Source organism: Nelumbo lutea, chromosome 8 (genome assembly GCF_056320005.1).
Source record: "Nelumbo lutea isolate HS-2025 chromosome 8, American lotus-T2T, whole genome shotgun sequence".
NCBI lineage: Eukaryota > Viridiplantae > Streptophyta > Magnoliopsida > Proteales > Nelumbonaceae > Nelumbo > Nelumbo lutea.
In genome coordinates, this window is record NC_142691.1 from 4,498,902 (window position 1) to 4,551,670 (window position 52,769).

The window sequence follows — 52,769 nt, forward strand, 5'->3', positions numbered from 1 at the left end:
TGTGGAATTTGTCTCCTGATGTAATGACTGCAAGTAATTGCTCTCTATTTGTCTCTGTTTCAGTGTTTCAGTGCAAGTTATCACCATTGATGCACACCTTGTATTATTATTTAATCCTGGAAGCCGATATTTATCTTACAATACAGTGTGACACATATTTGATGCTTTCAACCTTGATTGGAGAGTTGACATGGCAATGTTGGACATGTTTTTTCATGGGCCCCACCTTATCTCTGGGATGAAACTTGTTTACCAACATTTCTCTTATTAGAATATATATCTTTTGGTGTTTCCACATGAACAAAATTTTGACTGTGTAAGCTATTCATTTGCAGGTTTTATTTCTCCTGCTATATCCTTTTAGCCTAAACAAGCAGAGGTTTAGTGTCCTTGAACGGATTCTGCAAGTTTTTAGTCTTTCATTCAATATTTTGTACTTTTATATTTCTAAGTTCCATGCTAAGTAATTTGCGGGTTTTTTTTTTTTGTTGCAGATTATGTTGAAAAGTCCTGCTAGCTACTGGAATTATGCAGCCCGAGCAATTTGAGCAAGTCGAGTTTAGACTAAAGCCAGGTGATGATATCAGTGTTGGATCTCCTAGGTTCCTCTGAATATCAGTTATTGTTCGTAATCTTGTACAGTCACAGTTGTAATTGATCTCTACTTCTAACCATTATAAATTGATACCTAGGATCAGTCGAAATTCACTGAATCCTAGAGTTTCTTCTTCAGTTATTATTTGTTCTCTTCTTCAGTTATTATTTGTTCTTTCTCCGATTCCTTTTGTTTTTACTCTCAGCAAGGAGAGCTTGCAATCAGGTTTTATATTCTACGTTTCTACTCTTGAACTTACGGTCAAAAGTAAACCAAACTATTTGTTCCCTTCAGTGTATTTATTATTCATGTCTAACTTTATCAGCTGAGATGTTCTAAGTCTTGTAGATGGTTTGGGACCCTGATACACCATGTGTCCCATAGTTTCATAGGAGACTGCATATATTATAATCAACCTATGCATTTCTAGGTTTCCTTTAAGTTGCAGTAGAGCTCTTTCCCACCAGACAAATGAACCCAATAATATGTATATAGTTATATAGTTACAGGTTGGCAATCATTGGTTTGGCTTATTATTAGCCCATCCGATCTCTGAAGTTGGTCCAATTCAATGTGTGTACATCTGCTAGACTGCTACAAACATCTCAAATTGTTGAACTGCCTATATTGTATTATGAATCATTTAACAACCCCCACCCAAATCTGAAATATTGCTTATTAATTCTGTTTTGGTATCTTGATCTGTAGTTGCCTAGGTGTTTTTTTTTTTTTTTTAAGTAAAAATTATCCTAGGGTAGCTCACTAGGTTCCATAGCAACGGGCAACTGTATTTCCATGACAATTGTCCATGATTTTCATAAGTATAAACTTAATGTTAAAGTATAGAAACTCAGCAACGAAGAATAATTTTATTACATTGAGTAGAGATAAAGTAAACAAAGATTGAAAGGATGGTCAGCCTCAACTAACCTTCAAATTCAGGTTCATTGTTAAGTACAAATCCCCCTTGTTGCATTCCCCAAAACATAGAACTCGTCACCCCCTGTTTTGCCAGCAATTCAACTAAACCATGGCCCCAGAATTGTTTATATGCGTAGCAAATATTCATGGAGAGATTGAACAATCTCTAGTCTGTGGGCATAAATTACTGTCTATTATTTCACATAAATATGCAGGCAGTCTGAATGTCTGACCATTCAATATCCATTCTTATTCTTAAGAAATCGTATACAGAATTAGCAGTTTGATATGTTAATGACGGTGATTTGATGGTTATTTTATTTTTCTTACATTAAAATATAGAATGGAATCTGTGATTCATAATCTGTGGTCAAGGATATGTTGATGATATCTAACCTTCTCTTTGAACTCAACTTGACAGGATTGATGAGAACATGGATGACGCACTGGCAAATGAGAACATGGATTGATGAGAACTCAACCTCAACAGTATCTCATCCAACCGGTGGCTGATGATTAAGATAATTGTTGTATTGATTGTATTCCTCGTGATTTTCCTATTTTTTGGGGGCATAACATTATATCAAGAATAACTAAAAAAAAATAGAAAGAAAGTGCCTTTTCAAAGGCCACGGGCCTTACACCGTCAATTGATCAAGTCTCATCCAACATTTCAAAAATTATATTTGCAGTTTTGCACTGCCTTGTTGTACATAACATCATAAGCTTTTTGTGTGTATATACAATGAGAAGTCTACCATTATTCTTCCCTTATATTTTCTCGGGTAAGTTGTTGTTAGGATGACATGTCTTCATAGCTTCTTCTTCAGTTCTTTCCCATTTGCATTTCATCAGTGTGTTTGTGTGTTTGAAAGTTGAAACAGAGAGCAGAATTAGTATAAGTTCATTGAGTGGTCGTGCTTATTCTTAGTTGACGTCTGTGAATGAACAAAATTACTAACTATTAACTATAAAGAGCATTTGGTTTGGCGAGGTTAAGATGTATCAATTATCGATTTGAGTGTGAGACTGATGAACTCTAGCAAATTGTTAAAATATTGGTGGACGTTGATGTTGCATTTTCTTGGCACTCCATTTGTTCTCATTGTAGTTTCATTTGAGTGCAATCTGGTCTACATCTTTCTTTACTTTGCTTCATCTTTTATTTTTCTTGATCCATATTGCAAACAAACTAACCCATGCTAAAACTCAAAACTAAAATAAACCAGAATTTGTACTCAATAGTCAATTTGTTTACAAACATGGAAATGAGATCGCACAACAAACTAACAAGTAACAAGAGGGGACTGGGGATCCTCTTAAGAAGTAAGAGATAAGAGGAAACAAACAGGCCCACACTTTAGCCTAGATTAACTCCTAGGCAGAAGTCAAATATCCTATATTTGCCCTTGACACATGAATATAATTCTCAAAAGATTTGACCCATGACCCTACAAGGATTTTGGTTTTGTATCAGGTTTGAGTCTGAAAAGAACTGATCCAAACATTACCAACTAAGATATTTACCACTGTTAATTACTCAAATTTCATGTTTAAAAGAATTGATATTTAGCCATCACCGTGTCTAGAGAACACAGGCTTCAGTTCCACCAAATGGGCTTAAATTATAACTAAGTTTTAGGAAATGGACTTATATGTTATACACCCGACTGTTTGCCAAATCCTTTAAAATGCCTTTACATTCTAACAATTGACTAATTGTATTAATACTGTCACATTCCATTGGCACGTGATTGTTGTAACTTTTTAAAACCCAATTTTCTCCTTAAAACCATTCACATTCCATTGTTGTTAGATTTGACAAGGGTCACCAATTTTCAAGAACCTACACCTAGCTATTTGTTATAACTTCATGTGGACCAAACTAGATTAGACTTTAAACTTTTTACTGATTTTCAAGGGGAAAATTTCCAAGAGAGGAGGGTGATGTAAGCCATGGGGCTGCATGGTGTAATAGCATAACTAGGGGTGCAAATGGATCGGATCATGATCCGATTCGATCCTATTTGGTTGAATTTAGTTCACCTCTGTTCAGATCTTGACATCGGATAATATGATCCGACCAGAAAGTGGATCAAATTAGGATCAACCCAATTACAAAGGGTTAGCAAATGGAGAAGATATGGGAAGATGTGAGGATGAAAACAGACCTTAGTAGAAGATGAGGATGAGAACTCCAATTTCCAGAGACGAATCTGTGTTCCTTGTCTACTAAGCACCTAAAACACATGGAAGGAAAAACGTTCTTGATAAAAAAATGCAAAAATAAAACATGGATGATGTGTGAAACAAAATTCTGTCTCCTTGTCATCTGAGAAGACGAAGACTAGGTTACTGTCGCTAGAGAAGACAAAGACAATATCTTATCTCCTTGTCGTCTGAGATCTAAGATCAAAGTTGATGGAGGAAGAGAAGGGTGTTTTTCGTAGAACAAAATACCAAATAGCATGAAAGCCTGAAAGGGGATGTGAGTATTTACCGGAGGCCGTAAACCTCACTGGAGATGAAAGATAAAGTGGTTGGAGTTCAGACCGTTGCAAAGGTGGGAGATGAGAACAGTCCACCCTCGACAAAATTTTCTCACTCGTCACGCAACTTTTGTGTTTCACTGGGGTTGCACCTATTTGGTGAGACCCCGCGTCCCTTATTTTGAGAATACTAATCCCATCTCATCGCATCATATCTCTCGAAACGAACATGAGAAAATAGAAATATTCGGCAAATATTCCTATTTTCTCATCCATATTGCACGAACCAAACGGACTGCAAGGGAAATGTTCTATATTTTTCCTTTTATATGTTCTAACCTCACCTCTAATCTTGCCTCCTTCACCCTCGCTTCCCACCTCCTTCAATCCCTAATTCTTTCTCCCCTTCATACTCCTCTGCTGAACCTCTATCCCCTTTTCCTCCTATGCTCCCCAACAGTTCTTCCGCATCCCTCGTTTCCTTTTGCCCCTTCAACCCCATCCACCTCATGTCCTTGTCTGCTCTCCCCCTTTTCTGCGACTCTACTTTCAATACTTCTCGACAAAGGCAAAATAATCTCCCCACTCTGTTTTTTATTACTACCATATGTTTTAAGGGTTCAGTTTAATACATGTGCTGGACATAATTGGTAACCTAATTTCACATGTTCATATTTGTAGGTTTCTTTGGAGTGAACCCATCTATGAATCCTTATCCACGAATACAGAATGTTCATATTTCCTAGAGTGAAACCATCTATAATTTCACATGTTCATATTGCCTAGAATTTGTAATAGCTTGGAAGTTGCTTTACACTGTGTACAGAATCAAATCAATGGTTGTGCATTTTGGTTGGTCCATCATCATCTGGTAAAATTTCAATTGTTAGGTTCCTCATTTTTCTAGATTCATCGGTCCACACCATTGAACAACTGAAGCTGGATTTGGAAAAATATCAGGTACCCGTATCTTGGACATGCAAGGACCTGAGTAAGACTATGAAGAATATCCTAAGCCTGCAAGAGTGTTGCAATAAACAACCATTTCTACTCAAAAGGAACTTATCTTTTCTCTCTCTCCCATTACATTAACTCTTTTAATAATATATGTTCATTAATTATGCCATTAACTCTCTCCTTCCATAACTCATGCCACTACTTCTCTCTCATCTCAATTACTCTATTAAATTGCATAAAATACGTTAACTTTATTTATATATACATTTCAATTTATATATATATATATATATATATATATATATATATTTAGATATATTTGCATGGAACTATAATTATTATTAAATATTAATTATATTGAAATTGGGATATTCCATGATATATAATTGCACTAAATAATTTACTTCCATTTAAAATTATAATCCATTTATATTTCATTTGAAAAAAAATAAAAATTAATTAACCATAAAAAATATTGCAGTAAGTTACTTAAATAAAACAAAAATAATAAGTTTTATTGATAAAAATGTTTTTATTAATATAATAAAAAGAATTTAATTAATAAAAGGAATAAGATAAATTAAAAACTAAGGTGGAATTATCAAACAATTATTAGTTTTATAATTAAATTCAATTTAGAACCAACTTAATTAAATTCTACTAAAAAATAAAAATTTATATAGTTAATTAAATTTCCTAAAGAATTTAAATTTAAAAAAAAAACTTAATATACTTAAATAAATTCAATTTTTACTAATTTAAAGAATTAATTTTAAATATAGTTTGTTATTTTAAAATCAATTTAAATTCAATTAAAAATAAGGAAAATTATAAAAAATAAAAAACTCATTGGGTTTTCTAAAAAACTTATGAAACTCCCCACTTTTTTGACCTCAACAAAAACCTTCACTATTGTTTTGAAGAAAAGGTGCAAATACCTTCCTTTTGTCAGCATTCCAAATAAAAAAATTTGGATGTAATGCATGAATTTTACTTCACATCAGCCCTTTTACCTTTGTCCAAGAAGAGTGAGGAGAATTATTCTTTGAATGTTGTCTATAAAATAAACTAGTGGAGGGTAAAGTTGAAACTCTAATTATGTATGATAATGCACTAACAAGGATAATAGTATTTTGATAACTTCAATGCCTTTGTTGCCGAAAAGCCAAGGGAAATGAGGTATTTGCACTTTTTTCTCAAAACTATATGGGAGGCTTTTGTTAGGGTCAAAACACAAAGGTGGTTTATAAAATTATTATAAGAGGATATTTTTTTTTATAATTTTACCTATTAATAGTATAAAAATAATAACAAACCAATTAAATTAGCATTAAGATATAAAAAAAATACAAAATTATCTAGAGAATAGGAAATTGTCACTCTCATTAAAGCGGAGCTTATATTGTGATTGGATAAACCAAGCAGAACCCCCAAAAATAATACTTTAATTGAACTTAGATGGATACTATTTAATTAAAAATGTCATAGAGCTTCATCTTCAACTTTGCTTGTAAATAAAGTCCATGCGTCGTATGAGTCCTAACTAGTCTTCACTTTATTTTCTGTAGCCGTAACTGCAATTTTCTTTCCCAAAGAGAGAAAGAGGGGAAATGAAAAAAGTGAGGAGAGAGAGAAAAGGAAATATATTTCTAATAAACAGTAAAGTTTTTGGAGGAGATTTTCGGTACACGTGCTCCATAGTAGTAAAATAACGGGACAACCATTGGTCCGTCTGTTATCTGACCCATTGGCGCTCCTATTTCATGCCAATTGCCAAGTTCACTGCATTGGATGTAACCCACTAGTGCTCTTATTTCATGCCAGCTGCCAAGTTCGCTTTATTGGATGTCGAATGATCCTAATAATAGCTAAAAGTTTTATGTTAAACTCTGCACAATACATCGGAGCCATGTATTGGGAACATCCTCCAGTGATAAGTACGGGAGATGTTCCCAGACTGATGTGATCTCCCAAGTTTGACATAAATGGTTGTTAGAACTTAGAACTGTCAATTGCCTCTAATGCTGCCGTTGGACTGGTAAAGTTGATGTCACCACTTCACCAACTACACCAACACCATCCATCGATGTACCGATGTAGGCAATTAATTCAGCACTGATCTCTTGACGATTAACTCATGAATCATGTCCTAAAGCCCTATGCGTGCCTCACTTTTAGAATCCATATTTACCCAACCTGCACCTAAATTTCTATGATCCATTCAATCAGTTCTTGTTGTTTACCAACCGCAAGGAGAGAGCAAAAAGAGGGAAGTTGCTGGAGAAAAAAAATGTCAGCGAAGATACTCTAAGCAAGGTTTAAGACATGATTCAAGTCATGAAAATAGGGAATTATTTGGGCAATATTTGGCAGCCAAGTTACTAAGAAAAACAACCACTATAGCTGAACGAAACAACTTGGTATTTTGGGATTCTTTTCATGAAAATATTGGCCAACATAACCTTTGGGTATCTTTAGGAGCTAAAACATTGTAAAAAAATGTGTTTTTTTGTTTAAAATACCAGTTTGTTTTGTTACTGTGATCACGAATGACCACTATAGCTAAAAAATGAGTGAGGAAGGAGATACTGTGTCGGGTTTGGACAATTCAAACCGGATCCCAATCCATATCCATGTTTACATTAGTTATATTTAGTCTAGTCAATCAGTCTACGCTGTTTTCTAAGTCCAAACAACTCAGGCCCGACCAACTTGTCATTCATTCTATCAACTCAGGCCCAATTAACAATGGTTTGACCACACTTGTCAATTTAGGTCTAGTTAACAGTGGCCCGACCAACCCAAGTTAGGGGTGTTCACGGGTCGGGCTGGGTCGATTTGATTGATTTTCTTAAATCGACCCGACTTTGTCGGTTTACTTATTGATTAAATCGAAACTGACCGACACTAAACAATCGGTTTATCGATTTAGTCGATTTTTAAATATATTTTAAACTGAAATATTTATATCAAAATATCTATTTATATTTAAGTTTATTTTTTTAGTTTTTATGAAAAATCAAAATATATATTTAATTCGATTAGTTTTCTTGTACAAAACTGAATATTTTTGTCAATATATATTTAAATTTATACAAAACTGAACTAAATATTGTACCATTATATTATATTTGTATTGGTTTTACTTTTTTTTTTGTTCTTATCATAAGTAACCATAACAAAATATATCGACATTTAACATATAAGATGGGGACTAATTAGTGATTACATAAACAAAGTATCGGTTTGACTCACACATGAAAGCCGAAACCGAACCGAGTTGTCGGTTTATTTTCTCACACAAACTCAAACCGACCTATGGTTTTGAAAAACTAACTAACTCGGGTTGGGTCGGGCCAATTTGGTTGGTTTGACATTTAATGTGAACACCCCTAACCCAAATTATTGTTAATAATTAATAATTCTAGAAATACTATTAATAATTATAAAAAATATTAACATGAACAATTTACCATATTTTTTAGGAAAAATATTATTAACAAAACCATCATTATATTACTTCCTTTAAATTATGGAAAATTACCTATACTAATTATTTAACTAATCAATCAATATTAAAATTATCAAAATGGTTATTAAAATTAATCATCTATGATAATTAATATTATTCAAAAACCAACAATTGAAACAAGATAATTAGTTAATGATAATTAATATTACATTAATATATCTGATAATTTTTTATAATGATAAATCATATTAAAATTAATATTTCAGATAATTAATAGAAAATGAAAATTTATTTATGACAATTTTTATATCCACCCAAAGTTATTTACTACAATATTTTTTATTTTCTATAATAATTATTTGAAATAGTAATTAACAGCAATTATTAACAATTAATAGAAATTATAAAAAAATATTCATGATAATAATTTTTAATAATAATATTGGTAATGATATTAATAATCCTTTGATAATATCTGACATAACTTAATCTTTTATAATAGTATTGATATTAATAGTAATTAGTTATCTTTGAAAATATTAATAGCAATTAGTACTTAATAAATATTTATGAAAATTCTACAATTTCTAGAAATATTACCAATTTAATAATATATGAAAATATTAATAATTGATTGTAATTATTGTTAATAATAATTAATTAGTGTCATCCTAATAATATTTGATATTTCTTAATATTAATAAATAATTATAATAAATTAGTTGAAAATAAATTACTAGAACTTACCAAAATAACTAGTAATTTATGACAATAAATAATTAATTATAAAAAGATATTAATAATATTTTCTATTAACCATAAATTACCAATAATTATCATAAATTAGTAGAAAATAAATTACTAGAAATTACACGAAATCTTCAAATAAAATAACCAAAATAAATTACCAATGATTGTCAAAACTTATCATAAAATAGTAGAAATTTCTAGAAACTAGAACAAATTATCATAGAATAGTAAGAATGTCCAAAAATATCAAGGTTTTTAAAACTGGACCAAACAAGAACTATTTTGGGGACCAGTTCCCTGGTCAAATGGCCTGACCGTTTGGTCTGAATGGACGACCATTATGACAAAAAAAAAACAAAAAACAACAAAAAAACATTATTCAGGCTGACGATTCGATGGTTTGACCGCTCGGGTCAGCGTTTTGTTGGCCAAATCAACGGTTTTTTGCCAAAAACCGGTTTTGGGGTGAAACAAAACCTGCCAGGTGACAATTTCCTAGTTTCCAGTCCGACTGTTTGGTTTGGTCTGGTTTTGAAAACACTGAAAAATATAACTATACAATAGAAAAGACTATAAATTAGGAGAACTTTGTCAAAAATAACATCTTATTTCCAGAAAATACAATAAATTACCAATAAGTTATCTTATAAATAGTATAAAAATTTAGTAGAAATTGACCACAAATTATCAGAAAATAGTAGAAATGTCCTGAAATTATTAATAAATTTCCAAGAATTAGCACAAAATTACGGATAACTACTATTGATAAATCAGTAATATAAATAATAAAATTACTATTAATTTACCGAAAATTATCATAAAATTAGTAAAACTTTATTAACTTTCAATATACATCATCTTATATTTTTGTCAACTAATTGGATTTATTTCATTTGCCTATAATTTCTATTATTTCATTTTTGTTTAATACAATGTAGGTTTTGCACTCCACATCTTTGTACTTGGTGATGGCATATAATATTAACGTCATTTTTTAGTTTATTAACGTCTACAGGATCCGATTTGAGATCGACGAGTATCCAATTTAACCGTTAAGAGGATCCAATTCGATACGATCTTGATTTCCTTTACCGAAGGCTTTGGCCGGGAGTGAAGGGTCTGAGAACCCATTCTGATAGCAAGAGTAGAAATAGGGGGCTTTGGCCGGGAATGAAGGGTCCGAGAACCCATTCTGATAACAAGAGTCGAAGTAGGGGGACTGCGACGCATAGCCAAAAGATGCAGGTGAGTTGAGTCGCAGAAGGCAGGGGATTCAGAGGCGACAATGCATCTAAAGCCACAGGAATAAAGCAAAGGATCGGAGCCAAAGTTCATCTTAGCAGAGAGGTCTGCCGGCCGGTCATCGCCTGTCTGAATAACGAGGTAAGTTCTGGTCCTTCTCCCAATATTTCCCCTTCGACGAGGGTGGGATCTTTTTCTAAAGAGGTAAGTTCTGGTCATCGTCTCTTGTAGGTTTTTTCCTTTGTTCCCACCTAAGTTATCTCCAAGGCCAAGTTGTGACTTCCTGCTAAACTTTGTTGGAAGTTGCAGAACAATTTCAGATGGTAGGGGGTGGCAGGGATTTGTTTTCTCATAACCAACTCTGCTGGAGCAGTATTGTGGGCTTATAGTGGACCTATTGGCATTACAGACGTGGTTGAAGCTAAAGTCAAAGCTCTTTTTATGGGCTTAACCGCTTAAGGATGGCTAGAACTATTCACTCTGCCCCCTTTGTGGTGGAGGGTGATTGAAGAAATGCCATAGGATGGGCTGCTAATCAAGAAGGGGGTCCTGGGGTTTTGGCCCGCCTGCTCAACGACACTCAAGAGCTTTTTGTTCTTTTAGATGGGTTTTTAGGGAACTGAATATGGCTGATTCTTTAGGAAAATCAGGGGTGGATAGGGCTTCATTGTATAGAGATAACACATTTCCTTTGTTTTTTTTTTGTTTGGCTTGTTTGGGCTCTCTGTTTTTTGTACATTCTCTCATGCACACCCCCTCCATTTGGTTCTTAATGAAAATTACCTCTCTTTTTTTTTTTTTTTGATAAGTAAAAATTAATGAAAGTTACCTCTTGTAAAGTATACCTGACTTAGGGTCAAAGGTGAAGAAGGCACAAGTTTAGAAAGTTTGGAAAAAGACTGTGTTTGGTTTGAAGGAAAAGGTAGGGAGAGGAAGGGAAAGGTAGGAGACCTGTAGGTCCTGTACAAAGTTGCAAACCAAACATGTAGGGAATTGATTTTATTATTTTCTGATCTTCATTATGGATTCAATATTTAAAAAATGATGATATGCAATTGTTATATACAGAGAGAGAGAGAGAGAGAGAGAGAGAGAGAGAGAGAGAGAGAGAGAGATTTATCTTATGTTTCTCTTTGATGAGTAGCTTTTGTGCTTTATGAATGATCTTTCTTTTAAGCTTTATAAGGGACATGTTGGGATTTTCTTTTAAGCAATTGTTATGCATGCTCCAATGTTATTATCTCCAATCAATATTATCCTTGTATTGGTTTCAACTTTCTCATGAAGTAGATAAAGTTACTGAATTGAATTTGTTCTCTTCATGTGCTCATTGGTTTTATAGTCAAATTGCACAATTGCATGCATGTTTTGTGTCTACATATATTGGTCTCGTCTTACTATATGGTTGTTATGCCATTGATGTATAATATAGCCTTATTTATGGTGTTCTTTCCACCAACAAAATATCATATGCACTTAAAAATTGAGTTCTGGTTATATTTCAGCAATTAAGAAATAAACCTCTGAAATTCACCTACAAATCTAGTGCCTCTAAAATTTAATAGTTGTACAGAGAATGGAAAAAATGGATCATGGTCACACATATTCTCTTGTTCAAACAAACTTCATTAAGTGCACGACAGCCTAGGTTGAAACAAACTACATATCAACTTTCTGTTTCTTTCTTATTTTTCATCAAACCAAATACAACTTAAATCATTTGTTATTACTTCCACCCAATGTGTCCTGTTTTTCCATTTCATTCATATCGCGTTTGTGTATTTTTCGAATTTTTAATTGGAATGAACATTCCTGTTGATGGTACTGACTAGTGCGTTGATTCTGAAACTCTCCCTGTTAAAGCTTTGCTATATTCAAGGGTAAGAAATACATCCTGGTTTAACGCATGAAAATACTAATGTATTCTTACCAGATGAACCTTTTCAAAAGCTTTTCATGCAAATACTAATGTTATTAACATGAACAGTTAACCATAATTTTTATGAAAATATTATTAACAGAACCATCATTATATTACTTTCTTTAAATTATGGAAAATTACCTATACAAATTATTTAATTAGTCAATCAAAATAAAAATGATCAAAATGGTTATTAAAATTAATCGTTTCTGATAATTAATATTATTCAAAGACCAACAATTGAATCTAGATAATTAGTTAATGATAATTAATATTACATTAATATATCTGATAATTTTCGATAATGATAATTCATATTAAAATTAATATTTCAGATAATTAATAGAAAATGAAAATTGATTTATGATTTTTTTTATATCCACTCAAAATTATTTACTACAATATATATATTTTTTATTTTCTATAATAATTATTGAAATAGTAATCAATAATTATTAATTAACAGCAATTATTAACAATTAATAAAAATTATAAAAAATATTCATGATAATAATTTTTAATAATAATATTGATAATGATATTAATAATCCTTTGATAATATCTGATATTATTTAATTTTTTATAACAGTATTGATATTAATAGTAATTATTTATTTTTGAAAATGTTAATAGCAATTAGTAGTTATTAATTATTTATGAAAATTCTACAATTTCTAAAAATATTATCAATTTAATAATATCTGAAAATATTAATAATTTACTGTAATTATTGTTAATAATAATTAATTAGTATCATCCTAATAATATTTGATATTTATTAATATTAATAAATAATTATCATAAATTATTTGAAAATAAATTACTAGAAATTGCCAAAATAACCAGCAATTTATGACAATGAATAAATAATTATCAAAAAATTATTAATAATTATCATTAATAATATTTTCTGTTAACCATAACTTAGTAGAAACTAAATTTCCATAAATTACCAATAATTATCATAAATTAGTAGAAAATGAATTACTAGAAATTACATGAAATCTGCAAATAATATAACCAAAATAAATTACCAATGATTGTCAAAAATTATCATAAAATAACAGAGATTTCTAGGAACTAGCACAAATTATCATAAAATAGTAGGAATGTCAAAAAATACCAAGGTTTTTAAAACTGGACCAGACAAGAACCATTTTGGGGACCGGTTCCCTGGTCGAATGGTCGGACCGTTCGCTCCGAACTGACAACCCATTCTGACAAAAAACAAAAAAAAACAAAAAACAATAAACAATAAACAGAAAAATCAATGGTTTTTTTGCCAAAAACTGGTTTTGCGATGAAGTAAAACTGGTTAGGTGATAGTTTCTTGGTTTTCTGGTCCGACCATTTGGTTTGGTCTGGTTTTGAAAACATTGAAAAATATAATTATACAATAGAAAATATTAGAAATTAGTAGAACTTTGTCAAAAATAACCTGTTATTTCCAGAAAATACAATAAATTACCAATAAGTTATCATATAATTAGTATACAAATTTAGTAGAAATTGACCACAAATTATCATAAAATAGTAGAAATGTCCTGAAATTATTAATAAATTACCAAGATTTAGCACAAAATTACAGATAACTACTATTGATAAATTAGTAATATAGATCATAGAATTAGTAGAAAATTTCTTAAACTTTATTAACTTTCAATATAGATCATCTTATATTTTTGTCAACTAATTGGATTTATTTCATTTGCCTATAATTTCTATTATTTTATTTTCGTTTAATACAATGTAGGTTTTGCACTCCACATCTTTGTATTTGGTGATGGCATATAATATTAACGTCGTTTTTTAGTTTATTAACGTTTACAGGATCCGATTTGAGATCGACGAGTATCCAATTTAACCGTTAAGAGGATCCTATTTGATACGATCTTGATTTCCTTTACCGAAGGCTTTGGCCTGGAGTGAAGGGTCCGAGAACCCACTCTGATGGCGAGAGTCGAAATAGGGGGCTTTGGCCTGGAGTGAAGGGTCCGAGAACCCATTCTGATAGCAAGAGTTGAAGTAGGGGGACTGCGATGAATAGCCAAAAGATGCAGGTGAGTTGAGTCGCAGAAGGCAGGGGATTCAGAGGCGACAATGTATCTAACGCCACAGGAATAAAGCAAAGGATCGGAGCCAAAGTTCATCTTAGCAGAGAGGTTTGCCGGCTGGTCATTGCCTGTCTGAATAACTTGGTAAGTTATGGTCCTTCTCCCAATATTTCCCCTTTGACGAGGGTGGGAGCTCTTTCTAAGGAGGTAAGTTCTGGTCCTCCTCTCTTGTAGGTTTGTTCCTTTGTTATCCAAGGTCAAGTTGTGACTTCCTGCTAAACTTTGTTGGAAGTTGCAGAATAATTTCAGATGGTAGGGGGTGGCAGGGATTGGTTTTCTCATAACCAACTCTGCTGGGACAGTATTGTGGGCTTATAGTGGACCTATTGGCATTACAGACGTGGTTGAAGCTAAAGTCAGAGCTCTTATTATGGGCTTAACCGCTTAAGGATGGCTAGATCTATTCACTCTGCCCCCTTTGTGGTGGAGGGTGATTTGAAGAAATGCCATAGGATGGGCTGCTAATCAAGAAGGGGGTCCTGGGATTTTGGCCCACCTACTCAACGACACTCAAGAGCTTTTGTTCTTTTAGATGGGTTTCTAGGGAACTGAATATGGCTGATTCGTTAGAAAATCAGGGGTAGATAAGGCTTCATTGTATTGTGGTAACAAATTTCCATTGTATTTTTTTGGCTTTTTTGGGTTCTCTGTTTTTGTACATTCTATCATGCACACCCCCTCCTTTTGGTTCTCAATGAAAGTTACCTCTTGTCAAAAAAAAAAAAAAAGCATATTAAGTAATTTAATATAGCAGCTCAATAAACGATCCTTGTCCCCAGATATACATTCTATACATGGTTGATTAGTATACACCATGAAAGTCATATGCAATTATATAATAATTATTCATGCTTATCGAAAGATGCAAAGATATTTTTCCATCCTATTGATATCTAAAGTTTTGTACTTCTGGCCTTCAAAGTACTTTAAAATAGAGGTCCAGTCCATTAGGGTTCTTTCAATGCAACCAATGGGGGCTTCCATGGCTGAGCTTTTGTTTATTGGATATATGTCTATTTCAGTCTTTCCACATGAAACCATGAGCAAGCTTAGAAGAGAAGGGGCTTCCATGGGTGAGCTTTTGTTTATCGTCATCTCAGGAAGGGGTTTCTGACTCTTGTGCCTTACCATTCTGATTGGTTTTTTGCTGACACTGTAAGTATAGGACAAACCATATACCATTCTTTTGCCATCTTGGTACTACTGGATCTTCTATGAAACTTGGAAATGAAAAGAGGATGGGGAATAAAAGAGGTGGCCAATGATCCAGTTTGCTATTTCTTAAATGTTATGGTAGTACAGCACATACTCTCTCTCTCTCTGACACACACTGATATACACTAGAACACATGCACACAGATACCTCTGAATAATGAAATATCTAACCATTTAAATTAGTGTTTTGTGACAAATGAAATACCTAACCATTCAAATTAGTGTTTTGTGACAAACGGGAGACTTTGATAACAATCTCTAAGTAGTCTAGAAATCTCCAAGTAGGTATCATACCATTCCAGCATCATAGATTTACACCAAACAAGGGTTGACTTTGATAACAAATGGGAGACTTTGCTGTTAATTTTGTTTCTTTTTGCCTCTTTTTTTTTTGTAAAGTTCCAAATATTGGGGAGACATAGTCGTCCTATTTCTGTACATCACTTAATCAGTTTCATTACTCTGAGTAGCTTTATTCCAGTTTTCTATTTTGTGAAAGCAACATGAGTGCTGTGGAATTAGAAAATTCTCCACTAGCAGTCTTATTAGTTTCCTTTGCCTGGACAAATGGATATGACTTGGTGCTCTGTCAATGGGGTTGGGTTTGGTTTTGGTCAGGCTTGACCTGACTTGGTATTGTAAATGTGCAGAACCAGTTTGAAACCAGGCTCCATATGTATCTGTGGTAACAAACCCAGAACCTATGTAATTATTAATTGGGACTATTGGGTCTGACCTGATAACACCTGATTACAATTGACAGCTATACTTTTAGCCTGTAATTTGACAATAAACCTACTTTTTAAAATATTTGGTAGTATATACATTTTTGAAAAATGCAAGACTATCTGGAACTATTAAGTCTGTTGTTTTAACTTCTATGATAACACAGAGCCACTATCCTTAGAAATGAGAGTCAAATATTTTAAGTCCATGTTTGTTACAGTTCTTTTATTTGGGTCTGAATGTTTGTAGTTTGCTCAACTTATGATGATAGATTAAAGCAATGGTTGCTAGTTAACACTTAGTACATTAGTATTTTGTTTATTGACCAAAGAGTACTTTTTAGTAACAGGCAACATCTCCTTTGGTGTCCTTTTGATAAGAGTGATGATTGGACTGTCAAACCGTGAAGATCTGTTTGATATAGTGAATGCATGGTATCCAAATTTGGAGACTATTGCTGAGAAACTTATAGGTATTCTCTGCTGTTCTTTTATGCTGGTGCTTTCAAGACTAATATAATCCTTACAAAATTGATTTCTGTTGTGTCAGAGACATTTGAAAAGGTCAACTCTTCTCCATCTTACCAGCCTGGAGGATGTGTTGGTTTTCCTGCTTCTTCTGCTGTTTTAAGCAGGTTCTCTTTAAGGTAGATAGTGCCTCTCTAGCAACTCTGTGCATAATAAGACCCCCACAGATGTCATTATTTTTCATGTTTTGTTATATATTTACAGGGATCTGCTGAAATGGTGCAAAAGAATCACAGGTCAAGGTTTTAACTTTATGGGGCTTAGCTTATCAGCTTATGAAAGTAAAAGCATTTGTCAAGAGGTTGTATTTGATTTCCACTTTTTATTCCTTCTTGTGATAATGTGATGGATGACTATCTACTTGTTTCTACTGGTTACTTAATAAACTGTGGGTTTGTATTTTTTTTTTTTTTTGCATCTTCTTCAATTTCTTCTGAAAGTCGACTGTTAATAATGAGACAAATAGCAAAGATGTGGGGAGTACCGATGTCAGAAGCAGAAACATTATATCCTCTTAATAAACCCATAGTTCAGGTTGAAGGGATAGGATATCCATCACATGGACGCCCAAATCTTGCGGAATGGACTGGGCGAATTTCAAAAATATCTCCCATCTGTGCAGGGAATCGAATTCCCTATTTTAGAAAAACATATTTTTCAAGGATCAATCTTGAACCATTAACCAAACCAGATCTGAACCAAAAGGAGTAAGAGGGAGGATGAACCTAATACAGAGAAACAATATCTCCCAATGGAGGTGTTCACGCCCAAGGAATGATCCAAAATCTGCTCCCACTGAAGATGGCGCAGTGTAGGATGGAGCAGAATCAACAATGTTCTTCCAAAAGAACTTGACTCTTCTCAAGAATCAACAGGATGGCTTGTGAATACAGCTCCAATCAATCTTTTCCCCAAAAGATTGGTATCAAGATCAAATCTTGATTACTCCTGTAGAGAGCAGGAGATCGAACGGCTGGAGGTGGTGGCTGCAAGAAGGAGGCGGCAAGAGAGTATTCGCAGGGTGCAGAATTCTCTCTTCTTGTGATTTCAGCTCTGAAGACAAGAGTTTCTAGATTGCATGTCTAAAGACTGCCGCCCCCTCCTCCTTTTATAATCTTAAAGGGTTCAGCTCCTAATCCCATTAGGAGTTGCTGATCCAAATCATATTTGGATTAGAAGTCCATTTAAGTGATAAGGGATAACCCCTATCTTATCTGCAGATCAGATCAGCCATCTCCTAATCTAATTAGGAGGCTTCCAGATCTAAATCTTATTTAGATCTTGGACTCTCTAAGTGGATAGGGTCTAGGCCCAATCCTATCAGCTGATCCAAATCATATTTGGATTAGAAGTCCCTTTAAGTGATAAGGGATAACCCCTATCTTATCTGCAGATCAGATCAGCCATCTCCTAATCTAATTAGGAGGCTTCCAGATCTAAATCTTATTTAGATCTTGGACTCTTTAAGTGGATAGGGTCTAGTCCCAATCCTATCAGCTGATCCATCTCAGAATTCGCCCCTTTTAATTGACTGATCAAATCATCCCAGTTTGAAATGGGCTTAAGGCCCATTTAAGGTTATGTACTCACTTAGCCTTCCAAACTGCTGCCCAGTTGGGCTTCCTTGTATGGTGTGGGACCCAAACATTGATCTACACATCAGCCACATGGGTTCAGCCCAGCCTCTGTTACAAGGCTTGGTCGAATACACTGTTATGGACAGTGCACCCCCTGAAACCCATCTTATGGGCTCTATGGGCCCAACACTTACCCTAAGTGGTCCCTAGGCCAAGCCACCTTGTAACACCCAGGGACTGTGGGCAGATGCAAGATTAGCCCATCAGGTATTATCCTCAATGGTCTTACACTTAACCTCTCAGCCCATAATGATCACACACTGCTCGACAAGAGAGGACCTCTCCCTCGGCTGCAAGGAACAGTGTTGCACTCTTTGCTTATATGGATCCCGGGAATTAAAACCTTTTGCAAAACATTTCGAAACCATAATATATATACTTTTATATCTCATATAAAATAAATTTTGCAAAATAAATCTCAACGATTGAAATCGGCTGCCGACAATCTTGGTTCCATCAGTGAGAGTGCATCCCCGATCATTACCTTTGTCCGACAAAGGGGTTGATCTTGTCACTATGATCACCCACTCAGATAAATTCTCAGACTGTCCCAACATACCCAGTGCAGTATATCAAAGATAGCCCAATCCGACACCTAGTGCAGTATCATAATCGAGTCTAGGGGTCATGTGTAATTTTCCAGTTTTGCCCATCAATCTTCAAGGTCCAGGGCAATACTGGAAATCTGGTCCAGTTCATAGATTCAATTAATCCTACACTATATGTGCCTAGGGTCTCACCCTGGCAGTTGAGACAGGCCACCCCAACCGACTTGGTGGCACCACAGTGTCAGCCTTGTCAAGATAGGTCTCCCCAGACCGATCCACTGGCTGTGAACATTCTAAACTAACACGAGTCTCATTAAGTGTCCAGTTTAAGGGTATTACACAAAAACATACCAAGGGAACATGAATCAAATATCCACTTTTATTCATTTACAATAAACTCATAAAGTACATCATTCTGATTGAAGCTAAGGGCATACAAAACTGTCTAACACAGGTGTCTGTCTTTTCTAATCATTGTGTCTGATACGTTTGTGCTATGAGCATCAAGTACAAAAGTCTGAAATTTTTTTTCCTGCAGGATTTGCAATCAGATTTATGAGTTGGAAGGGTTACCCTCAAATGCACTGAAGCTGCATTACATGTAAGAACTTACTCTGTTTTATATTATTTGTTGCTTACTTTCTGACATTGGTTGACTTTCCTTGATGTGTTTTCTGCAGTTACATCACTAAAAGAAACCTTTTGTGGATATCTGTAGTTCACTACATGTTCGTGAGAGGATAGCATGTTCTGCTAAGTGCAATGAGCCAGTTCTTTTGGTTGGTGAAACTGGTACTGGAAAAACAACTCTTGTACAGAATCTTGCAGTGAGGCTTGGTTAATCACTTACAGTCTTGGTATTCAGTCTAGGCAGTTTGTCATTATGATGGTTCTTTTGTGTACGGGGCTCTTATCATGTGGACTAGAAATTGAATGCTAATTTGCTTATCTTGCAGAACTTAAGCCAACAAAGTGACATTTCAGACTGATTGGGTGGCTTTAAGCCTACAGATCCAAGATTTATATGAATACCTGTTTATAATTTGCTTATCTATTCCCATCCCCAAACTCAATCTCCTTTTCTGAATTTCTGCTTGTCCTTGTACTTCAATTTGCCATAATGTGGAAGGTAGGAGCCAACTGTACTAGGGATCATCTATCCTGAAATTGTAGTTTTGTCTTCTTATTGTTGTTATTACAATCTTTTATCAGTTGGTTAGCTATAAACATTATCTTGTTGTGACTGGTGATATCATATGTGTCCTGATTTTTTCCATCAGGGACTTGGTATTTGATAATTGCAACTTTTTTTTGGATAATTTGTTTGATAATTGCAACTTTCCTCCACTATGATTGGATTATGATCATCATGATCCAAGCCTTAAGCCAACTATATGGGATTGGTCAACATGAATCCTGTTTCGCCATTCCTCCACTATGATTGGATGATAATAACCTTGATTGCATTTTTTTCTTTATAGCTTCTTTTCTTGTTGATAAGAGGCAAAAAATGACAGTACTCTTCTATGCTTGTATGCAGGACAATGGGGATTTTCTTGTTTGTCTGAGAAAACATGTGTCTGATAGGAACTGGAAAATGGTTTTAAATGGATGTCAGAAGGGCCTTGGTTTTTCCAGGAAGCAAGTTTGTGAGGTTGGTAGATCTCTATCTGGTACAAAGTGAAAGCGACCTGAGTGAAGAACTCATCCAAGCTTGGGAGCGTTTTTCCATGAAACTTGAGACAGCACGTAGGCAGATTGGCTCTTCAGCTATGGTCTTTTTGTTTGTGGAAAGAGCATTCGTGACAGCAATTAAAAATGGTCATTGGATATTACTTGATGAAATAAATTTGGCTCCTCCTGAGATACTACAGAGAATTACAGGGGTTTTGGAAGGAGACGATAGTTTAATTTGTTTAGCTGAAAGGGGAGATGTTGATTATATTCGTTGACATCCTGATTTTCGTATATTTACTTGTATGAATCCTGCTACTGATGCTGGAAAGAGGAACTTGCCATATTCGTTGAGAAGCAGGTTTACATAGTATTTTGTTGATGATGTGTTAGATGATGAATATTTGACTCCATTTGTGAAACAATTTATGGATTACAGCAGTCCCAATAGAGAATTGGTAAATAAAATTGTGTGTTTTTACAAAGAAGCCAAGAAGGAACCTGAAGAGAGGCTAATCAGAAGCCCCAGTTCAGTTTAAGGTCTCTATACTGTGCACTGGATAGTCCTTGCTTCAAGTTTATGAACAGTATGATACTATCATATTTGTAAGGTGGAGCCTCCAAATGTTCCCTTTGATTGTTTACTTCTTGGATAAGGGGAAATTGAGTGATGATGCTTTCTTGGAGAATTATGTCCTGACAAAAAGTGTCAAAGAGCATTTAAGGAACCTTGCACGTGCTATTTTCATTAAAAAAATCCCGTTCTTTTACAGGGTGCAACTTCTAGTGGAAAGACAAGCCTTGTTCAGTATCTTGCTGCAATAACTGGTCATGAATTTGTTCATATAAATAACCATGAGCATACTGATCTGCAAGAATACTTGGGCTCTAATTATTACTGATGCTCACAGGAAGCTTGTGTTTCAAGAAAGGTGTATTGGTTGAGGCTGTTCGAAATGGATACTGGATTGTTCTAGATGAGCTTAACCTTGCACCTTTAGATGTTCTGGAAGCATTAAACCGGTTATTAGGTGACAACAGAGAGCTTTTTGTTCCTGAACTGCAGGAAACACTGATTGCTCGTCCAGATTTTATGCTTTTTGCCACCCAAAACCCACCAACATTTTATGGTGGGCGTAAGATGCTTTCTTGAGCATTTCGCAACCACTTTGTTGAAATACATGTTGATGAGATTCCTGAAGTTGAATTGAGCACAATACTAGAGAGGAGGTGCAAAATTCCTGAAAGTTATGTGAAAAAATGGTTGAAATTATGAAGAACTTGCAGTTGCATCGCTGGAGTAGCAAAGTTTTTGCTGGAAAGCATGGTTTCATAACTCCAAGGGACCTGTTTCAATGGGCTGATTGTTTTCAGACCTATGGTAACTCATATTAAGATCTGGCCAAAGATGGTTATTTTCTTTTGTCTGAAGGGTTGCGAGATGAAAATGAGAATAAAGTTGTCCAGGAGATCTTGGAGAGACATCTTGGGGTAAAACTTGCCACAGACAGCTTGTACTGGCAGGTTTGTTCCCTCCCTCCCTCTCTTGTGCTCATTATTGTCTTGACAACAGAAAGTGGAATTGCCTATTGTGCAGTTATACTTTATTTTTGTGTTTTTAGATGGATTTTTGTTTTTTGATTGTTTATTTGAGCATGGAGTAGGAAAGTATGTCATTCATAATCCTGTAACTTGGCAGTTCTGATCTTGTTATCTTAATCCAAGGAAGTACAGTTTGTTCATGTAGCTTCCGACATGTTTGTTCAGTTGAATGTTGACTGATTCTGTTGGAGTTTAGACGATTGGTTATAGGGATATCATCAGTTCAGAGGTTTTTTCTTCTGTGGTTTCATTTGTCCTCTCTCTTTAGGAGTCTGGAATAATTGAGATAGAAATGATTCCTGGGTGGTAATTGGATACATTTCATGAACAAGTAGTGTGAATCATCATAGAAAATATGAATCTTTGTTAATTATCTGGAAGTCAATGTGCTACTTGAATTACTTTTTGGTCATTTTTTTTCCTTTTATGAAGCTGATGGGAATTTTATATTTGTGTATAAACTTTGCTAACTGTTTAACCTCTTATAATTCAGGAACCAGCTGATAGTCTTGCTGTTTTAAACTTCAGTGAATGCTCAGAAGTGTCAGAGAGTCTTGGAAAGTATGATTTTGTGAACTTGTAAGCTGACCCTACTTCATGTGGAGGTTATATTTTCTTGTTGAGTGTTGCTTCAAGTTGCATGAGCCTGTCCTTCTTGTTGGTGAGACTGATGGTGGGAAGACAACTGCTTGCCAGTTACTTAGCATTGTTTTAAAGTTAAAATTGCATATTTTGAATTGCCATCAGTACACGGAGACATCTGATTTTCTTGGGGTTTGTTTCTTTCTTTTACAGATTTTCTTTAATGAGGGATTGCATTTTAGTGGTTTCTGTTTTGAAACTTCTGATTGCTTATTGCTGTTAGAATATGATAGTCTACAAGTTAACCATCATAAAAACTTCAGGGGTTTTATCCTGTACGAGATAGGTCAAGATTAACAGGAGAGTTCAAATATTTGGTTGAAAAACTGATACTGTCAAAGGCTTTTCTCCACTCTCCTGGCGACAATGCATGTATTATCCTGTCCATGTCAATATTTCCTTGAATGAGGTTCTTTTACTTGCTTGGTGCTTTATGTATGCTTATGCATTTCTCTCAATGCAGATGATATCTACAGACATTGTCCAAGCTTCTTCTACTCTTGATTGGCTGACAAGAATTATAGAATGTTATAGACAAGGTGTGGTTTCACACTCTGACGTCACTGAGCAGGATCTTGATAGCCTTGAGCAAGTTAAACTGGACCTAGTTGAGCTATCCCAGAAGTGGCAGACCATATTTATGTTGCAGGATGGACCTCTTGCTGTACGAGCAATGAAGGATGGGAATCTACTTCTTGTGGATAAGATATCTTTGGCTGATGATAGTGTGCTTGAAAGATTAAACAGTGTCTTGGAACCCGAAAGAAAACCGGTGGGTTGATCTTGTTTGAGATTTGTTTTTATTCAGTTTTTATTACTATTAAAAAATTCTGATTGTACTTGGTGGGCATGGTTATTTGTTAGTGTTCAAGACACGTTTATATATTTGGACCTTTGTATGATAAAATAAAACTTGTTACTGTTTGATATTATGGCAAATTTTGAATAAACAGTGGCCAGCTTAGTGGACAGGATGTAATAATACGAACAGAATTATTCAGAATTGCAGAATGCAGATAATTATGCTTATTTTTCTTGTGGAAATTATGAAATGGTGTTAGTCAGAAAATTTAGTCTTTTTTGTACGGCAGTAAAACAAACTAAAAGTAAGAATGCATGGGAATCTCCTTATTATTTGCATATATATTAGAAAACACTTTTCCGAATAGAGATCTCTTATGAATCATTTCGTGCTTTTCAGTTAGTGCATTAAAGTAAATAATTATACTTTATTATTCCAATTAGTCTTATACTAATGCATAGCTTATGACTTGGCCATACCCTATTAGTAATATTATAAAATTAAAAACATTGGAACGGCGCATACCATGCCTATAGAGGATAATTAGAGCAGTTGTCATCCATTTGGAATTGTATAATTATATATTAATATATTATATATCTACGGGTGCAAATGCAATTTGGGCGGGCTCAGGTGGGCAATTTGTTGAAATTTGAATGTACCTAGTCTGAAAGCACGTGGTCCAATGCAGTGTAAATTCTTCAAATCGGATATTTTTAATTTAGAGGAACAATTTGGCAAATCCCCAACTATTGCTAATACTCTTCTGACTAGCCATTTCCTATCTATCTCATTGTGGTCCAAAAGAAAGTTTTAAAGTATCAATTTATCTGCTTTTGTTCAGATCTGGTTTAGTTTATAGTTCAAGATTGATCATTGAAAATATGATTTTCTAAATAGGGAATGTGATTCCTAGTTGAAAGGGAGAGATTTTTTTTTTTTTTTGAAATTCGCCCACCTTATTCCGCAAGATTTTGGTGTTCATACGATGGATCTCTCATCCCTTCACAAAAAGCCTATCCACTTGAAAAACTAAGTTGTGGAGCATAAGCAAATTACTTCTCTAATCATAACAAACACAACATTAAGTACAAATTTATATTTATTAACATTTTATTAGTTGATAACTTTAGTTATGCAATTTGTTTTTCAAACAAATCTACTATACTGGAAGTCCTCAAAATGCAGCCATTTCTCTCCTTCTAAATGGGCCAATAAAGGGGAAATCCGAGTAATTCCTAAAATTACCAATTTATCATACCTATATTCCCACCGGACAAGCAATGAGCAAATGCTTGTTCTTTTAGACAATGTTTTTGAAATTGGTAAAACATAAAGCATGCACAAAAAAAAAAAATTATTGTCTGATGGATATAACTATGTGAATACCAATTTTTATCAAATTACTTTTTAGGAAGTCAAAGCTCAAATTTTGAAAACATTGGGAAATGGGACAATACGAAGTCAAAGCCTTGCAATTCAAAGTTTTCAAAGCTATTATACTTAATTCGAGAATGAAAGTGGAAGAGACCAATGCAATACATGGGCTGATGTTAAAAGATGCCACGGAGTGAATGTAAATAGCCTCATCGAGAGTAGGGGTGCAAATCGGGTAGGTTGGCTGGGTTTATGGTCAACCCAGGCCCGACCCTAAAATTTGAGTTTAAGTATTAAATCCGAGGTAAGGCCCGATTTTCACAACCTGAGCCCAGTCCGCACTGTAATTTGTTGCATTTGGGTTGGTCTCAAGTCTAGGCCAAGTCGGGTTGGTCAATGAACGCACTCTAAAATTATATATGTATATATATGCATTTATGTAAACTAATAAGTGTGCACGTAGAAATTTTAGATGATAATAATGATAGTAATACAAATTTTTCTATCAATTTTATGTATTTTTTTTTGTTTTTTGCAATTATATTTTATATTTTTTATTATTAATTGGATGTGGATTGAAAATCCAAATATGATATGATTATATAAACACCTCATCCAAATATGTGATAATTGGATCGAGTTGTGAAACTTCAAATATCATTGATATGCCTACTTGCTTGGTTAGATTCTTCTTTTTGTAATATTTAATCTTTTTTTTGTTCATTTATAAAAAATGAAAGATTTAAATAGAGAAAATTGAATAGAGTGAAAAGTAGTAATTCAATTTATAATTTAAAACTCGTGATTGAATATGGACTAAATTCAAAAATGAGTATTTTAGTAAAAAAAAAGTTCTACAATTGTATATTTTTAATAATAGTGTAAATATAGAATTATAGATGTATTCAATAATAATGTATATATATGGTGGACTTTAACCTAATTGTAATCTAACAATCAAAATAAAAAGTTACATTATATTTTACATCTTAATTACCGGTTTGACCCACTCAAATTGGACGATTTTATCGTTGATACATAAACCGGAAGCCAAAGCATTCCACAATCTTATTCATATTTTTAATAGTAGTGTAAATATAGAACTATAGATGAGTTCAATTTTTTTCTTTATTTTATTTTTGTATTTTTGTGTGTAAAAATAATTTTTATATGCCACACTTACTTTTTGTTCAATATAATGAATGCATGATATTATGCATGTGTCTAAATGTTTTGTTTGCAAAATTTATGTATTTTAATATTTTATTAGTTTTTACTATTTACTTATGGCATTAAAGGTTAACACATTTAACCCAAAAGTTAAACTATTTATTATTATTTTTTATATTTCATTTTTGGTCAATTGTAAACTATGTATTTCATTTTCATTATCATTAAAAATAATCCTTTTCATTACACTTATTTGTTTTCAAATTTGATTAATAAAAATATCACAAAGATGTTTTTTCTACATTTTCTGTAATTTTCTACATTTATTTTTATTTAAAAAAAATTATTACCTAACTATCACTTTATAGGTTGATCAATTTGGTTCGAATGGTTGAATTCCTTAGCCACCACTTGGATAAAGAATGATTTTGTTTTTGAGTTAGTTTTAAAATATATTGGTTTATATTGTTAAAAATATTGACATAGATCTAATTAATAGCATTTATTAGTGAAAAATAACTTAAAAATATAGGATTTAATAAGAGATAATGAGATTTAATAGCTTAAGTATAAGACTTAATGAGAGAGAATTAAATAAGATGGGAAATAATAATTGAAGTTACATTTTCAACCCCTACAATTAGAGATGGATTACATACATAAATATAGGCATCTTAGTAGCCATTAAAACTGGCATTAAAGTTATAATAACATGACTTTTATAACATTTCTCAAACAAAGAAATAGATATATGATATTATACATGTGATTGCATGTTTTTTTTTGCAAAATTTATGTATTTTTATATTTTATTAATTTTTATTATTTATTTATGACATTAAAGATTAACACATTTAAGCCAATATTAGAAATGTAAACTGGATAGAATAAACCATTTGAGTGGTTTGAATGGCTTCTACTGAGAAATTGATTTACCACATCAAAAAGAGCATCCTACAGTTTACTTGGGTTTGACTATGACTAGGAAAAAAAGCAGCCCCATTCATTTGGAATTCTCATGGCCAAGTGAAACAAATAACCAATGCTTGGACAACTCTAATATGTGACAAAAAATTGAAGAAAATCAACATAACCTAGTGCTTGGACAGACCAATTTTAATTCAATTTATTGGAATCGGAAACTAATATTTGAACTTTTCTCATGAATAAATTTGTTTCAGAGACTGAGAAAGGATTAAATGATGCAATCAGACAAGGACAAGTTGACTTCAAAACTTCACCCTGTCCTTCCATATCAGATTCAGCAAAGGATCTTATCAAGAAGATGTTAACACATGACCCCAAAAAATGGATTACTACTACCCAATCTCTTGGCAAGTAATGAATTACATATTAAAGTCTGATAGGAAGAAACAATTCTAGTTGTCTTTCACTTCAGTTATGAAGCCATATATTGAGAAAAAAACCAGGTTATTTCCATTCTTCTACCCAATGTCTTTAAGTTATGGCTTATCCTAGTAGGCAAGATTAAGGCTAGTCAAAACTTGTCCATATTAGAATACATGGTGAACTTGTCATTAAGAGATAGAATATATAGACTTACTGATATTATTGGTTTGATGGTCTTTTCTATTGAATAGACAATCACAACTATTAAAGCTTTATTATGCCTTTCCAATTAGTATAAAACTTTACAAGAGCAGTACAAGTAAATCCATATGCTTTATCAATCAAGGTAAAATTTGGTTGAAGAGACAGGTGATTATCAAGAATTTCATGGAAATTATCCAGATCTCTATTCATTGGAAGACCACGGATGCTAAATATTCCAAGGAAACGAATTTAGTTTGGTGCTACATGAATTCGGTTCTGGTTTGTTGTGTAATTACTAACTTGGATTTACAAGTTCAGATTTCTTTTCCACTTTGCTTTTATCATCAGTAATTTTCCCATGTGGTTTTGTCTTCATGCATGACTCCCTATCACCCATTTGTGTGGTGGGTCCTCCAATCTCCTTATTTTAACCGACTGCACTATTCTACTTTTTCACATACAGCTTTGCTTTTGGGCTGTCTCACTCTCTTTATTTAAGCTTATAATAATTCTAGTTTCTCCCCATTTGGCTTCTTCTTCATGGAGCTATTTCTATCTCTTCTCCTCATCCTCATGGTTCCCTCAATCAATGCTCAGTGGACACCTTCACCCACATACATAGAACTAAGTGAACATACTATCGGAATCATTGTACCTCATTAACATTTTTAAGGTGTGAAAGAACAGAGGGAAATAAATGAATGAATCCCAATCCACCATTGGGATTCTGCTAATGTGGAGTTGCTCCACCATAGATCCGTCAATAACTTTATTCTTGTTCCATTACCCACCCTATATCTTATGAAAGAAAGAAAGAGGTTGTGAATGGAAGAGATACCTTTCCAAGGATTTTAGGAAGTTGACTGGTTTGAGTGAAGATTGCAGTTCCAACCGTTTACATTTAACTCATACTTGCTGGTGATGATAGCTGCCAAAAGGGAGTTTGATTCCAAGGGGAATCTCCACAACCATTTTCCAATGAGGGTATTATTCTTCTCTTTTAGGTGTCCGATTCCCAGCCTTCCATCCTCTTTTGGTTTATAGACCTGACTCTAGTTTACTAAATGCCATTTTCTAACACCTCCACCTTCCCAAAGGAAATTTCATTGAAGTTTTTGGATCTGTAATCTGATTTTAGCAAGGATCTGAAACACTAAAAGGAAATAGACAAACATGTTTGCAAGGGAAGCCTTAATGAGGGTAATTCTACCCCCTTTTGAGAGATAACAGATTTTCCAAGTAGCTAACTTCTTTTCACATTTTTCCATCACTGGCTCCAAAAAACTAGGTTTTTATGGATTCCCGCCTAGTGGCATGCCCAAATAAGATAGGGGAGATTTTCCACTCGGCAATTCAGAGTTTCCTTGAACTTTTCTAACAGGGAATCTTTAATTTGGCTTATAGCTACTAGGCTACTCTTTGAGTAATTTACCTTCAACCCCGAGATTAATTCAAAACATTGAAGTACTCTTTTCACATTTAATATATTCTCCAAATTGGCTTCTAGGAACAGGATCACATCATCAGAAAAAATGAAATGGGAAACATTTATGGCATCTCTTCCTACCTCAAAATCTTTGATTAAGTTAAGGTTTTTGGCTTTCACCATAAACTAGCTAAAGACATCCATTACCATGGTGAAGAGGAATGGGGAGAGAGGGCAGCCTTGCTGTAGACCCCTACTAGATTTAAAGTAACCTTTGGGCTCTCCATTGATCATGATCGAAAACCAAGTTGAACCTATACATCCTTTCATCCACTGCATCCATTTCGTTTCAAAACCCCTCAAATTCAAAACCTAGAGAAGGCAGTCCCAATCTACTTTATCATAAGCTTTTTCAAGATCTAGTTTCACAAGAAGGCCCGTCCCTCCACTCTTCCTTCTATCTTCTACAACTTTGTTTGCAATTAGGATGTTGTCTACAATCCGTCTTCTTTTCACAAATGCAAACTGATTTTGAGAAACCAGCTCTTTTAGGACTTCTCTAAGTCTTTTTTCCAACACTTTGCCATAATTTTGTACACGCTCCCCACAATACTTATTGGTCTGTAGTCTTTCACTTCCAAGACACCATTTTTCTTTGGAATGAGGCAAATAAAAGTAGAATTAATTCCTTTCTTTACAACCCCCGTGGAGTGGAATTCTTTAAAGACCTTCAAAAGATCCAATCTTACAACTTCCCAACATATCTAAAAGAAGAAGATTGGGAAACCATCGGGCCCAGGGGCTCTATCTTCATCCATATCGAAGACTACTTCTCTTATTTCTTGTTCCTCAAATTCCCTTTCAATCCAAATTCTCTTATCTTCTACTAGAGTCGGCCCTTCCGAACTTCTTAAATTAAACTTCCTAGCACTTTCCTTAGAGTAAAGAGTTTTGAAGTGGTTTAGAAATGCCTCAGTGATTTCTTCTGCATCTTCCACCTCCCTCTAGTCCACCTTAATTTTTGAGATGAGATTCTTTCTGTGCCTACCTGATGCATAGCTGTGGAAGAATTTTGAGTTGTTATCTCCTTTTAACCATTTGACCCTTGACCTTTGTCTCCAAAAGATTTATTCTTTTTTTATTACATTTTTCCAAGAACTCCTTAAACCATCTCTCCTACTTCTTCCTTCTCCATCCAGAACTTAGGGGTGAGCATAATTTGGTTAAAATCAAAAAACCAAACCAAAATTTCGGTTTCGGCTTAATCGGTTCGCTCTAATCGGTTTTTCGGTCAGGTTCGTTTTATTATTTGGTTATTTTGTATTTTGGTTTTCAGTTTTGGTTATCATAATTGATAAATTGGTTAACCGAGAAAAAAAAGATTTAATTAGGGGCATTTGCATCATTTATATCTTCCATTTAAGGATTCCGATTTTTGAGTTCCAACTAATTCCATTCGGCAATTAATGCATCATTTGAATCTGTCATTTGAATCTGCCAATATGTCATGTAATTAATGTCATTCAGCAACCTCCCCAAGAAAGTTCCATGCAATTAATGTCATTAGGCAACCTCTCTAAAAAAGTTTCTCAAAACAAAACAAATCCACTCAATGTGGTCCTGCATTAATTTGAAAGTTGTAACCAAACCCCTCCTCAATGACAATCAGTTTGTCAATTGTCACTTCATCTTCTTCTCTCCTTTTGCTCCTTTCTCTCAATCTCCCTTGTAGGAACCAACCGTCCATCTTGGAACCATCTCGTGACTCCCAATCCTTCCCTCCCGGAAAGGCAGAACTGATCTCTGGCATGTTGTAGTGTCAACCCCTTAAGGCTTCCCTGTCCTATTGAGTATCAATTGCCAAATGCCACGTCTATCGGTTGTCTCTGTCGGCTGCCGTTGAGGGCTTCTTCTTCTTCTTTTTCTCTGTGCTTGACTTAATTTTGGCTTTAACCAAAATATCCAAATTAACTGAAAAAAAATTTGGTTCGGTTAAATCGGTTTTTATATATTTTGGTTTTGGTTTAGTTTGTCATTTTATTAAATTGGTTTTGAAAATTTTGGTTTTTTCGGTTTGGTTTTGATCCAAAAAAACCGAATGCTCATCCCTACCAGAACTCCTAATTGCTCTTTTTTTATCTAAGGGCCCGTTTGGCAGGTCTTTTTGAGAAAATCTTCTTGTAGCTCTGACAGTCAAAAGACTCATTGAGCTTTTGACATAAGATCTGGGCAACCCGAAGACCGTTTGGTAGACGTGCGTCTTTTCGCACTAGATTAAAATGGGAAAGATGCAAGATTCTTCATTTGAACCTTCCCAAAATCAGCCCAAAATGGGTTTCTCGCATCTTTTTAGTGTCCCATCTTTTGACAACTAGATCTTTCGTGTGCCAAACGGAAATAGACCGATTTTCAGTCTTCTCGGCTTGTAAACAACTGAAAGACCACATGGAAAGACGTGCCAAATGAGCCCTAAATCTTCCAGCTCCATGAGGATGGCATTTTTTTCCTCTATGAACAATTTGAACTCTTCTCTCCGCTAGTATCTCAGTTTTCTTTTCTGGAATTTCAGCTTTTGCAAAAGTCTGTACCCAACCCAGCCTTTGACTCTACATTCCTTCCACGGTAGAGCTACATTTTTGTGGAAATCTTTGTGAAGAGTCCACATTTTCTCCATTCTAAATGGGGCTTGCCTTTTAAGACCAGGTGTGTTCTCAGGACTAAAGACCAGTGGTCTGAAGTGCAGTGAGGTCTAATTTCTTGGAGAAGATTTGGGAACTTTTCTGCCCAATCTGAAGATACCAGGAACCTATCTAATCTACAGCTTGTTGGTTCTCTTGTAGGTTTGACCAAGTGAACTTGGCCATTATGGAGAGGAAGGTCGCAAAGATTGTGTCTCGAGATAAAAATAGACAATTCCCTTATGCTCCTGGTTACTATTCTTCTGTTGGAGTTTTCTTGAGAAAACCTTGTTACATTAAAGTCGCCTCTAGAACCCAAGGGATTTCATTAAACTCATGTAGGGCATCCAATTCTTCCCAAAGTCTTTGCCTGTCTGAAGGAGCATTGGGTCCGTATACTCCAGTCAAAATCCAGCTGAAACCATCAACTTTATTGGTAAAAAGAATATAGATTGAGAACTCTCCTCTATCTATTTCAATACTCGAAACCTTCTCTTCATTCCAAGCTAGGATAATTCCCCTAAATCAGGAAGAAAAACCCATTTCTTTGCGTGACTATGCCTGTTTTTTCTCTTCTCAGAGTTTCATTTACCAAACTTCTTTTTAGTTCGCCTCCCAACCCTCTAATGTTCCAGGTTAATAATTTCATTAAGCTCTGAACGTTGATTTTCCCTTGTCCGCCCTAGACCCTGTTGTTTTTTGATCTGTCAATCCCCATTGAAGTCTTCTTAGCTCCCTTTTAGAGCTCTTCTTGCCACTTTTCACAAACTTGACCTTCTGGACTCCTCCTTCCCCCTTTTCTGGAGCCTGATTGAGTGAAGTTTCCTTCTCTTTATTTATCCTCAATTTTCGGTGAATTCCAGTGAATAATGTTACTTTTTATCTTCTAAGAGAAGATAAATGTTATTCCAGTTTCAGTGAATTCTAGTGAATAATGTTATTCTAGTTTCTGTTACCAATCCACTGGAATTCATTCAAATTCACATGGGTTTCTGACTATAAAATAATTTTCCTGTATCACAGGAATTGCCCATTTGAACATATATGGAGTTGCTTACATGAATCCCATTTGGCCATTTAATTTATTAAACTAAAGCTTGAAACCGAATCTTGGAAAAATGCTTGTTTTGCTCCTCCGAAATTGTAGATATAATTTAAAAGCCAATTCATGTCAATGTACATTACAATTTTTGTACTGGTACAACTGTCTTTTTCATGGATTTAGTAAACAATGGCAAACTCATGGTATCACTTCAACTGGTCAATCAATTTAAATTAAAACATATGCAATTAATTGTTTCTATTAATATCATAGCAACTTGGTGTAGGTTTCCTTCCTTTATTGCAGACCATGTGGAAACCACTCACCAGTCACTACTTTAAAGGGACACTACTTCCTCCGTCAACATCCAACTGTCAATTACATGAATTGTTTTAGTGATACTGTACCCTGAAATTGTGGGTTTCATTGAGGAAGAGAAAGACCAGTTCCCCTCTGTCAAAGTTCAATATGCTTTTAATTCTCCACCCATACTTGTCATGTTGGCTCGTTAAATATTGACACAAAATGGGCCATCGGGACTCTGAAAATTGGCTTATGGCATTTAGTGGAAGCCCTCCTCTGTTTAGTACATGTTCATTAATCTTTAGGGGGCTTTCTTGACAATCCAAAACAAAGCAGCATAGGCATTTGTTTAAATAAATCAAGCATGGAATTGATTTAATATAGGGTCTCTCAAACCTAACACATTAACCTATAGCCTCTATGATAAAAGCCAACTTTGTTTTTTGCCTTCTCATCCTTGCCATTTCCATTAGTTTTCTTTTTTTTTCAATTTTTGGTTGGCTTAATACTGAACTCTAATTTTTATGATGGTGTGGTTTTCTTCATATTGGATTGATTTTGTTCACATAAGCTCCGGAGTTTACTGGGTCTTTATGGGGTTGTAGATGTTTCTAACTTGGTACTCCTAGCATGATAAATTCTGACTTAATACTCAGGCTTGCACCTGAAGCACATCTGTTGGATGGTCATCTTTCTAGTGGACCGAGCACTCCGCTCGGCATTGCACGGTATGAAATAAGCAGATTATTATGTCTCCATATTTCACCTTTTAGATTATGTTCCTTTTTTCAAATAATCGGGTTACCATCTATCATTTCTGCAGGGCTTCTCTTTCTTCAATCTATTATGGAGGCCACTTCAGTTTTCCTTCACTCGAAAGCAATCCTGTTTGGTTTCTCTTTCGCAAAAACCAATCAGTTCTCTCTCAGACAACGAAACAAACAACTACAAGCTCATCTTCTTAATGAACGGTCTTGGAACTTGAGGAATTTCAGAATCATCGAAACCCCTTTGGAATGCTCGTACTCATGTATATCTCAAAATTCATAAAGCAAAACCCTGATAAATCCCGTTTTTGCATCACCATTATCAACGAAAAAGACAGGGGGGACGAATCGAATCCTTTCATCCTCTTAAATGCTCTTATTCCGACAACTCTGGATTCCAAAACTCATCAGCCAGAACCCTCAAGAACCTTTCTCTTTCTTCGTTGAAGAGTACCATTTCTAATCTTACCCTTCTGGACGTCTGCAAATGGTCTGCTATTCTCTCCATCTCCGTTGCAACAACAAAATGGACTGTAAATCTCCTATTGAATCCTTTCTTCTGGATGTATTTCAGCTGGACCTGGCTTTTCTGGCCTTGGTTCCTAGCCATCAGTCTTGCACTCTATGGACTTTATTGCCTACGAAAACACTTTCGTGGTGAAACAAACATCTTTGAACAGCTAGTCGTAGTGACCTCGACATTTACTTGGCTCACTCTTTTTCCACCCGCCCATTTTAACGGCTATCTGGAAGGATGGCCGTTTGTTTTCTTCTTTGTTTGCCACTATTTTTTCTTCTTCAATGTCAGTGTCAGGAAACGCCTGTATGGCGACTACTATCCTCGATCCCATGATCCCAAATGGGATGTTAGCCCATCCAATTCTCATCGGCTTGGGTTTTGTGTTGGAGTTAATGGCCGGCTGTTGGGCCCAACCCATTATGGATATTGACCCATTTTAGAGTCCACTTTCTTTCAGTCAACTGTTTTTTTTCAAAAAAAAAAAAAAACAAAAACAAAAACTAGGGTTAGATTTTCTTTTGCGCGCGGCGTGTTGAAGAGAGAGAGGAAAAGAGAGAAATCGAAATACAGTGCAGATTTCTCAGTGCGTAGAGTTCATCAAACAGTCGGAACTTTTCGATTCACCGTCCGATCGAGCAAAAATTTGGATAGTAAGTGGATAACTCATTTTTCTTCATTCTGAACGGTCGGATCTTTGATTGGAGCTCTGAATCGCCGGTTATTTGAGGTCGAACAGAAGCATCTCGTAGTTGTTCGGGAAAAGAAAATATTTCGCGGCAGTCTTCATCAATTATTCTGATCAAAGGACATTTGTGGTTCGATTTGGCTGAAATTTGGTGGGATTGTTTGAAACTCACAGACCTACGATCAGAACGGTGGAGATCTGATTTGGAGTAGTTAAAGTCTCCATGTTGTGGCCTGAACAGTAGCCGCGTTTGTGAGTTTTTCTGACTGTTATTTTCACCGCTTTTGGTATTCTCGTTTGTATGTTTGACAATCTGTATTTGCTCTAAGTTTGTGAGCATATTGTGGTGTTTGAGTTGCTGTAATTGTTACCTCAAGTTATTAGTGGAGATTTTTGGTTGGGCCTCCTTGGCCCTGTGGTTTTTATCCTTCACATTGGAGGGGTTTTCCACACTAAATATCGTGTGTGTCTCTCTTTGCTTGGCTTATGATTGTTTTTGTTGATATCTTGCTTGGAATTGTGATAGTTGAATATCTACAAGTTTTTATTTTTGGGAGAGAAATAGTTTGTGGATAAACTTAGTTTCTTCCCAACAAAGTGGTATCAGAGCCAAGTTATTTGTTTGTGGATTTGTTTGATTGCATGATGGAGCCTAATTCTGATAGAATGATTAGTTTGAATGGCACCAATTACCACATGTGGAGAGGAAAAATGAAGGATCTACTATTTGTGAAAAAGTTACATTTACCAGTTTTTCTACTCAAAAACCTGAAAATAAATCTGATGAAGAATGTGCTTTTGAGCATGAGATGGTTTGTGGCTTTATTCGACAATGGGTAGATGATAATGTTTTGAATCGTATTGCTAATGATTCGCATGCCAGAACCTTGTGGGATAAGCTTGAGACTTTGTATGCATCTAAATCTGGGAACAATAAATTATTTCTGTTGAAACAGGCTATGAATTTGAGGTACAAGGAAGGTACTCCTATTTCTGATCACATAAGTGAATTTCAGGGGTGCTTTGATCAATTGTCCGACATGGGTATAAAATTTGAAGGTGAAATTTTGGGACTTTGGTTGCTTAATACTCTACCTGACTCTTGGGAAAATTTGCGCGTGACTTTGTCCAGTTCTACTCCTAGTGGTGTAGTGACCTTGGAATATGTAAAAGCTGTTGTTTTGAATGAAGAAGTCAGACGACGAACTCAGCAAGCATCATCTTCTCAATCAGAGGTTTTGATTACTGAAAACAGGGGGAGAAGCAATGATAGAGACCGAGGACAAGGTAACAGAGGTAAAAGAAAGGCTAGAAGCAAATCAATGTCTAAGTACAAAAACCTTGAATGCAACTATTGTGGTAAAAAGGGACATATCAAAAGATTTTATTTTTCAGCTGAAGAAAGACAATAAAGGTAACAAAAGTAAGCAACAAAATAAAGATAATGACAATGATGATCATGTTGCCACCACTACTATAGGTGATCTTGTGATTGTCTGTGATGAGAATTTGATTAATATTGCTTGTGATGAGACAAGTTTGGCTGTTGACAGTGGTGCCTGTTTTCATGTTACATCGAGAAATGACTTTTTCACATCTTATACTCCAAGTGATTATGGGGTTTTAAAGATGGGTAATAATGGTTTGTCAAAGGTGATTGGCATTAGCACTATTTGTCTAAAAACAAGTAATGAGACTGAATTGATTTTGAAAAATGTCAGACATGCATCAGACATTCATTTGCATCTGATTTCTACCAGTGTTCTTGATGATGATGGTTATGTTAGTACCTTTGGTAATGGACAATGGAAACTCTCGAAAGGTTGTTTGATTGTGGCACGTGGAAAGAAGTGTTCTGGTCTGTACTGGACCAAGACTTCAGTTTCCATTGATGGTGTGAATGCAGTTGAGTGTGATAACTCATCAGTGTTATAGCACAAAAGACTAAGCCACATCAGTGAGAAGGGATTTGATTGTTTGGCGAGGAAGAATCTACTTTCAGGTTTGAAAGGTGCAAGGTTAGAAAAGTGTGCTCATTGCTTGGCTGGGAAACAAAATAGAGTCTCTTTCAAGAACCATCCTCCCTCTAGGAAATCAGAGTTGCTTGAGTTGGTGCATTCAGATCTCTGTGGTCCGATGAAGACAAAAACATTTGGTGGTGCATTTTATTTTGTTACTTTTATTGATGATCATTCAAAGAAACTTTAGGTTTATGTCTTGAAGAGTAAAGACCAGGTACTTGGTGTCTTTAAGCAGTTTCAGGCTTCTGTTGAGAGGGAAACAGCGAAGAAACTGAAATGTATTCGCACTGATAATGGTGGTGAATATTGTGGACCATTTGATGAGTACTGCAGGCACCAGGGCATTAGACACCAGAAGACGCCCCCTAAGACTCCTCAGCTTAATGGCCTGGCAAAGAGGATGAACAGGATGTTGATGGAGAGAGTTAGATGTTTGCTTTCAGAAGCAAAGTTACCTGGATCTTTTTGGGGTGAGGCTTTATATATTGCTGCACATGTTATTAATTTATCTCCTGTTGTTGCTTTGCAAGCTAATGTTCCTGACATGGTGTGGTACGGAAAAGATGTATCCTATGACCACTTACGTGTCTTTGGCTGTAAAACATTTGTGCATGTGCCAAAAGATGAAAGGTCCAAGTTAGATGTCAAGACAAGACAATGTATCTTCATTGGCTATGGTCACGATGAATTTGGCTATAGATTGTACGATCCAGTTGAAAGAAGCTTGTAAGAAATCGTGATGTTATTTTTATAGAGGATCAGACCATTGAGGATATTGATAAGGCGAAGAAATCAGAGTCTTCAAGTATTGATGAATTGGTTGATCTTAATCCAGTTCCTGAGACACATACGCCCAGTGTAGCTGAGTTTGGTAATCATGATGATGGCCAGAATCATATTCATGATGATTTGGTTGAAGATAATGATGATGATGTTGGTGATGATATTGATGCTTCTACCAGTGGTGCTATTGGTGAACATGTTGCCCCACTTAGAAGGTTTTTTAGACAGCATATTCCCTCTACTCGCTATTCATCTAATGAATGTGTGCTTCTCACTGATGGGGGAGAACCTGATTGCTACAAAGAGGCTATGGAGTCTGAACACAAGAAAGAATGGGTTGCCGCAATGAATGATGAGATGAAATCTTTGATTGACAACCATACTTTTGAGCTGGTCAAGTTGCCTAAGGATAGGAAAGCTTTGCAAAATCGGTGGGTTTACAGGTTAAAGACTGAGGAGAATACTTCTAATCCACGATATAAAGCTAGATTAGTTGTCAAAGGCTATCGTCAAAAAAAGGGAATTGACTTTGAGGAGATTTTCTCGCCTGTTGTCAAAATGTCTTCTATCCGAGTTGTTCTTGGTTTGGCAGTCAGTCTTGATTTAGAGGTTGAGCAGATGGATGTAAAAACTGTTTTCCTTCACGGTGATTTGGAGGAGGAAATTTACATGGAGCAACCAGAAGGTTTCGTGGTGAAGGGTAAAGAAGACTATGTCTGCAGATTGAAGAAAAGTCTATATAGGTTGAAACAAGCCCCGAGACAATGGTACAAGAAGTTTGAGTTTGTTATGATCCAGCAGGGATTCAAGAAGACAACCTCAGACCATTGTGTTTTTGTGCAGAAGTTTTCTGATAATGACATCATCATTTTATTTCTCTATATCGATGACATGTTGATTGTTGGTCATAACTGTTCTAGAATTGACAGGTTGAAAAATGAGCTTAGTAAGTCTTTTGCAATGAAAGACTTGGAACCAGCAAGACATATACTTGGCATGCAGATTACTCGTGACAGAGAGGCCAAGAAGTTGTGGTTATCTCAAGAGAAGTATATTGAGAAAATATTTCAGCGGTTTCATATGGATAAGGCTAAAGTGGTAAGTACACCTCTTGCTTTACACTTTAAGCTTAGTACTAGACAAGCTCCTTCTAGTGATAAAGAAAAAGGAGAAATGCAACGTATTCCTTATACATCTACAGTAGGAAGTTTAATGTATGCAATGGTTTGCATAAGGCCTGATATAGCTCATGCAGTTGGTGTTGTTAGTCGTTTTCTATCCAATCCAGGTAGAGAACATTGGACTGCTGTGAAGTGGATATTGAGATATCTCCGGGGTACTTCTAGTTTAAAACTCTATTTTGGAATTGGGAAACCTATTCTTTGTAGTTTTACAGATTCAGACATGGCTGGGGATGTTGATTCTAGAAAGTCTACTTCTGGTTATTTGATTACCTTTGCAGGGGGAGTTGTGGCCTGGTAGTCTAGGTTGCAGAAGTGTGTTGCATTGTCTACGACTGAGGCTGAATTCATCGCTATTACTGAAGCATGTAAGGAGTTGCTGTGGATGAAAAAGTTTGTGCATGAACTTGGTTTCACTCAAAAGAGGTATGTCTTATATTGTGATAGTCAGAGTGCTATTCATCTTGGTAAGAATCCAACATTTCATAATAGATCGAAGCATATTGATGTAAGATATCATTGGATTCGAGATGTTTTGAACTCCAAGTTGATTGAACTTGAAAAGATTCACACTAACAAAAATGCTACTGACATGATGACAAAAGTGGTGCCTTGAGAGAAGCTTGAACTGTGTGTCGGAGCAGCCGGCCTTAAATTTGCATAGTTGCCTTTTTTGAAGTGTTTCCCTTCTCTCATGGGCTGGAGGGGGAGAATTGTTGGGCCCAGCCCATTATGGGATATTGACCCATATTATATCCCACTCTCCTTCAGCCAACTGTTTTTTTTTTCCAAAAAAAAAAAAACAAAAACAAAAACTAGGGTTAGATTTTCTTTTGCGCGCGGTGTGTTGAAGAGAGAGAGGAAAAGAGAAATCGAAATACTGTGCAGATTTCTCAATGCGCAGAGTTCATCAAATGGCCTGAACTTTCCGATCCACCGTCCGATCGAACAGAAATTTGGACAGTAAGTGGATAACTCATTTTTCTTCATTTTGAACGGTCAGATCTTTGATCAGAGCTCTGAATCGCCGGTTATTTGAGGTCGAACAGAAGCATCTCGTAGTTGTTCGGGAAAAGAAAACATTTCGCGGCAGTTCATCAATTATTCTGATCAAGAGTCATTTGTGGTTCGATTTGGCTGAAATTTGGTGGTATTGTTTGAAACTCACAGACCTAAGATCGGAACGGTGGAGATCTGATTTGGAATAGTGAAGGTCTCCATGTTGTGGCCTGAACAGTAGCCGCGTTTGTGAGTTTTTCTGACTGTTATTTTCACCACTTTTGGTATTCTCGCTTGTATGTTTGACAATCTGTATTTGCTCTAAGTTTATGAGCATATTGTGGTGTTTGAGTTGCTGTAATTGTTACTTCAAGTTATTAGTGGAGATTTTTGGTTGGGCCTCCTTAGCCCCGTGGTTTTTACCCTTCACATTGGAGGGGTTTTCCACGTTAAATATCGTGTGTGTCTCTCTTTGCTTGGCCTATAATTGTTTTTGTTGATATATTGTTTGGAATTGTGATAGCTGAATATCTACAAATTTTTATTTTTGGGAGAGAAATAGTTTGTGGATAAACTTAGTTTCTTCCCAACACTGGCAGCATTTGAAGGACCGACATTGCATCTCACGCCTGGAGGATGGACTAATGGAGTAATTTGGGCCATATAGATGGGTCCGCCATCCGATATATGCATCCGCGATGCTTCTCTTTTCAACTTACTGTTTTGCACTCCGGGCGCCACTCAGCTTTCCATTTATGGTAGTGGTTTGTTTATTGTATTATGGATACAAGGCCGAATCGGAGGAGTTGATGTTGGAGACTTTTGGAGAAAGATATATGGAATGCACGAGTAAAGTTAGGTACAAATTAATTCCTTTTTGTCTATTAGTCTGCTATTTAATAAACTTTGTTTGCTGTGCAACAAAACTGAAATTTGTAGGATTCATTAATTGAATCAATTGATTAAGCTTTAGCACCAATGCCTTGTATAAAAAATGTGATGCGTTAGATTGGACTAAACAGAGTGTTTTGTTTTCATGGTCCTCAATTCTGTTATGCCTTTTGTGATTCTCAATTTGGTGTCTTCTGCATTCTCGTATGTTGCCTAAGTTGGTGGCATGCTTATTTCTTATGTGGCTTCGTCAATTTGTGTTTGTTTATATTTGCCACCTCCATCATCGGAACCTTGATAAGCTGCATGCTAGTGATTTTTCACCCATCACTTATACTACTTCATTTGTGATGAGTCTTTGTATTGCAATCATTTTGGTTCGTCATTCTGCTTAGAATATCAGGATTTAATTGAAACTTCTACAGGTTATGCTGTGCTCCAGGCCTAAGTGCCTGCTAATTTGTTCAAAAATTTTATCTTTCTAATTTGGAATCCTTTATCATGGCTCATTTGCAATCCGTCATCCACCTGAAGGAGAGAAATAAAGAACATAGACTGCTTACATTCATGCTGCCCGTTTTTGTTTTTTCTCCTCTATTTTATTTTTGTCTAATTGTCTCACCACAAATTCACATGAAATATGTACCAAAAATCTTAAAGGTTTTTGCATGGTTTAAGGATTGTTGAGATATATAATTTTGGTAAACGGTAATCTGTGTCATCTAAACTATTAACCATTTAGTTTGAACCAAGTTATGTCTGCTGCTTGGACTAACAACATAAATTCTGTTTGGTCACTGCCAAGTCCTTTCCACAATTTTACTGAATGAAAGCTGAACAGCATGTTCTTATCTCCTGCTTGGACTTTCAAAATTCAATATTGTTGTTTGAAGCATAATTGGTATTACTGGAGACACCTCAATTAGATGTTTCCACTGGTACCTGCTACTTTTAACTGCTCTAAACATGTGGTCAATCTAGAGAACTATTTACCTAGCGGCTTGGCCAGAAAATGAAAATACCTGCATTAGGCTGAAAAGGGATAGATTGCACAACAAAGGATATGGGCAACCTGATTTGGATTCATAGGCAGGCTACGAGGCAGATTAGATGCCTATCAGAAGAGATTGGTGTAATTGTTGGATGGGTTAGAAGATCATTAAGTATTGTATTAATTTGTAAGATCAGGTAATAAACAAAAGGAGAATCTGGGGCAGGTTGTGTCTTAGAGAAGTTTCCCGTGCAAAATATACAGAAACCATCATTTTTTCATAATAAATAAAAGAGAAATTTCATTAAATAAAGAAGATACACTAACAAATAGGGTGTTGAGATAGCATGACAATCCAAAAAGAGGTGCAGACAACAAAAAGCAGCACTCATATTTTAATTCAGATTACAACATCAAATTTCAATTCAAGAGTCTCCAGAAACTTGAACAAAAGGAAGTTCTATCCGCCCCTGAGAATTCCAGCAGCATTAAAACCCAATCCACAATCATATCCTCATCATAACAAAAGGAAATCCGCCACACCGCAAGAATAAATGCCTCATGTCTTCATCACCATTATTGATTATTGAGCATGTAATATAAACTCATAGTCTTCAAGTTCCTCTTCTTTAAATGAGAACTGTCTGTTTTTTTTTTTTTTTTTCTTTACAACAAAATTTAAATTGATGAGTTAGGGTTTCTTCTTAATGACTTGAATTTTGTTCTACACTTTGACTATGACAATTCTTCAGATATTTTAACTCTGAAATGAGACTAGTTGAATTCAACTATTTGGCTAGAGAGATAGGATTTTTGGGCAGTGATTTAAAAAGGTGCACCTAGGCACACAGGTGAGATGCATTTTAAGGTATGTGCCTTGGCTAAGCCCTAGGCAGAACAATTTCAAAAGGCACATGCCTGGTGTGCCTTGAGCTTCAAGCCCTGGCGTGCACCTTTTTTTATTTATTTTTTGTTCTTCTTGTTCTTTTTTTTAGAACCATCTATTTGCTAATGCTGTTCATTAATTCATCCTAATAAAATATCTTCTTAAAAGGCAATTAAAGTTATAAAATCTTTTTTTTTTTGTATAAGGATTAAGAATTTAAGAGCCTAACATGGAGTTATTTGGGCTTGCCACAACTAATGGGGTTTGGTATGAAGGCAGCTCATAGATTCAGGATGCAAAATATTTTACATCAAATTAGCTATTTGAAGTAATGCAATTGGGAAAAAAAAGAGATTGAGGGCTTTACATGCTTCATCATGTTTTATATGTTTGATTTTATTTTTAAATTTTCATTTGAATATGTTTTACATGTTATTTTTATGTATTTTAACTTTAGATAATACGTTTTTCTAAAATATTTGTTTTAAAATTTAAGTTTATATTTTTAATGAATATTATGTTTAATACTTTTAGATAATAGGTTTTTCCAAAATATTGCTAATGAAGTAATTGATTTGAGGAAGAGAAGTTGCCATGTGGGACTGTTATGCAAAGTAGACATGGAGAAGGCATATGACCATGTAATTGAGAAAAAAAAAGGCATATGACCATGTAAACTGGAACTTTCTAGACTACATATTGAAGAGGATGAACTTTGGTGTGAAATGGAGAAATTGGATAAAAGTCTGTTTCTCTTCTTCCTCATTTTCAGTCCTTGTAAATGGTTCTTCGTTTGGATTATTCAGGAGCACTAGAGGTCTCTGACAAGGGGACCCCCTCTCCCCTCTCTCATTCATCTGTGTAATAGAAGCCCTCTTCAGGATGGTAGAGAAAGCAAAGGTGGGAGGGCTGTTGGAAGGCTTCCAAGTAGGTAATGGGGAAGTAGAGATCTCTCTTCTGCAATTTGCATGTGACACTCTTTTTTTTCTGTGATGCTTCATGGGATCAAATCTGGAATGTAAAAGCAATCCTAAGATGGTTTGAGACTTTGAGGTTGTTATAGGCTTACACGTTAACATTCAAAAGAGTGAGATTATGGCTGTCGGGGAAGTGGCAAACCTGGAATCTTGGGCAGATGATTGGGGATGCAGAGTGGGTAAACTCCCATCAAAATACCTGGGTATGCCTTTAGTAGAAAACTGTAAATCCAAAACTATCTGGGAACCCATAATTGAGAAAGTCAATGGAAAGCTGGCCTCGTGGAAAATTAAATACCTTTTCTTAAAGGGGAAAAGTCACCTTAATCAAGAGTATTTTATCCTCCCTTCCTGTTTACTATCTGTCTTTATTCCAAATTCCAGCTAAATGGGCTGCAGTGTTAGAAAAAAAAGATGAGAGACTTCTTATGGAGGTGTTGGAAGGGGGAATCTAAATGTTATCTGGTAAATTGGAAGAAAATCTGCACATCCAGGGCCAAGGGGGGTTTAGGGATAAGATCAGTGAAGGATGTTAACACAACCTTGCTAGGGAAATGGCTGTGGAGATTCAATGAGAATACTGACAGTTTATGGAGAAGATTAGTTGTTTCAAAGTATGGTTCTGGTAACAGGGAGTGGGAGACAGAAGAGGTAAGATTACACTATGGATGTTCAGTTTGGAAGGCAATCCAAAAAATCCATCCTCAGTTTTTGAAGGGCATAAAATATGAAGTAGGAAGTGGCCATAGGGTGCTTTTTTGGAAGGATTACTGGTGCGGGGATGGCCCCCTAATGACCCCATTCCTTGATCTGTTCGAGATAGCTGTAAATAAGGATGCTTTAGTAGCTAATTACATGGAGAGACAAAATGGACATTGTACCTGGAACTCTCTTTTCAGGAGGAAGTGAGGAACTTAAATGACTGGGAAGTGGAGTCTCTGGTAAACTTGTTGTAGATTTTATACAACTATGAGATCTCTGGTGCAGGAGAGGACAAAAGGAAATGGCTGTTTGAGAAGTCGGCCTTTTTCTCAGTGATCCTTCTTTAATGGTTATCAAGGGAGGATACCTCTCTCTTCCCAAGTAAAAGGATCTGGGTCAGGTCTGTACCATCAAAGCTAGCCTTCTTTGTTTGGACTGCAGTACTTGATAAGATTCCACCCAAGGAAAACTTAGTTAAAAGAGGCCTAGAGTTGGCGGATCCGGACTGCACCTTATGTAACGGAAATGTGGAGACTGCTCTATTACTGCACTGTGACCTCACTTACTGGATTTGGGTAAGGTTGCTGGAGCTTTGGGAGTTAAAATGTGCTTCCCGGCTGATGTGAAGGGCTCATAGGCTGGAGCTTTGGGAGCTTTGGGTAAGGTTGCTTGCTGAGCCTATTTTCCCCTTCCTTTTTCAGGTGGCACATGAAAAGGGAAAGGACTATGTGGAGAGGTCTGAGGGCTGCAGTATGCTGGACATTATGAGAAGAAAGAAATACTAGGATCTTCTTAGAAAATGAGAGAGGGGCTGGAGAATTGAGGGCTGTGATCCACATAAGGGTAGTACAGTGGCTGAAACCACTAGAACTATTTACAGATTATACAGTGGAAGACATGTTGAGAAAGTGGGGCGAGATTGCAAACAGCACTCAGGTCAAACCAATAATAAGAGTGTCCTGGACTCCCCCACCTGCTGGCTTCTTAAAGTTAAATTTTGATGGGAGTTGTAGGGGGAATCCGGGACAATCAGGGATTGGAGGTGTTTTTAGGGATGAGAACGGGTTCATTTATGCCCTGTTCTCAGGCCCAATTGGTGTGGGGGATTCCCTTAGAGCTGAGACCTTGGCAGTTATGGAAGGAGTTCAGAAAGCCAAGGAGATGAATGTCAGGAAACTCATAATTGAAGGGGACTCAGAGGTGGTGATAGGGTGGCTGATTAAAGATGACTGCGGTTTATGGAACTACAGAAATGAGAAGAGGAAATTCAGGTGATTGGTGCGGGAGATGGAAATCAGGATGAATTGGGTTAAGAGATCAGCTAACTCTTTAGCTGATGGATTAGCTAAACAAGGGATAGAAAGGGAAGCAATGTTTTGGGCTAAGCTATAACTTAATTGTTTCTTTTGTTTCTTTTTCTCTTTTTCTTTCTTTAGAGGGTTTAAGTTGTATTCGGAAGATAAGAGTTCTTGTCTTCCTTGCTGTAAATATTTTGATATTTCAATGAATTGAATGAATCTGTTATTGATCCAAAAAAATAGGGCTCATAGGCTTGGTTCTTAGGAGGCCTTAGCAAGGCTTGGTTCTGGGCAGTGTGGGGTGAAAGAAATAACAGACTTTTTGAAGGGAGACAAAAGTCAAAAGAAGAAGTTGCCGACAGGATTTTGGGAATGGTGTTTTCGTGGATGACAAATCACTCATTTTTTAATGATAGACATACTTGTTCTTTTTTTGAGTTTGATTTCCTTTTTGTAAGAAACATATAGTGCTTTTTTGGGTTGATTGGGGGTTGACTTTATTGAGTTTTATTGTCTTTCCCACTGTACAATTTCTCCTTATACCGGGGCCCTATTGTTTTTTGGTCTTTTGATATTAATGAAATGCCTTATATTACATTTTAAAAAAAGTTTAATATTTTTTTTTTTTGCGTCTTGCTTTGAAAAGGTGTGTGCCTTGCCTTGTGCCTCAGGCAGAAATTGCCCCTTGCATTTTTTTTGAGATTTGCACTTTTAAATCACAGTTTCTGGGTGATGTTCATTTTTTCTTCCCCGTTTAGATGGATTTTTTGTTTGAGTTTCTCTAGTTGATGACTAATTTGTTATCTTGGAAATAGAAATCTAGGGTTTGACTAGTGTCAAACTTGAATGGGTTATGTTCTCCGTGCAGTTGATTGAAGGTGGTGTCAGTAGTTCTTTGGAGTTGTAATAGCTGGGGTTGGGTTATCTTAGTGTAGGTTGACCAACTACTTTGTTTTTTGATGATTCGTCTGGAAAGTATACTATTGTCAACTGCGATGGATTCCTTTTAGTGGTTATGAGTCCTGTGAAAGTTTAAGGGAAAAAGTCCCTCTTCTTTAAATGGTCAGTTGTGAAAATACTGTCCAATGTCACCAACCATGCAAAATACTTCCACAATAGGGGGAATAGGGTTGCTCCATATCTCTCTGATGTCAGAAATCTCTTTCTGGTTTCTAATAACAGCATTATGGTATAACCTTACCATAAACTGATTTGCGGTATTTTTTCCTGCCATCTAGCATCAGTTTCTGAAGGAGAGAACTTTTCAGCTTCAAGTTTTCTAAGCATAGAAATGCACTCAAGCTCCCAATCCCATAAAAACAATAGGGCCCCTTAAGCTGGAGCTTCACTCGAATATTTCATTATTTTATCCATTAAAAAACAAATCAATAAGTCATTCAGTTCAGCCCCTTAAGTTGTTATCAAACAGACAGTCCATAGTCTTGAGTTAAGACATTCACTAGTAAACAACACCCATTCCAAAATCCTTTTAATAAACAACATTCTTTAACCTCTGACAGCACCTTTAAGGTTATCTTGAATGGACTAGAAATGAGATTTGCGGACCTAAATTTCTTCAACTCAACAGTTCCCTTCTTTGGAATTAAGGGTATGAACTTTTCTCCGCCACCTTTGCATTATAGATTGCAGACCTCCTTAACTATTTTAATTTTATCATTATGCTTTATTCCCACTCGCCCCACTAAAAGCTGCCTGGATTTCTTTCTCTCTCTATTGATCCAGCATTATTCTCCCCCAACTTACTAAGCATTATTCTGGACGGGGCAAAGAAGCCAATGACGTCGAACTATCTCCGTTATGTTGAATCTTTGGCGGTTCTACACTTCTACTATCCAGAGTCGGGAAGATCTCGCATTCACATGCTATAATCCTTGGGGAAGCGCTTGCTCTGGAGGAGTATGATCCGGTGTTCCCTAGTGAGAGTTCTCTCGCCAGGCAATGTAGGTGAGCGTCAATATTTTGGCGCATTACTTGAATATGGGTGTTCTTTTTTTTATTGCACAAAATATGATTCACCTTATTTTAACAGTAGAAAAAGGACAAAATTTGAGGCGTTCATTGAATATGGATATTCTTATTTTTGAATGTGGGTGTTTTTACATAGAATTCACTTTTTTCTATTTTTACTAGAAAATCCAAGTTTTGATGCAATTAAAAAAAAAATAGATGAGAGTGAAAAGGGAAAAACTGAACCTGTATAATGATTGGGTGGTCGCCGGTGATCTCCCTCCCCTTCTGTGTTTTGTATTGAAAAAAAAAATGATAAAAAATAACTTAGCAAAAAATGTAAAGGATGTTAGAAAGGGATGAGATGAGAGGGACGGGGAGTACATCCGGTGTATTTGTCGGAGTGGTCGTCTTTGACAGAATTCTCGCCATTAGTTCGGATGGACGAATACAAGGGTCAAGAGATGAGGCCAAAAAGAGTTGGAATTTGGAGCTAATGGGATGAGCTAACGTCAGTCCTATTAGCTCCACACGTGCTGAGGGGAAATCGTGTGGAAGGACACTTGGCACCTTCCGATTGTGCGGGGCGTTTGTGGGGCGTCCGGCCGTAGGGCACATATTTGAACTCGAGGGTCAGAGGGTTCTAAGTCGAAAGCGGGATTCGAGAGCGGAAATATACATAAAATGGGTTTGGGCTCATTTTGGGACTAACTGGACAAGCTAACAGCCGTCCCGTTAGCCCTACACATGGGAAAATCTCAACCATGCGGCTGAACAAATGGCGCACTCCCATTGTTGGCGTTGGTAGGGTGGAAGCCCATGGGGCGCAGATTTGAATTCGTATTTTTTTTTACGGTTACGAGTTCAGATCTGCTGTTAGACGTTGTGGGGCGCCTCCGTTTGTGGAGCCTGGGGGCGTAGATGTGAACTCGATAGCCTATCATTTGAGAATATCATCCGTTGGATTTGAAGAAAGGAATGATTTCGTGTATCTTAAAAGTTGGATAAAATGGATACATAAGGCCATCCAGGCCGGTGAACTGGGGGCCCACGGGCTGTTACCATCCAACCCGAAACCAGTGTGGGGAGTGCGTTGTACGCACTCATTGTAGTTTAGAGGTTAGAAGGTGGAAGTAAGGAATAAACATATATATTTACATTTTACAGAGCAACGTAATCTGATTTTGAATCCTCTGTTCGTGGCCGTTGTGGTGGTTTCGTGGAACGTCTTTTTTATTCTCTCTTCTTGCTTTCTTTCCCATGCACACTCTTTTCTTCTCTTTCTGAACTTTCGGTGATATATAAGGACACAGACCTCCATCTTCGCCTCTGAATTGTATGGTTTTATAATTTAAGAACCGTTTGTTTTATTGTTGTTGTTGGGAGAAGCAAATCAAAAGGAAATGCCAGCGTTTCGTCATGCCGGATTAGGTTTTGGGCACCGTCTTCTTGTCAGCGGTGGTATTTTGTGGATTTCCAAAGAGCCTGAAACTCGAAAGGGCCTTCCGGTGGACCGGAGAGTTGAGCTGAGTGAGCGTAGAGCTCCTGACAGGGTAAGGCACCGCCGAATCTTACAGGATGGGATCGTCGATTTTCCCATCGACGTACCTACAATCCTTACACCATCTTGCCTTTTATTTTTTTTTGGTCCGTGGTTGATTTTAAGCTCTGGATTTAATTGAGGATGGCGTTTCGCTTCTGCATCTTGTTCTTGAATTCGTTTTATTTTTCTCCTTAATTTTCTCTTCTTGATGTAATTTATATTGATGGGCTTTTTTATACTCTTTGCTTCTTTACTGCTTTCCTTTTCTTCGTTTAATGGGTTCTGGATTTGATGGTTCTTGATGTTCTAAGGTTCTTTAGTTTTTAAATTGACAGCTGTGTTTATACTGTTCTTTCTCTTTTGATGCTTTTGATGTAGTTCATAGATGGGTTTTCGAAGATGTTGATTCTTCTTTTTTATTTATTTATTTTCTTCGGCTTTTGATCTCTTTGAAGCTCTACTGGATGGGGACCAAGGGGTGACCATTTTCTTTGGCTTTTGATGCTTTTGATGTAGTTCATAGATGGTGCATTGGAGAACAGAGGGCTATCCATTTCTCTGTTTTGATCTCTCCAGGTAGTGACAGAGAAAACAGAGAAAAAGGCAGATGGAAACCCAGAAGCGTGAAAAACAGGGGGATTAGTGGTTTATAGATTGGCTACAATGTCCCAGAGGAAACTCACTGCATGGATTTAAAGGAATACCCTTGGCGAAAACAGAACGAATCTGTATCAACCCTTTCTGTCTCTTCCTCTCCTTTGGTGTATCGCTTCCGAATTACGCAATACAATGTGGTAGGGCTGGACTGTCAAGTCATTCGTTCGCTCTAATCCCTCAACCCTGTCACCGTCACAGAACCAGACTCACAAGACTACTAATATGAGAGAAGACAAACCCAGTTCGGATCTCACTCACCCAGAACACAGCAGCCTCGAGAATAAATACAAGCATTACAAAGACAATGACCAGAAAGGAAAAAGTAAGAACACTCGCAAGTACAGAAGGGATGTTTCTCCATTGTATGCTTTTGATGTAGTTCAGGACCAAGGGATGACCATTTTAGGAGGTTTGAATCCCGACTTAGATGTTTCTCCATTGTATGCTCTAGTTTAAAATGCAGTGAATGAGTATTAGTTAGATGCAAGCCTTTGTATTTATTTTACGTGTGCATATACTTGTGGTTTCTAACATATATTGTTCATTGTAAAAAGGTTTTGTAGATAATTATGATGTATACATGAAAGCATTGTTCTACTTAAAATAATCGTCCATTAAATTATTGTTCTTGATGGCATGTAAAACTAAGAACTTAAGCATATTTAACAAATTAAGAAAGTTCTTATATATGTTAACAATCGACACTGCTCTCATTTTTTGAATAGTAAAATAGAAATTTTATTAAATAGAAAAAATCAGTTATATGCAATAGGTGACAAGGTGGCACCTACCTTACAAAACAGAAATACTGAACTAAGGCACAGTCCAAACTAAGACTGATACAATTTACATCAACTGAATCTCAAGCATGCTCTAAAAATTTTCCCCCAAATCTGATTTGCTCACTTGATTAAAATCTGGTAACACCCATACCCAATCTGCAATTAACTTCCCCACCAGAACCACCAGAACTTCTTTTTTCTTGAATTTGTCTCCAAAGATCCTCTTATTTCATTTCGTTCCACAATATCCAACACACTACAAAGGGGATACTCTCCTTGCTTTCCTACTTCCCCAAAATCTTGGCCAGGCAGAGAAAATTTCTTGTGCTGAACTTGGCTGAATGGCTCTTTTCCTGAATAAAGAAGTGTAATAACTCCACATGATTCTTGCAGTCTTGCAGGTGGAAAATAAATGTAGAACAGATTCTTCATCTGAACTTCACATCACACAAATGCTTGCCATATAAAATCTTCAACTCTTCAAATGATCAGTTGTTAGGATGCTGTCCATGGCAACCCTCCTATCACTTTCCCCAAGGCCCCTCCCTCTTGTCCTCTTCAAATTGTGTGAAGGCCCTTCTTGCAAATTCCTCTCCCCCTTAGAAAAATAATCCTAGGGACTTACCTATCGATACCTCCATTTCCGCGAGTTTGTCAATCTCCACTACATCTTTTTGAGCACTCTCCAATCCACTAGGCTTCTCACCCCTTCTCCCTGCTCCCCCCTCTCCCTTCTTCAATCCTCTTTCTCCTCTTCAATATCTTTTTCCCCTAATTCCTTTCCTTTTTTGGTACCTAGGTTGCCTCCTTCCGATCTTCTCTTTCAATTGTACACTTTTTCCCCCGACTCCTCCTTCCCTTCCCCTCGTCTTCTTCTCCTCCTCCCTCAATTGATGCTCGCCCACCGGCTTCGAGACTAAGGAATTGAAGATTTCAGGAATTCGTATCTCTTCCTCTTGGGTTTCCTATAACGAAGTTTAGCCTTCCAACTCTCGAGATTCCTCTGTTTGGTTGTTGCTGCACTAGACTCACCTTCCGGGCTCACCTTTCTTGAAACCAGCAGCCCTTTAGTCACTGGATTTGGACGATGGTCATGCTTTTGTGTCATAGTCACTTCTTGGCCCTGTATCTCATAAGACCGAGATAGCCTACTGTTCTACGATCTATAGCGTCCTAATTAAGCCAATCTCTTCTTCAACCTCATGCACTCCGGTTCTGATGCCTTCAATTGTGCTTGTAGAGTGTCCTTGGAAACTCACCGTTTTTTCTCCTCCGAAACGAGAAACCACCGAAACCCATTTGTCTTCCTAAGTTCCTAAGTTCTTGCTCTTCAATCTATTCCAGCTCAGCCTTTTGGTTGTCCGTTTCTGGATTGAGCCCTTTCCCCTCCTAATTTCCCAAACTGGTCGTTTGGAGGCTCGATTTTGCTCTATCTGGTTCGAATTCCTTAAAGTGGACCCCATTTGAATTCGTGCTTCCCCTGCTTTGCCTGCCTCTTGACTAAGCCCTCTTTCTTTTACCATAGGGCCTATGGACAGTGCTATCATGGACTATGATATTGTAAGGACCAATTATTGTGACTTGCACAATTGCATCTCGAATTACTTAAGATAGACAGTAGTTGGGATTTCCCTATAATCAATGTAGAGGGTGCACGCACATATCTAAAAAGGCCATTATCCAATTGTGGCCCATACGCTACCTGGGGTCTTCGGAGGGATAAATTGGATAGTC

General features: G+C 36.1%; 1 long non-coding RNA gene and 1 pseudogene across 2 annotated transcripts; both read left to right on the forward strand.

Moving 5' to 3' along the window:
* Window positions 1–17,021: 17,021 nt before the first annotated feature.
* LOC148842285 (midasin-like) lies at window positions 17,022–24,074 on the forward strand (annotated as a pseudogene). Its single transcript, XR_016103121.1, has 6 exons — window positions 17,022–17,048; window positions 17,134–17,230; window positions 19,653–19,715; window positions 19,795–19,906; window positions 20,655–22,312; window positions 23,496–24,074. The product of XR_016103121.1 is annotated as a midasin-like (transcript).
* A 9,641-nt stretch (window positions 24,075–33,715) lies between these two features.
* On the forward strand, window positions 33,716–35,171 carry LOC148842286 (uncharacterized). The gene is made up of 2 exons (XR_016103353.1): window positions 33,716–34,112; window positions 34,208–35,171. It is a non-coding gene; the product is annotated as an uncharacterized LOC148842286 (long non-coding RNA).
* The last annotated feature ends 17,598 nt before the right edge of the window (window positions 35,172–52,769 follow it).